We start from the raw sequence: 72,089 nt of genomic DNA, 5'->3' as shown, positions 1-72,089 counted from the left end.
CCTCAGTTTGGTTAATGGTTCCAGCTCCTGCTTGGCTCACGGTAGGGCAGGTAAGTCTATTGATTAACATGGTAGACCTACAGTGAGGGAAAAAGTATTTGATCCCTTGCTGATTTTGAACGTTTGCCCACTTACAAAGAAATGATCAGTCTATAATTTTAATAGTAGGTTTATTTGAACAGTGAGAGACAGAATAACAACAAAAAAATCCAGAAAAACACATGTCAAAAATTTTATAAAATGATTTGCATTTTAATGAGGGAAATAAGTATTTGACCCCTCTGCAAAACATGACTTAGTACTTGGTGGCAAAACCCTTGTTGGAAATCACAGAGGTCAGATGTTTCTTGTAGTTGGCCACCAGGTTTGCACACATCTCAGGAGGGATTTTGTCCCACTCCTCTTTGCAGATCTTCTCCAAGTCATTAAGGTTTCGAGGCTGACGTTTGGCAACTCGAACCTTCAGCTTCCTCCACATATTTTCTATGGGATTAAGGTCTGGAGACTGGCTAGGCCACTCCAGGACCTTAATGTGCTTCTTCTTGAGCCACTCCTTTGTTGCCTTGGCCGTGTGTTTTGGGACATTGTCATGCTGGAATACCCATCCACGACCCATTTTCAATGCCCTGGCTGAGGGAAGGAGGTTCTCACCCAAGATTTGACGGTACATGGCCCCGTCTATCATCCCTTTGATGCGGTGAAGTTGTCCTGTCCCCTTTGCAGAAAAACACCCCCAAAGCATAATGTTTCCACCTCCATGTTTGACGGTGGAGATGGTGTACTTGGGGTCATAGGCAGCATTCCTCCTCCTCCAAACACGGCGAGTTGAGTTGATGTCAAAGAGCTCCATTTTGGTCTCATCTGACCACAACACTTTCACCAGTTGTCCTCTGAGTCATTCAGATGTTCATTGGCAAACTTCAGACGGGCATGTATATGTATTCTTGAGCAGGGGGACCTTGCGGGCGCTGCAGGATTTCAGTCCTTCACAGCGTAGTGTGTTACCAATTGTTTTCTTGGTGACTATGGTCCCAGCTGCCTTGAGATCATTGACAAGATCCTCCCGTGTAGTTCTGGGCTGATTCCTCACCGTTCTCATGATCATTGCAACTCCACGAGGTGAGATCTTGCATGGAGCCCCAGGCCGAGGGATATTGACAGTTCTTTTGTGTTTCTTCCATTTGCGAATAATCGCACCAAATGTTGTCACCTTCTCACCAAGCTGCTTGGCGATGGTCTTGTAGCCCATTCCAGCCTTGTGTAGGTCTCCAATCTTGTCCCTGACATCCTTGGAGAGCTCTTTGGTCTTGGCCATGGTGGAGAGCTTGGAATCTGATTGATTGATTGCTTCTGTGGACAGATGTATTTTTTACAGGTAACAAGCTGTGGTTAGGAGCACTCCCTTTAAGAGTGTGCTCCTAATCTCAGCTCGTTACCTGTATAACGAGCTGAGAGCCAGAAATCTTTCTGATTGAGAGGGGGTCAAATACTTATTTCCCTCATTAAAATGCAAATCAATTTATAACATTTCTGACATGCGTTTTTCTGGATATTTTTGTTGTTATTCTGTCTCTCACTGTTCAAATAAACCTACCATTAAAATTTTAGACTGATCCTTTCTTTGTCAGTGGGCAAACGTACAAAATCAGCAGGGGATCAAATACTTTTTCCCCCACTGTATGTGTATATCTGAGGATGACATTTCAAGTGGAGTCATGTAAATTTCAATCTTATCAAAGATATCCCGCAATCTCAGATTACGGAAAAACTTAAATAGATCTATCTGGACATAAGTCATTAATGTAAGTAGTAGGTACAAATGATAACCCCTTATTGAGTAAACTAAGGTGGGCTGGTGTCAGGGTCTTACTTGATATGTTGAAGACATTTAGCTCCTGTTGGACACCGGGCCCATCCTGGATCTTAATTGGTAGGTATCACGGTAGTGGATTTCTTCTTCCCCCGACGTGTGCGTCAAACCCTCTTACGTACTGGTCAGAGTTCCTCTGTCCAGTGTCTATGTTCTTTTGCCCATCTTAATCTTTTCTTTTTATTGGCCAGTCTGAGATAAGGCTTTTTCTTTGCAACTCTGCCAAGAAGGCCAGCATCCTGGAGTCGCCTCTTCACTGTTGACATTGAGATTGGTGTTTTGCGGGTACTATGTAATGAAGCTGCCAGTTGAGGACTTGTGAGGTGTCTGTTTCTCAAACTAGACACTCTAATGTACCTGTCCTCTTGCTCGGTTGTGCACCAGGGCCTCCCACTCCTCTTTCTATTCTGGTTAGAGCCAGTTTGCACTGTTCTGTGAAGGGAGTAGTACATAGCGTTGTACGAGATCTTCAGTTTCTTGGCAATTTCTTGCATGGAATAGCCTTCATTTCTCAGAACAAGAATAGACTGACGAGTTTCAGAAGAAAGGTCTTTGTTTCTGTCCATTTTGAGCCTGTTATCGAACCCACAAATGCTGATGCTCCAGATACTCAACTAGTCTAAAGAACGCCAGTTTTATTGCTTCTTTAAACAGTTTTCACCTGTGCTAACATAATTGCCAAAGGGTTTTCTAATGATCTATTAGCGTTTTAAAATGGTAAACTTGGATTAGAACACAGAAGTGATGGTTGCTGATAATTGGCCTCTGTACGCCTATGTAGATATTCCTTTAAAAATCTGCCGTTTCCAGCTACAATACTCATTTACAACATTAACAATGTCTACACTGTATTTATGATCAATTTGATGTTATTCTAATGGGCAAAAAAATTTGCTTTCTGTCAAAAACAAGGACGTTTCTAAGTGACCCCAAACGTTTGAACGGTACTGTAAGTATATATATTATATAGACCTGAGGCATACAATATATTAGTATGGTCTATGCGTCTTATTGCCTATTGATCCACATATTTCATTATAGTGATTGTGTTCCCCATACTCTATATAATATATATATGTTTATAGATATGTGTTGTGTATTTTATGTATTGATGCAGTGCTCACCCCCTGCTAAAATAAAGGTTCAATAAAATAAGTAATAGTAAACTTGAGTTCTAACTGATTTAAAAAAAAAAAATCAATAGTGGTAGAGTGTAAATTGACCTGTGGGAATCAACATCAAAGACACCACATTCAAGTCCTCCATCCCCCACTCATTCAAATGTAGGAATTGGTTCCTTGGGTCTGACCCCTCTGCTGTCTCTAGCTCCACACCCACCCCCACCCGGCCATCTAGAGGTGTGAAGGTTAGTACATACATGATGGATGGATGGACTAGTAACCGAAAGGTTGCAAGATTGAATCCCCGAGCTGACAAGGTAAAAATCTGTTATTCTGGCAGTTAACCCACTGTTCCTAGGCCGTCATTGAAAATAAGAATTTGTTGTTAACTGACTTGCTGTAACGCCCTGGCCATAGAGAGGGTTTTTTTGTTCTCTATTTTGGTTAGGCCAGGGTGTTACATGGGTGGGCGTTCTATGTTTATTTTTCTATGTTGGTTTGTTTCTTTGGTTTGGCCGCGTGTGGCTCTCAATCAGGAACAGCTGTAGATCGTTGTTGCTGATTGAGAGTCATACATAGGCAGCCTGTTTTTCCTTTGGGGTTTATGGGTGATTATTTTCTGTCTAAGTTTGTGTTAATCCTGACAGGACTGTTTGGCTGTCCTTTCTTTTCGTGTTTTGTTTGTAGTGTTCATTCACTTATTAAAATCCTTTATGATGAACACATCCTCCGCTGCACCTTGGTCTCATTGCGACGACGGTCGTTACACTTGCCTAGTTAAATTAAGGTAAAACATTTTTTTAAATAATAAAAATGACATTCCTGGGAGTGTATATACTTACATTTTTTATTACCATAGCATTTTTGTATGTTCTCTATAGTTTTGTACTTGGAAATGTATCAATTGACCAATTTGACCACTTGGGTACATTTGGGCAAACTCGTGAGGAACACCTGGGAGACTTGATACAAAATATTATGTAGATCTCTCATTTTTGAATTTATCAGTTTGAAATGTTGCACACACACTGCTGCCCTCTTGTGGACAAGATCTAAATTACATCCTGCTTCCTATGTCAATGTATGGCCTTTCTTTGCATTTCAAAGACAAAAATAGAAAATGTATGTTTTTATGTTTACTTTATATTTTACCGGATCTAATGTGTTGTATTCTCCAACATGAATTTTACATCTCCACAAACTTCAAGGTTTTTCCTTTCAAATAGCATCAAGAATATGCAAATCCTTGCTTTAGGTCCTTAACTACAGGCAGTTAGATTTGGGTATATCATTATAGGCGGCAATTGCGATGAAGGGTCCGATCCTTAAGAGGATTTAACAGCTTCTACCCCCAAGCCAGAAGACTTCTGAACAGTTACTCAAATGGCTACCTGGACAATTTGCCTTGATACCCTTATTTTATTCTTATTTATTATAATTTTTTTGCACAGGCTCAATGTACACTCACTGGACTCTAACTACACACTCACACATACTAAACTGACACTCCAACACACACACACACACACACACACACACACACACACACACACACACACACACACACACACACACACATGCATATTGACGTCACATACACACACACACATTCATTCACATTCCTTCACACTCTTCACACACACTGCTGCTACTACCTACAGTACCAGTCAAAAGTTTGGACACACTTACTCATTCAAGGGTTTTTCTTTATTTTTATTATTTTATACATTGTAGAATAATAGTGAAGACATCAAAACTATGAAATAACACATATTGAATCATGTAGTAACCAAAAAAGTGTTCAACAAATAAAAACATATTTTACATTTTAGATTCTTCAATGTAGCCACCCTTTTCCTCGATGACAGCTTTGCACATGCTTGGCATTCTCTCAACCAGCATCATCTGGAATGCTTTTCCAACAGTCTTGAAGGAGTTCCCACATATGCTTAGCACTTGTTGGCTGCTTTTCCTTCCCTCTGCAGTCCAACTCCCAAACCATCCCAATGGATTGAGGTCGGGTGATTGTGGATGCCAGGTCATGTGATGCAGCACTCCATCACTCATCACTCTCCTTCTTGGTCAAATAGCCCTTACACAGACTTGAGGTGTGTTTTGGGTCATTGTCTTGTATGAAAAACAAATGATAGTCCCACTAAGAGCAAACCAGATGGAATAGCAAATCGCTGCAGAATGCTGTGGTAGCCATGCTGGTTAAGTGTACCTTGAATTCTAAATAAATCCCTGACAGTGTCACCAGCTAAGCACCCCCACATCATCACACCTCCTCCTCCATGCTTCACGTTGGGAACCACACATGCGGAGGTCATCCATTCACCTACTCTGTGTCTCACAAATACACGGCAGTTGGAACCAAATATCTCAAATTTGGACTCATGAGACGAAAGGACATATTTCCACCGGTCTAATGTCCATTGCTCGTCTTTCTTGGCCCAAGCAAGTCTCTTCTTATTATTGATGTCCTTTAGTAGTGGTTTCTTTGCAGCAATTCTACCATGAAGGCTTGATTCACGCAGTCTCCTCTGAACAATTGATGTTCAGATGTGTCTTTTACTTGAACTCTGTGAAGCATTTATTTGGGCTGCAATCTGAGGTGCAGTTAACTCTAATGAACTTATCCTCTGCAGCAGAGGTAACTCTAGGTCTTCCTTTCCTGTGGCAGTCCTCATGAGTGCCAGTTTCATCATAGTGCTTGATGGTTTTTGCGACTGCACTTGAAGAAACTTTCAAAGTTGTTGACATTTTCCAGATTGACTGACCTTCATGTCTTAAAGTAATGATGGACTGTCATTTCTCTTTGCTTATTTGAGCTGTTCTTGCCATAATATGGACTTGGTCTTTTGCCAAATATGGCTATCTTCTGTATACCACCCCTACCTTGTCACAACACAACTGATTGGCTCAAACGTATTAAGAACGAACAAAATTCCACAAATTAACTTTTACCAACCTGTTAATTGAAATGTATTCCAGGTGACTACCTCATGAAGCTGGTTGAGAGAATGCCAAGAGTGTGCAAAGCTGTCATCAAGACAAAGGATGGCTACTTTGAAGAATCTCAAATATAAAATATATATTTGACTTGCTAAACACTTTTTTGGTTACTACAGGTGAAGATTGCGCCGGAGGGTAGGGCTGCCGTCTTATTGGCTCTTAACCAACCATGCTATTTTGTTTGTTTTTTCGCGTTGTTCGTAACTTGTTTTGTACATAATGTTTCTGCTACCGTCTCTTATGACCGTAAAGAGCTTCTGGACATCAGAACTGGAATTACTCACCTCAAATTGGACGAGGAGTTCTTCTTCAATGAGTCGGACTTGAGGGATATACTACGGACACCCGACCAGGCCCAGAACCCGTGATTCGCTGGAAAAGGAAACGTAGCTTTCGCGGAAAGAGATCAGGATGCCTTGTGAGGATCAGGCGACGAGTGGCTAATCTGCCCTTGCCTTGCGTTCTGCTAGCTAACGTTCAATCGCTGGAAAATAAATGGGACGAACTGAAAGCACGTATATCCTACCTTCGGGACATTAAAAACTGTAATATCTTATGTTTCACCAAGTCGTGGCTGAACAACTACATTAAGAACATACAGCTGGTGGGTTATACACTCTACCGCACTCTACCAGACGAACTAAATAACATCTATGCTCACTTCTAGACAAGTAACACTGAAACACAGATAAGAGCATCAACAGTTTCGGACGACTGTGTGATCACACTCTCCCCAGCCGATGTGAATAGGACCTTTAAACAGGTCAACATTCACAAGGCCGCTGGGCCAGATGGATTACCAGGACGTGTACTCCGAGCATGCGCTGACCAACTAGCAAGTGTCTTCGCTGACATTTTCAACCTCTCCCTATTTGAGTCTGTAATACTGACATGTTTCAAGCAGACCACCATAGTCCCTGTGCTCAAGTACACTAAGGTAACCTGCCTAAATGACTACCGACCGGTAGCACTCATATCTGTAGCCATGAAATGCTTTGAAAGGCTGGTCATGGCTCAAATCAACACCATTATCCCAGAAACCATAGACCCACTCCAATTTGCATACCGCACCAACCGATCCACAGTTAATGCAATATCTATTGCACTCCACACTGCCCTTTCCCACCTGGACAAACGGAACACCTATGTGAGAAGGCTATTCATTGACTACAGCTTAGCGTTCAAAAACATAGTGCCCTCAAAGCTCACCACTAAGCTGAGGACCCTGAGACTAAACACCTCCCTCTGCAACTGGATCCTGGACTTCCTGATGGGCCAACCCCAGGTGGTAAGGGTAGGTAACAACACATCTGCCACGCTGATCCTCAACACAGGGGCCCCTCAGGGGTGCGTGCTCAGTCCCCTCCTGTACCTGTTCACTCATGACTGCACGGCCAGGCACGACTCTAACACCATCATTAAGTTTGCTGATGACACAACAGTGGTAGGCCTGATCACCAACAACGACGAGACAGCATATAGGTAGGAAGTCAGAGACCTGGCCGGGAGGTGCCAAAATAACAACCTCTCCCTCAACGTAACCAAGACTAAGGAGATGATTGTGGACTACAGGAGATGATTGTGCCCCCATTCTCATCGACGGGGCTGTAGTGGAGCAGGTTGAGAGCTTCAAGTTCCTCGGTGTCCACATCAACAACAAACTAGAATGGTCCAAACACACCAAGACAGTCGTGAAGAGGGCATGACAAAGCCTATTCCCCCTCAGGATACTGAAAAGATTTGGCATGGGTCCTGAGATCCTCAAAAGGTTCTACAGCTGTAACATCGAGAGCATCCTGACTGGTTGCATCACTGCCTGGTACGGCAATTGCTCGGCCTCTGACCGCAAGGCACTACAGAGGGTAGTGCGTACAGCAGTACATCACTGGGGCTAAGCTGCCTGCCATCCAGGACCTCTACACCAGGCGGTGTCAGAGGAAGGCCCTAAAAATTGTCAAAGACCCCAGCCACCCCAGTCATAGACTGTTCTCTCTACTACCGCATGGCAAGCGGTACCGGAGTGCCAAGTCTAGGACAAAAAGGCTTCTCAACAGTTTTAACTCCCAAGCCATAAGACTCCTGAACAGGTAATCAAATGGCAATCCGGACTATTTGCATTGTGTGCCCCCCCCCCCCAACCCCTCTTTTTACGCTGCTGCTACTCTCTGTTAGTCATATATGCATAGTCACTTTAACTATACATTCATGTACATACTACCTCAATTGGGCCGACCAACCAGTGCTCCTGCACATTGGCTAACCGGGCTATCTGCATTGTGTCCCGCCACCCACGATCCGCCAACCCCTCTTTTACGCTACTGCTACTCTCTGTTCGTCATATATGCATAGTAACTTTAACCATATCTACATGTCCATACTACCTCAATCAGCCTGACGTATCAGTGTCTGTATGTAGCCTCGCTACTGTATATAGCCTGTCTTTTTTTACTGTTGTTTTATTTCTTTGCCTACCTATTGTTCACCTAATACCTTTTTTGCACTATTGATTAGAGCCTGTAAGTAAGCATTTCACTGTAAGGTCTACAACTGTTGTATTCGGCGCACGTGACAAATAAACTTTGATTTGATTTGACTTCCTGTTTCCATCGCTGCTGTCTTGATTTATTTATATACGGTATGACTTTACTCACATACAAATTGTGGATGGAAACGTGGTTTATAAATGTCCTTATCTTCATGTAAAAAAATGCGGAACAGAAGTGTATGTTGTGTAATGCACCTTTATTACCACCTTTATTACCAGACAAATTTAGAACCCTAAAATTACAGCCAAACATGCAAATGGTAATTTAGAAAAGTGTCAACAAGTATAACCCCTGTGCTGGAAAAACTACTAAATTGTCATACTTGAGTAAAAGTAAAGCTACCTTAATAGAAAATGACTCAAGTAAAAGTGAAAGTCACCCAGTAAAATACTACTTGAGTAAAAGTCTAAAAGAATTTGGTTTTAAATATACTTAAGTATCAAAAGTAAATGGAATTGCTAAAATATTCTTAAGTATCAAAATTTTAAGTAAAAGTATAAATCGTTTTTTTTTAATTTAGAGATTGCCAGGGGCACATTCCAGCAAGCAGACATGATTTACAAACAAAGCATTTGCGTTTAGTGAGTCTGCCAGATCAGAGGCAGTAGGGATGACCAGGGATCTTCTCTTGATAAGTGTGTGAATTGGATAATTTTCCTGTGAAAATTTAACGAGTACTTTGGGTGTCAGGAAAAAAACGTTATTTTCTTTAGGATGGTAGTGAAGTAAAAGTTGGCAAACATTTAAATAGGTAAGTAAAGTACAGATACCCTAAAAAGTATTTTTACTTAAGTACTTTACTTATACCACTGTATCGAACTTGATCTAATTTTTGGTTAGTTCAAAATGAAATACATGCAGTATACACATGGCGGTGGTCAGTGTGCCCTAAAAGAACTGGGTCTCAAAAGCGATGACAAGATAGAATGGAGGGGAGGGTGCATGCAGAGATCTGGGACAAGGCTCCAGACAGTGAGTTGAACATGGTTCCTTTAAGGGTGTTGAAACAGTTAAGTTGGTAACAAGTGCAGCGGTTGGAAAGGGTGGGCTCAGGATATGGGAGGGTAATGGCCCGAGTAAGGAAAGACTTGTTCTCAGCTAGCTTGAATAGAAAATGGGCACTGATTCCAAGGAAACTGTCTGTGTTTGTGACTAATCATTTGGGCAGGCACTCTGTGATCCAGCCTCTCCCTCCAGCAGTGCTGTTCGTCCGTCTGTCTATCTGTCTGTCTGGACAGTACTGTGGAGCAGGGGCAGGAACAGCACAGGTCACAGAGGAGAGGAGTCCACTACTGTGTTGAGGAATATCTTTGGCAAGACTGTTGGGACGTGACGTGAGTCATGAGGAAGAAGGGATCTATTGCTTCGAGTTTCATATTAGCCTATGGTTTCTATCACAACCTCATATCTTGGCTATCAACAATACTTTTTACAATTGAAATAATACAGGTAGCCTACTGGAACACCATTTGCTACACAAACTCTGCTGGATGTGACAGGCGCAGTATTAGTTAAGCAATAGGTGAATCTTTAAACCACAACATGGTTAGATGATGTGATATCATTATAATCACCCTGCCACCATAACATCTAGGGTCACTACATCAAATGCAGATGAAATGACAAACACACTCCATCAAGTGTCTCATCTAACAACCAGCGGCTGGATGTTCTTTTGGGTTGATTAATAAAAATGAGAGATTGAGGGGCTCAGTTAAAGATGCACTCTCAAACTTTTGTATAATTTCAGCTAGTTGTTTTGAAAGTGGTGCTCATGAGCCAAAAGTCTTCCCCGTTTTTTTGTGTACTATGTCATCCATTTCGTAGGGTTACATCATGCAATTCGTATTTATTTTTTTATTTTTTTATTTCACCTTTATTTAACCAGGTAGGCAAGTTGAGAACAAGTTCTCATTTACAACTGCAACCTGGCCAAGATTAAGCAAAGCCGTTCGACACATACAGCAACACAGAGTTACACATGGAGTAAAACAAACATACAGACAATAATACAGTAGAAAAATAAGTGTTTATACAATGTGAGCAAATGAAGTGAGATAAGGGAGGTAAAGGCAAAAAGGCCATGGTGGCAAAGTAAATACAATATAGCAAGTAAAACACTGGAATGGTAGATTTGCAGTGGAAGCAAGTGCAAAGTAGAAGATAAGGGGGGACTTTACCTAGCAGCGTCTTGTAGATGACCTGGAGCCAGTGGGTTTGGCGACGAGTATGAAGCGAGGGCCAGCCAACGAGAGCGTACAGGTCGCAGTGGTGGGTAGTATATGGGGCTTTGGTGACAAAACGGATGGCACTGTGATAGACTGCATCCAGTTTATTGAGTAGGGTATTGGAGGCTATTTTGTAAATGACATCGCCGAAGTCGAGGATTGGTAGGACGGTCAGTTTTACGAGGGTACGTTTGGCAGCATGAGTGAAGGATGCTTTGTTGCGAAATAGGAAGCCAATTCTAGATTTAACTTTGGATTGGAGATGTTTGATGTGAGTCTGGAAGGAGAGCTTACAGTCTAACCAGACACCTAGGTATTTGTAGTTGTCCACATATTCTAAGTCAGAACCGTCCAGAGTAGTGATGCTGGACGGGCGGGCAGGTGCAGGCAGCGATCGGTTGAAGAGCATGCATTTAGTTTTACTTGTATTTAAGAGCAGTTGGAGGCCACGGAAGGAGAGTTGTATGGCATTAAAGCTCGTCTGGAGGGTTGTTAACACAGTGTCCAAAGAAGGGCCAGAAGTATACAGAATGGTGTCGTCTGCGTAGAGGTGGATCAGAGACTCACTAGCAGCAAGAGCGACATCATTGATGTATACAGAGAAAATAGTTGGCCCAAGAATTGAACCCTGTGGCACCACCATAGAGACTACCAGAGGCCCGGACAACAGGCCATCCGATTTGACACATTGAACTCTATCAGAGAAGTAGTTGGTGAACCAGGCGAGGCAGTCATTTGAGAAACCAAGGCTATTGAGTCTGCCGATGAGGATGTAGTGATTGACAGAGTCGAAAGCCTTGGCCAGGTCAATGAATACGGGAGCACAGTATTGTTTCTTATTGATGGCGGTTACGATATCGTTTAGGACCTTGAGCGTGGCTGAGGTGCACCCATGACCAGCTCTGAAACCAGATTGCATAGCGGAGAAGGTGCGGTGGGATTCGAAATGGTCGGTAATCTGTTTGTTAATTTGGCTTTCGAAGACCTTAGAAAGGCAGGGTATGATAGATATAGGTCTGTAGCAGTATGATATGTAACGAATCCAATTTGTACTATATGTTGAGAATTTGTTGTGCTTAGGATCCTGGATTGCATCTTTAACTCTATAGGGTAAGGCACAAACTCACTATTTGTTCATGTTTCCCTGGACGGGCATTTATGCGGTCTCTTTCTGTCCCTGATGAGGGTGGCAGAGTGGAAGGGCCCTGTAGCCTACCTCACAGCCAAGGCACACGCTCACCAGCCCCCCTGGTCCCCACTGTATTGGATAATGACATTTACATTTTACATAATTTAGCAGACGCTCTTGTCCAGAGCAACTTACAGTAGTGAGAGCATATACATTTTATATACAAAAGTATGTGGACACCCCTTCAAATGTATGGATTTGGCTATTTCAGCCGCACCCATTGATGACAGGTGTATAAAATCGAGCACACAGCCATGCAGTCTCCATATACAAACATTGGCAGTAGAATGGCCTTACTGAAGAGTTCAGTGACTTTCAACTTGGCACCGTCATAGGATGCCACCTTTCCAACAAGTCAGTTTGTCAAATTTCTGCCCTGCTAGAGCTGCCCCATGTCAACTGTAAGTGTTATTGTGAAGTGGAAATGTCTAGGAGCAACAACGGTTCAGCCACGTAGTGGTAGGCCACATAAGCTCACAGAACAGGACCGCCAAGTGCTGAAATGCATAGCGCGTAAAAATCGTCTGTCCTCGGTTGCAACACTCACTAACGAGTTCCAAACTGCCTCTGGAAGCAATGTCAGCACAATAACTGTTCGTCGGGAGCTTCATGAAATGCGTTTTCATGGCCAAGCAGCCTCACACAAGCTTAAGATCAACATGTGCAATGCCAAGCATCGGCTGGAGTGGTGTAAGCTCGCCTCCATTCGACTCTGGAGCAGTGGAAGCGCGTTCTTTGGAGTGATGAATCACACTTCACCATCTGGCAGTCCGACTAATGAATCTAGGTTTGATGGATGCCAGGAAAACGCTACCTGCCCCAATGCATAGTGGCAACTGTAAAGTTTGGTGGAGGAGGAATAATAGTCTGGGGCTGTTTTTCATGGTTCGGCCTTGGGCCCTTAGTTCCAGTGAATGCTACAGCATACAATGACATTCAAGACGATTCTGTGCTTCCAACTTTGTGGCAACAGTTTGGGGAAGGCCCTTTCCTGTTTCAGCATGACAATACCCCCGTGTCAAAGCGAGGTCCATAAGGAAATGGTTTGTAGAAATCAGTGTGAAAGAACTTGACTGGCCTGCACAGAGCCCTGACCTTAACCCCCATCGAACACCTTTGGGATGAATTGGAACACAGACTGCGAGTCAGGCCTAATTGCCCAACATCAGTGCCCGACCTCACTAATTCCCTTGTGGCTGAATGGAAGTAAGTCCTCACAGCAATGTTCCAACATCTAATGGAAAGCCTTCCTAGAAGAGTGGAGGCTGTTATAGCAGCAAAGGGGGGACCAACTCCATGTTAATGCCCATGATCTTCAAATGAGATGTTCGAAGAGCAGGTGGCCACATACTTTTGGTCATGTAGTGTATTTTCATACTTTTTTGTGCTGGCCCCCCGTGGGAAAGGAGTCCGCAACCCTGGTGTTGCAAGCTCCCCGCTCTACCAACTGAGCCACGCAGGACCGTAGTCATACATGAATTCAGTTAGTATTTATAATGGTGATTACATTAATTCAGTTAGTGTTTATAACGCTGATTACATGAATTCAGTTAGTGTTTATAACGGTGATTACATTCAGTTAGTGTTTATATTGGTGATAAACAAAGGCAAATCCTTTCAGAACTTGTTTGCAGGTTTTTTTAAATTATGATCATGTGTATAAACTTCATGAACTCTTTCATACTTATTATGTGCTTTATGAGATTAAGAGAGAAAAATGTAACTTTCCAGTTTATTTACCCCTGCTGTATATCACTGTGACATGCGTGAGTATGATAAATGGATTCAGATTAGAGTCCATTTTCACACTGCTCTGAACTGCTCTGCATTAGTGTCTCTCACTGTATTGTTGTCAGGCGAATTGTTCGACAGATTAATGATAATGACTTTGTACAGGACTTCCTGACTGAGTCAGTAAATATTGGCAAGAGTGCCTTATCCTCATACTCACAACTCAGCTCCAGCAGAAAGGGAAACTGGGGCAACATAACACTTTCACTGGTCTCTTTTTTAATTATGAACGTTTTACTTTTGGAAATGGTGTTTTGTCTCTGATATATTTAGAGTAGTATTCTATTTGTTTGACAAAATGTTTTTTATTCCGGTCAAATGTTTTTTGCCATGAAATGCACTCTCTCTGTTGCTACTGTATCCTGAGTCAGCAAAGAGGTGAAAGTAAGAGCCATTTGTCTGTCTCAGAGGACGTTTTCTCAGTGTCACTCCTTCATCCCAGGTCACCTAAGGGCTCCAACGGTAGCCTAGGTCAGAGCTCCTTGGAAATTCACATACCATCACAGAAAAGGAAGTTTCTCTTCAATGTGTCAAAATCCAACTAGGACATACCGTTAGCTGAGAACTATGAAATGTCATTGGTATATTCATATCAGCACTGTTGTCTAGGTTGTCTGTTGATAAAAGTCACACATTTACATATACTTGCAGAGCTGCAGATAATTTTATGATACTACATGATTTGTAGATAGACCCATAATGACATTTCACCATAAAAACAATTTTTATGATCTACTTTAACAATATCAATAGATCTAAATTGTGGGAAAGCAAACAAGAAAGGATCAATGCAGAATTCATTGCTGACAAAATACTTCTTTACACCGTGACCAAACTCAGGGACATGGCTACATATGACCTCCGTCCTGACTCCTATGGGTCGGCAAGCCCAAGCCAATTATTGTTTGTTGTTCAAAAGGATGACCAATATACATATTTACAAAAATAAACTCCAAAAGACTGGTCCAAAACTAAAGAAGTTAACTAAAACAAAACAAAGACTGGCAGGCCTAGAGGCTCTATGGCTACCTCTCTCTCAAGGATTGACGAATCTGAAATAATGGCGACGGCGGAGATGGCTGTCGTTTTAAGGCCTATTTTGTGCTATTTTGTTCGTTTTTTCACGTTGTTTGTAACTTATTTTGTACTTAATATTTCTGCCACCGTCTCTTATGACCTAAAGAGCTTCTGGATATCAGAACAGTGATTGCTCACCTCGAACTGGACAAAGATTTTTTCTTTAATGAGTCAGACGCGAAGGATTTACTCCAGACACCCGACCAGGCCCAAATCCTTCTCATTTGCATGAAGAGAAGACGCTGATACAGGGGACGCAGGTCCGGGTGCCCTGTGAGAATTCGTCAGCGAGTGGGTAACCCGTCTCTACCATCCGTCCAATTGGCCAACGCGCAATCATTGAAGAATAAACTAGACGACCGCCGTTCCAGACTATCCTACCAACGGGACATTAAAAACTGTAATATCTTGTTTCAACAAGTCCTGGCTGAACGACGACATGGATAATATACAGTTGGCTGGTTTTTCCATGCATCGGCAAGACAGAACAGCTGCCTCCGGTAAGACAAGGGGTGGCGGTCTGTGTCTATTTGTCAATAACAGCTGGTGCGCGGAATCAAATATTAAGGAACATTTACATTACATTTACGTCATTTAGCAGACGCTCTTATCCAGAGCGACTTACAAATTGGTGCATTCACCTTATGATATCCAGTGGAACAACCACTTTACAATAGTACATCTATATCTTTTGGGGGGGGGGGGGGGGGGTTAGAAGGATACTTTATCCTATCCCAGGTATTCCTTAAAGAGGTGGGGTTTCAGGTGTCTCCGGAAGGTGGTGATTGACTCCGCTCTCCTGGCGTCGTGAGGGAGCTTGTTCCACCATTGGGGTGCCAGAGCAGCGAACAGTTTTGACTGGGCTGAGCGGGAACTGTGCTTCCGCAGAGGTAGGGAGGTGAGCAGGCCAGAGGTGGATGAACGCAGTGCCCTTCTTTGGGTGTAGGGACTGATCAGAGCCTGAAGGTACGGAGGTGCCGTTCCCCTCACAGCTCCGTAGGCAAGCACCATGGTCTTGTAGCAAATGCGAGCTTCAACTGGAAGCCAGTGGAGTGTGCGGAGGAGCGGGGTGACGTGAGAGAACTTGGGAAGGTTGAACACCAGACGGGTGGCGGCATTCTGGATGAGTTGTAGGGGTTTAATGGCACAGGCAGGGAGCCCCGCCAACAGCGAGTTGCAGTAATCCAGATGGGAGATGACAAGTGCCTGGATTAGGACCTGCACCGCTTCCGGTGTAAGGCAGGGTCATACTCTGCGAATGTTGTAGAGCATGAACCTACAGGATCGGGTCACCGCCTTGATGTTAGCGGAGAATGACAGGGTGTTGTCCAGGGTCACGCCAAGGCTCTTAGCACTCTGGGAGGAGGACACAATGGAGTTGTCAACCGTGATGGCGAGATCATGGAACGGGCAGTCCTTCCCCGGGAGGAAGAGCAGCTCCGTCTTGCCGAGGTTCAGCTTGAGGTGGTGATCCGTCATCCACACTGATATGTCTGCCAGACATGCAGAGATGTGATTCGCCACCTGGTTATCAGAAGGGGGAAAGGAGAAGATTAATTGTGTGTCGTCAGCGTAGCAATGATAGGAGAGACCATGTGAGGATATGACAGAGCCAAGTGACTTGGTGTATAGTGAGAATAGGAGAAGGCCTAGAACTGAGCCCTGGGGTACACCAGGGGTGAGAGCACGTGGTGCGGAGACGGATTATCGCCACGCCACCTGATAGGAGCGACCTGTCAGGTAGGACGCAATCCAAGAGTGAGCCGCGCCGGAGATGCCCAACTCGGAGAGGGTGGAGAGGAGGATCTGATGGTTCACAGTATCAAAGGCAGCAGATAGGTCTAGAAGGATGAGAGCAGAGGAGAGAGAGTCAGCTTTAGCAGTGCGGAGAGCCTCCGTGACACAGAGAAGAGCAGTCTCAGTTGAATGACCAGTCTTGAAACCTGACTGATTTGGATCACAAGGACGGCACGCTCAAGAGTTTTGGAGAGAAAAGAAAGAAGGGATACTGGTCTGTAGTTGTTGACATCGGAGGGATCGAGTGTAGGTTTTTTGAGAAGGGGTGCAACTCTCCCTCTCTTGAAGACGGAAGGGACATAGCCAGCGTCCCTTCCATCTTCAAAGTCTCGAGGTCTCGAGGTTTTGCTCCCCTGAGGTAGAGTACAACGTGATAAGCTGTAGACCACAATATTTACCAAGAGTTTTCATCTATATTTTCCGTAGCTGTCTATTTGGGCTCCCGAGTGACGCAGCCGTCTAAGGCACTGCATCTCAGTGCTAGAGGTGTCACTACAGACCCTGGCTCGATTCCAGGCTGTATCACAACCGGCCGTGATTGGGAGTCCATGTGAGAAATCAAATTTGATTTGAATTGCTCACATTTGCTGAATTGCCCACATCCGGAAAGTATTCAGACCCATTGACTTTTTCCACATTTTGTTACGTTACAGACTTATTTTAAAATGTATTCAATATATTTTTTTCTTATCAACCTACCCCATAATGACGAAGGGAAAAGCAGGGTTCTAGAAAGTTTTGCTAATTTATTAAAAATAAAAAACAGAAATACCTTATTTACAAAGGTATTCAGACCCTTTGTGCTAGGAGACTCAAAATTGAGCTCAGGTGCATCCTGTTGAAATGTATCATCCTTGAGATGTTTCTACAACTGGATTGGAGTCCACCTGTGGTAAATTCAATTGATTGGACATGATTTGGAAAGGTACACATATAAGGTCCCACAGTTGACAGTGCACTTCAGCGCAAAAACCAAGCCATGAGGTTGAAGGAATTGTCCGTAGAGCTCCGAGACAGGATTGTGTCGAGGCACAGATCTGGGGAAGGGTACCAAAAAATTCTGCAGCGGTGAAGGTCCCCACAGTGACATCTATAAATCTTAAATAGAAGAAGTTTGGAACCACCAAGACTGTCACGAGAGCTGGCCACCTAGCCAAACTGAGCAATCAGGGGAGAAGGGTATTGGTCAGGGATGTGACTAAGAACCCGATGGTCACTCTGAGAGAGCTCCAGAGTTCCTCTGTGGAGATGGGAGAAACTTCCAGAAGAACAACCATCTATGCAGCACTCCACCAATCAGGCCTTTATGGTAGAGTAGCCAGACGGAAGTCACTCCTCAGTAAAAGGCACACAGCCCGCTTGGAGTTTGCCAAAAGGCACCTAAAGTACTATCCGACCATGAGAAACAAGAATCTCTGGTCTGATGAAACCAAGATTGAACTCTTTGGCCTGAATGCCAAGCGTCACGTCTGGAGGTAAACTGGCGCCATCACTATGGTGAGGCATGGTTGTGGCAGCATCATGCTGTGGGGATGTTTTTCATCGGTAGGGACTGGGAGGCTAGTCAGGATCGAGGGAAAGATGAATGGAGCAAAGTACAGAGAGATTCCTGATGAAAACCTGCTCCAGAGCGCTCAGGACGTCAGACTGGGGGCGAAGGTTCACCTTCCAACAGGACAACAACCCTAAGCACACAACCAAGACAACGCAGGAGTGGCTTCGGGACAAGTTTCTGAATGTCCTTGAGTGGCCCAGCCAGAGCCTGAACTTGAACCCGGTCGAACATCTCTGGAGAGACCTGAAAATTGCTGTGCAGCAACGCTCCCCATCCAACCTGACAGAGCTTGAGAGGATCTGCAGAGAAGAATGGAAGAAACTCCCCAAATACAGGTGTGCCAAGCTTGTAGCATTATACCCAAGAAATCCTTGAGGCTGTAATCGCAGCTGAAGGTGATTTTTTGTTTTATTTTAATTAACCTTTATTTAACTAGGCAAGTCAGTTAAGATTTTTTTTGTATTTATAATGACAACCTACCAAAAGGCAAAAGGCCTCCTGTGGGGATGTGGGCTGGGATTAAACATTTAAAAAATATATATATATAGGACATAACACACATCACACCAAGAGAGACACCACAACACTACATGAAGAAAGACCTAGGACAACAACATAGCATGGCAGCAACACATGACAACACAGCATGGTAGCAACACAACTTGACAACAACATAATAGCAACACAACATGGCAGCAGCACAACATGGTAGCAGCACAAAATATGGTACAAACATTATTGGGCACATACAACAGCACAAAGGGCAAGAAGGTAGAGACAACAATAAATCACACCAAGCAGCCACAATTGTCAGTAAGAGTGTCCATGATTGAGTCTTTGAATGAAGAGATGTCCAGTTTGAGTGTGTTTTGTAGCTTGTTCCTTTCGCTAGCTGCGGCGAACTGAAAAGAGTAGCGACCCAGGGATGTGTGTGCTTTGGGGACCCGTTTACAGAGGAGTATAAAAGTGAAGTGATGTGTCCTATAAGGAGCATTGGTGGAAAATCTGATGGCCGAATGGTAAAGAACATTTAGCTGCTCGAGAGCACCCTTACCTGCCGATCTATAAATTACATCTCCGTAATCTAGCATGGGTAGGATGGTCATCTGAATCAGGGTTAGTTTGGCAGCTGGGTTGAAAGAGGAGTGATTACGATAGAGGAAACCAAGTCTAGATTTAACTTTAGCCTGCAGCTTTGAGATGTGCTGAGAAAAGGATAGTGTACCGTCTACCCATACTTCCAAGTACTTGTATGAGGTAACTACATCAATACTCAGACATTCGCCTCCGGATGTTTCGCACACTAACTGAAAACAGCCGGGCTATTTCGGGAAGCTTCAACAAAGTACTAAGTAAAGGGTCTGAATACGTATGTAAATGTGATATTTCAGTTTTGTATTTTTTATACATTTGCAAAAATTTGAATGGCTTCCGTTGTTTCATAGCCCCACATTGTCTTCAGTTAATCAGTACCGTTAGCATTCGGCATCGCAGATGCTCGTTGATGCACGCAAGCAGTGTGGATGAAATGATTGAATCACATGAACGTGCAACGTGGCCGGTCTAGTCAGGGTGTTAGGAAATACACTTGCACATCTGAGTAAGCTTGTTGCAGCTGCATTGGAATAATTTCTTTAAAGAATAGAAAAACTTGCACTTTTCAGTAACACTTACGTATCGTCAGGACAGAATACTGACTGTTTTGGAAACAGTCCTGTCCCTAGTGGGATTTCAGATTAAACCACCCAACTGATAATCTACTGCTCCATATGTGGACAGCCAATTTATCTGCTTTTCTCACCTGTTTTTGGAAAGACCAAATGAAACCAATGGGCACAAACATGATGTAATTTCAACCAACAGCAATCAATCAATGTTGGAGTTAAAAAGTAAATACTCTCTACTTTGTTCCAGGTATAATCAGATGGTTTACTGCTGTAGCACTGTTTACACTAGCATCTCTATTTCCCTTTCCTTGTTCAGCAGATAGAGGGCGGATACTAGCAAGGGCTTCCTCTTGGTCCCTATGCACTTCCTCAGTAAATCTCTTGCCCAGACCTCATCTGTGTGAAAAATATCTCAAGCATTCCTCTGGAACACACATGCACACACACAAAGACACACACACACACACATACACACAAACTGTTCTTGCCCAATTAGCTTTAACCAGAGCAAATAATGTTTCTAAGTTTGTCAAAGTGATCATTTTGTATTTAGCTCTGTTTACCCCTCCTCTGCTCCCCACCAAAGGGATGATGACAATGCTGCAAGCCAAGTGGAATGAGACACAAAATCGATGTCGCCCGCTGCTACGCGAGCCGGCGTGCGCATGGGGCGAGAGGACGACATGTGACGCTTTCTGAATGGGCGCCTTTGCCAGGCCAGTGGCAACCGTAGGATGAAAATGTGAGTCCAAGTGACTAGTGTTATTGATTCCAGTCAACAAATGAGTTCATGTAATCCGTCTGCCTTTGTTCCGTTTACTTGGCGGAGCGCTCTCATTAGTCCCCAGTGCACGGTGAACTTGTCAGCAGGTCTGCTCTCCTGCCCACTGACCTCTGACTCGGGCTCATTCTTGGACAAATGAAATCTCACAAATGACAAATCCGGGCATGCGGTAAACCCTGTGCAGCAGCACATTTGCTTTTAACACTGGCGCCCCATTAGGCAGGCCAGGCAGAAAGCCCCATTCAGTGGCTAACTGGGCCGGCCCGAAACGGTTTTAACGTTCATCCCACTTGACAGCTAGCAGCGGGCTTCTCTGAAAGAAATGCCAACATTTGGGGAACGTGGCTGCTTTATCTGCTCTGACACGATAACTTGGGAAGGGAAAGTGTGTTCTGTGTTTGTTTTAGGGTCTCGTGTTTACTGTCATTGCAGAGAGTTTGATTTAGTTTGATTATACTGGAGTAGATGACAGGCAGAGAGGTTGTCCCCCTCCATGTGGACAAGGGAGAAGCTATTGAAGAGATTTGTACCCTAACCAAATGGTTCTCTGTCCAGTCAGAATGCACAAGTTGCTCCCAAATTTCACTCGTACTCAGGGGCAATGAGTTTCTTTGTGGTTAAGGTTCAAATACAGAATACGGAAAGGACATGGAAAAGAAACAACTCTATGACAATGCTGTTATTGTGCTACTTTCCGGTCAAATTGTTATCATATCAGTTATTACAACGACATAACTACAGTTGCATTCCTCATTACCTATGTCTATGACAGGTTCATAACTGTCTGCAAAACTTTGGCGCTCAATTGATGGACAATCAAAGGGAACAAAATAACAATTTTTAATGCTGTTTTTTTTACAGTAATTAGACCAATTAACATATACAACGTGTTAATCTCCTAATCCAAGTCTGAATCTATCACTTGTTTTTGCTCTATTCAGGGGACTCCTGGGAGGAAGCAGGCACAGTTTCCTGCTGCAATAACTCTGGTAGCCTGCGATCCCCCCTCGGCCAACACATTCTTAATCAGCAACTCTCTGTTATCCTACCAGCAGAGGAAGCATCGTTGTTTGCCTTGAAGGCTTACTCTACCTCCCTGGTCTGGGAGGAACACTCTAGTTTGAACCATATTGTAGTTTCCAATAGGGGTTGCATAGATACAAATGAATTTTCCAAAACTGATACCCAGTCTCTTTAGTACTTCAATGTGAAAAGGAGCACAAATATTTTCTTTCAATTCAAAAGATGAATTAACTTTGGACCTTGACAGGAAAACATCTCATCTATGTAAATGTTATTTCTAAAAGTGTAATTATCCTTTGCCAAAAGTGTATTTAGGCTTGTTCAGTACACATCAAGCTGATCATCATGCTCAACCACACACTTTACGGTACTGTGTCAATGGAGAAAGGCAGGGATGAAACCTAGGTCAATCACACTTATTACCGTGTGACTAATACTTCAAGTTTTACTGGTCAGATATACAGGATACACATGGTATATACTGTCCAATGAAATGCTTGCGTGAAGGTTCCTTCTGGACAATGCAACAACAATAAGAAATAATAAAAGATAAGAATACAAACAAAAAGTAAATGACTCAGTAGATTAGAATAAACATTTTAGTGTGTGTGGAATATTCATTTTTACATATACATAACAACATAGCTAATTCACACACATTTTCTCAGTGATCTGTCTCATTTTGATTAGTGTGGTTCAGAGTGTGTTTTGCCATTTGTCCATGCCTTTAGGACTTGCTTTGCTCTCTGATTAGACTTTCTGATGTGCGTGTTCATTCATAGAGACTGGGGTCAATTCAGCTCACTCATTAGATCCCTTCAGAAGTTACTCCTTTCAAAGAATGAGACTAATCACAAACCAAATTCAATTCTGTGTTCAAGAAAACTGTTTGCTGTAAATGACCAAAATAACAATTATTATTGTTATGGTTATGCTAAGCACGATGAAGAAGAAAAAATGCTGGGACACAATGGGGCATATCTCATTGTTTTAATCAGTTTGATTGTGTCCTGTCTGAGTTTTGTTTTTATAATGAAGTCTATAAGGGGCGATGGTGGGGGGCTATGGTTTCCCCCCCTTTTCTCTCTCTCTCTTGCTCTCTCTCCCTCAGCCTCCTCTTTTCCTCTATTCATATTCAGATGAAAGCAGGCCTTTTCTGTCTGGTTATTTACATACTCTGGAGAGAAGTGTGGGACAAGCCAGCCAGGGCCTGGCAAGTCTGCTGGAGAAGAGGGATGAGAAAATGCCAGCACATGCCGGCAGTTACCAGGGCAGGGACGAAGCAATGCTGCTCAGCCCATTAATGGGTGTTGCTCACCATCTGTCTGTCGGAGTGGCGAGGCGAGGCGTACGTGTCAACTCCCAGCCGCATGGCATCACAGGCAGACTGGAGCCAGAGTGAGGTCCCCAGAATTCCACTGACTAGAGCAGTCCGACACAGACACAAGAGGAGAGGGACAATGCACTCGGGGGATGGGTGGATGAGATAGGGGCTGTTCAGCACTGATGTATATGGATTCATCCATCCCCCGCCATGACTTTGCATACTCACACTGAGTCTTGTGTCATCTCCACCATGATAGCTGATGTGTGGTGAGCGTTCTGGCACAAAATGGTTGCCTTGCATCACCCAAGTGGGTGCTACACATTGTTACTGGAAAAGGTGAGTTTCCCCCCTAACTATGTAAAGCGCTTTGAGCGCCTACTGTAGGTGGAAAGAAACTATAATATAATAATCATTATTATTATTATTGTCATTAGTCTGAATGTGAGACTGACGTTCTCTAGGTTTTGTGTCAGCAGTGGAGGCTCACAGATACAGTTTCAGTGTTAGGGATGACAGAAATGCATTACAGCTATAGAGGCCCAGTGATGAATGTGCTTTAGAGGCGTACGAGAAGTCAGAGGGGTGTGTGAGGTGGCATCAAGTCAAAGCACCTGTTACATCTCTCTGCCCACTGCTACCCTACTAATTCTGGAGCAGAAAATTGAAGAACAACATTGGATAACGCTCCTCTGGAAATGGATGAGTTATTTACCTTAACACATATTTGATTTATTTCCATTACTTCAGTACTATTTCAAATTACATCATTTACTCCTCTCCCGCAATTGATTTCTTTCACGATTGTAACTATCCATACTTATTAATAAAAATAAACAACAGAAACGATGAGTCACATCTAACATGTCTAGTCACAATAATCCCAGTGAGATGCCTCCTCATTGTTAATCTAGTGAACAGCACACATCGGTCCCATCCCTTGTTTCCCCCAAGTAATTGGCCTTAAGCTAAAGGCCAACGAAAAACATGGGATACTTTCCCCTTTGTTCTCAACCGAAGGGATTTTCATTCATTGCGAGTTGATTGTGGCCTAACCTCAACTTTCCTACCCATCTGCCATTTGAAATGATTATCATCTCAAGAGAGCAGAGCATTCAGTGTTTGTGGTCATTAATCAGGCGTCAGTCCACAGGTCCATTCCCACACACCCCACACTGAACACTGTCTCCAAGGGGCACGCCCCACTCTCGCTTCAATGGAGAAGACCTGGCAACCCGGCGCTTTCCGAGCACGACAGTCGAGGTGCTGTGCATTTATATACACATTATATATTTGCTCACATGTGACAGGGGCACACTATTTATTGAAGTGTTGTGGCTTTTTTTTGGAACTGTGTCGATTATGGTGCCTGGGATCAAGGTCCTGTGTCCTGTGACCTCCATAGGTCAGGGAGGGGCCCTCAGAAAAGACTCATATTCAGAGGATCCACACAAACAAGCACAGCCAGCTGCTCTGTGTGATTTTCTGTGGCCTGACATAGCCATGTTGACCAGAACCCACATGGGCCGCAAGGACAGGCAATACAACACAGAGGAAAGAAGAAGAAAACACCATTGATTATTGATTGGGAACAACAACAGCAACTTATTTGTAATCAACTCCCAGCAATATAATTGCTACTCATATACGCCACTGAGTTCCTTGTGGCTTCTCCGTGAAACAGGGTTGATCCTTCTGATTCTGATTACACATAGACATTTTCGGCAAGTCTATGAGTTAGCAAAGCAAAGACACCAAGCAGGGACTGGATCACCAGTGATTTCAAAGCCTGGGTTTAGGTTTTATAAACAAAATAAATACATATGCCTTTTAGAGGAGGCTTTATTCAAAATGGGTCTGTTAGATAAAACCCATTATGATCCATTTATTTTACTCACAGCTTATAAAACACAATCATTGTTAATTTACTTTTTTAATCTATTTCATTATAATGTTATATGGATATGAGAACCATTTCACTGAACATTTGATAAATATAAATGACTGACTGAAAGATGCATGTTGGTCTGAAAGATGCATGTTGTTGATTTTACCCAGAATTTTTTGGACATCTTTATTATTTTGGCATGATTTAAAAAATAAAAAGAAGAAGAAGTAACCAATGTTGAATAAAATTAAAATAATCACAAATCAATCGTATCTTGATCTCATCACATTCTCCTACTCTCCACCAAAACAGAGACATCCACTATTATTTGTGTGCACTCCCATTCTTGAGCTCTTCGGCTTGGCTTGTGCGCAGGGCTGAATACTTGCAAGGAGGCATCTGTTGCTTATAGTTCTGACAACATCTGCTGCCATTGCTCCCCTTTCCCAGCATGCTGTTGGATATGGTTTCTCCCAAAGGTGGCCTTTGTATGCACCATTGTGAATTCAATCATTGTCTGCCGCAGGCGGTTCCCACGAATCGTGCAAAGGAAGTTATTGCCATGATTAAAAACCTGTTGTCATTGCCTCTGCGCTGTGATCGTCACTTTTACTATGAGGGCATGAAAAAAAATACACTTTTGAACAGATGAGCTCAATGACATCGGTAATCAAGGAGGAACTGCTGAAATTTCTACTGAACTGGAAAATTAATGAGCACAGAAAAATGTTAAAGAAAATAAAGTGAACCTATACAAATGTGTATTTTTCACCCACGCTTGCTTTGATGACTTCGAACTAACTATCTGTCCAATATGGTCAGTTAAAAGATTGGTAAAAGCTGGGTTTGGGGTTTGAGTTTGTAGATTCCCTGTCTCCTGGGGTGTATCTGTCAGCTGGTACGATTTCCAAGAGCCCCTTCTGGGAGCACAAGGGATTCAAAGAAGCTTGGTCCCTAGGGACCGACTTTTAACTCCTGACAATGTCCACAGTGTCACAACATAATAGCCCACCATGGGGTTGGTGGGGAAGACACAGCAGATGTTAATGATAAACTTTGCTCACTGTCCTCCTCCTCAGGACGACTGCCATTGGTCTGTTTCACTCGCAGCCTGCTAAGCTGCAGACAACATAAAAGACTTGCATGATATTTCTGCCACACCACAAAATAGGCTTGCCTTTGCCACACTTAAGAATAACATTCGGCACCTAAGCGAGTGTTTGCTCTTCAGACAAGCTGTGCGTTATAAAACAAATGTGTTTGTGCCCACAGAAAATATTCATAATTATACTGTCTTACCGTTTCTGACATACACTACCGTTCAAAAGTTTGGGGTCATTGAGAAATGTCCTTGTTTTTTAAATAAAATCACATTTATTGTCCATTAAAATAACATCAAATTTATCAGAAATACAGTGTAGACATTGTTAACATTGTAAATGATTATTGTAGGTGGAAATGGCAGATTTTTTATGGAATATCTACATAGGAGTACAGAGGCCAATTATCAGCAACCATCCCTCCTGTGTTCCAATGGCACGTTGTGTTAGCTAATCCAAGTTTGTCATTTTAAAATGCTAATTGATTGTTAGAAAACCCTTTCGCAATTATGTTAGCACAGCTGAAAACTGTTGTGCTGATTAAAGAAGCAATAAAACTGGCCTTCTTAGTTGAGTATCTGGAGCATCAGCATTTGTGGGTTTGATTACAGGCTCAAAATGGCCAGAAACAAAGACCTTTCTTCTGAAACTCGTCAGTCTATTCTTGAGAAGTTAAGACTATTCCATGCGAGAAATTGCCAAGAAACTGAAGATCTCGTACAAAGCTGTGTACTACTCCCTTCACAGAAAATCGCAAACTGGCTCTAACCAGAATAGAAAGAGGAGTGGGAGGCCGTGGTGCACAACTGAGCAAGAGAACAAGTACATTAGAGTGTCTAGTTTGAGAAACAGATGCCTCACAAGTCCTCAACTGGCAGCTTCATTAAATAGTACCCGCAAAACACCAGTCTCAACGGCAACAGTGAAGAGGCAACTCCGGGATGCTGGCCTGCAAAGAAAAAACCTTATCTCAGACTGGCCAATAAAAAGAAACGATTAAGAACACAGACACAGAACACAGACACACAGACACACAGACACAGACAAAGAACACAGACAAAGAACAAAGAACACAGACAAAGAACACAGACAAAGAACACAGACACTGGACAGAGGAACTCTCATCCACATGTACACCTCAAATTGACTCAAATGATGTCAATTAGCCTATCAGAAGCTTCTAAAGCCATGACATCATTTTCTAGAATTTCCCTAGCTGTTTAAAGGCACAGTCAACTTAGTGTATGTAAACTTCTGACCCACTGGAATTGTGATACAGTGAATTACAAGTTAAATAATCTGTCTGTAAACAATTGTTGAAAAAATTACTTGTGTCATACACAACTGACTTGCCAAAGTCCTAACTGACTTGCCAAAACTATAGTTTGTTAACAAGAAATTTGTGGAGTGGTTGAAAAACGAGTTTTAATGGCTCCAACCTATGTGTATGCAAACTTCCGACTTCAACTGTACATGTAAATAATGTCAACTGCTGGTCTGTTGATTATCAATAAAGTAATTGATGTAAGTCGCTTGTTTGCATTTTTTGTGCATGCATCCATCTTGCACTCAGAAAATATAAACTCAGTTTACTCAGTGCATTCAGGACAATTGTATGTATTGATGTTGGCTGGATTTTCAGGCATACCAAGATGCTGGCATTTCACAGTTCATCCAAAGTTCACGTTGATTCTCAAACATGTTCAATCAAATTAAATGATTTTAATAAGCTCTTCTCAATACATTTCTACCTCCACTCTCAAGCTTGTTTACTTCCTTTGCCCGAATTACTCGGCCATATTTGCCTGACATGTTGACACAATCTCTGTTTGGACAGATGAGGAGCTAGGCCTGACTTCTTGTCTGTTTTCCATGACTAAGGGGATGTGGAACCCTTGGATTCCTGCAGAGGCTTTTAGGAGGACCAACGCTCTCCGAAAGGGTGCTGGCCATCCCCGGACAGTAAAAGTGTCAGCTACAACATGCGTAGAGAAAACAAAGAGAGATTGTTATGCTCTCTGGATCACTGAGTTTTGTATCAGAGGGTGGAAAGCTCTGTACCTTAATGATCATTGGAAAGCTCTGTCCCATAATGATCATACCCACTCTGGCACCAAAGGGCCAGAGTGGGGATGGGCATTATGCTACATGTGGAATTTTACTTTACTCCACCTATGTGGCACTAATGGAATGGAGGCATGCCTCTCCTGTCTTGAATGGTCATCAATGTTGGTTCATGCCAATGGAAAGATGATCAGACCAGGTTGTAAATATTTTGAGTTTACCACATTTGTTACGCTGAGGCAAGAATTCCTTCTCTATTTGTACCTTTATTTATTTGATCTAATTCACTAGCTTTGGGTTTATTTTGTCAAATTGATCCATTTAGCTACGTTTACATTAAACATTTGTATTGCTGTGATTAGGAGGTCATATCAGCCGGTCCATTATCAACTACGTCCTCACTTCAAGTAGTGGTTCCTCTTCATTCCTTTGCATAATATCTTCTTCATTTTGCATAGTAACTTTATCTACAAATGTCTTCAGTTTAGTCCCCGGTCCATAGTGAGTGGAGAGGGCTGTTTAAAGTGTGTGGTGTGGGGACTGGTCGAGAGTGTTGTGTAAACAGTATTCCCCTTTGTGGGGATTTGTGTGATGACAAACTAGCTTTTACACCCACCGCTTTCCTTTGTGTCCTTTCCATTGTCCTGCATGAAACAGTTTTGTTTCCCAAGACTTCCCTGGCACAACCCTAAATCCTATCCTTAGCTCGTCGAATGAGATCTGAGGCTCCAGGTTGCAGTGGTTCTAAAGGGGGGTGGCTCCACATTGTGGGGAGTGACAGGTGACCACTATACAGGAACAAAGGATGGCTCATTGTCGGACCAGGATCCCCTTTCTTCTACCCATGTTCCCCTCTCTCCACAATCTGTCAAAATTGTACTTGCCATTGAGGGGCTTGGCAGCAGAAAACAGCTTTATATTGACTAATCCATGCAGAAGTAAGAGTGCGCATAGAGACTCGTCCAAAGGGGGTCCACAACACCAGCATCTCTCCTTTTTACTTGAAAAAGAATAAAAAGAAATACGGATGAAGAAAAAGGGGGATATCTGTGACCAGATTAATAAGATCATGGGAAAGTAACACTTAAACAAGTCATTGACTGTACTAACCAGAGCACTAACTGCTCTCTTGTCATGGTAATATAGATTAGGCCCAAACTAATTCTGCCTTCACAGAGGTCCCAGTGTGGATTTAAGAAATAACCTACAGATAACAAAGCCAGTTTGTTAGCCGTAGCCTGAAACAATTGGGTACATTTAAGTAAAAGTTTAAAGGTTGCAACACCACCATTGGGCATCTCTTGGATGTACAGTACATTACACAGTGACAGAAAGTTCTGAAAAAGATCCTGCGGCTATTTTGTGTGAGTTGATTACTCGATAGTGTCACATCCAATCAACACCATTGACAAAAGACATCTACATCAAATACCATTCATGTAAATCTGAAGAATGTATCTGAAGAATGGCGCCAAAACTTTCAGGAACCGTTGAAACTTCAGTGTTCTCAGGGGGATCTCAGTCCTGTTGGGCGGTGGGAAGATGTTTAGGAGCTAGAGCTTATGTGCATCTTTTCAAAAGAAAAGAATGCCCACACAAACATTTGGCATCCCACCAGATTCCAAACATATAGTTGGATCAACCCGCTCCCCCCCACCCCCAGTGGATGAATAGAAGCCGCAAATCCTAAGGATGAATCCAGCACTAATAGCTGAAAAGCAGACAGTTGCCCTGCGTGATTCCATCAAAACCAATGCTCTGATCATTGCTATGGAATGGGAAGAGGATTGAGCTTTGTGTGTGAATGAATTGTGTTCAAGGTAGAATCCTGCCTAAACATGAACAAGTACGCAAGAAGTACACACTCGTACACACCCATTATATTGTGTGTATTGCATTACAAATACATTTATAAGCATGTATAGGTATAGATTTGTTAAAAGACACATTATGATTCTGATTATAATGTAATAGATTTTATGTGTGTAATGCATTCCACACGGATTTATAGCGTTTATATGTTTTTACAGGCTGTTAGAATAAGCCAGATGTAGGGTACACAGTTTAAAATGTCGGAAACAAAAGTAAACATTTAGTAAGAGAATGAATCTTTCGTAAAAAACACTTAGTTTAGTGTAAGTCCAAACATTAAAGTAAATCATACTTTCAAAAACCTTCTTTCCTTTTTAACAATCCTTTATTTCATGCTGATCAAAGACCTTCAAAGTTCTGCATTCAAAACACTCTGGCATATTGGCATTAATCGGTGACCTTTGTTTGATTATAGACACAAAACTGAAAAGAAAAAAAAGATTAAAAAGAAGATATTCCCCATTGGACGCAGAGCCGTGGACCAGGACTACACTGAATGAAGAAACAAAGGGGCTGCTTTAGGCCTGTCTCCTGATATTTTCCAACTCAGCGAAAAGCCTTTGTGCGACTGAAAAAAGTTAAGTTAAAAGCTTAGCATGGTATGTGGAAACAACTGTCCGATAGTTGTGTAATACTAGCAAATACTTTTCACTGGTCCCTATCGGAGCCACTATATTCTCCCTGCATTCACAGGGCAAACTCTCTCACCACTCCTCTCTGACTGGCTTTAAAACAAAGTTGAAATCATTTCATTGGCAAACAAAATGCGCACATGGAAATGGTCTGTAACGTTTTAACCAAGGCTAAGAAGACTTTCTATTACATTTATAAAGCACAAAATAGATATGTATTTAGAGACACACTCTGCTTTCTATTTGAATGCATACTCCAGGGAAGAGAATAATATTTACACTTTCATTATTGTTAGAATTGTAATGCCAAACAGGGTCAATGTTGCTATTGACCTTCCCTCGTTTTAACCCTATTCAAGACAGCAACATCCCTTTCGCAATAAAGAAAGAATCAAAATGAACTACAAAGTGAGTTCTCAGAAAGATTGCTTGTCATACATTACCAATAACCCGGGGAAATACTGTGATTAAAATAGCAGGTTAATAAAGCAGGTCTGGTTGATAAACATGTGACGTACCACATCATTAAAATGGTCAGAACATGAGGTTGACTTTCCTCGTCCCTGATTGAAGTTGCTCGTAAAAAAACGCCAACACTCTCACAGCTGTTTGATTCAAGAGCTTGTTTATCATTTCAGTGAGTAACCTGACAGTACACATTCAACTACCCATTCTGGTCAGAATATAAAATCTATATGCCACTGCTGCAGTCAGATCCTTGTTCAGATGGCGAACTAGAACAGCTCATTTTTCCCTTTAGAGTGTCAGTTAACTCATGCATTTCTTAGGTATCTTACTGCAGCATGTTTACAGATGGATGCTGTTTATCAAATAGAAAACGGATTGAACAGAAACATAATTCTGGATCAGCATTCTATAATGAATATTATTGTTTGGCTCTCTTGTGCTTATACACTGGTACAGTATACTGTATCTGCATCATGCTCCCCAATTCTGGAATGGGGTGTCTCTCTAGTCACCATCTGGACAGCTGCAAGTCAATGTGTTATTCAGTCTAGTTTTCAGCTGTCCACTGCTCACTCAGTGCTTCAAAGACTGATTATGAATGACTAAAGAAAGACTTACATACTGTGCATATAGTAATGATGTATTTTCTTCCTGCTTTCATATCTGAGAGGGCTGTTCGACTGTCCCCATAGGATAACCCTTTTTGGTTCCAGGTAGAACCCTTTTTGGTTCCGGTAGAACCCTTTTGAGTTCCATGTAAAACCCTCTGTGGAAAGGGTTCTACATGGAAGCCAAAAGTGTTCTACCTGGAACCAAAATGGGTTCTTCCAAGGGTTCTCCTTTGGATACAGCCGAAGAACCCTTTTAGGTTCTAGATGGCACCTTTTTTCCAAAAGTGTATATTTGTAACCATTTGTCATGCTAGTTTGGTTTCTCCTTAAGTATGGACCAAATAAGTATTTGACGAGTACAAAGTGCAAGTTACTTGTACACTACCACTAACAGCCTTACTAAATGACATTGACTAAGGTTTAAACAAAGTTGGAAAACTCAAACCAGCACATTTTCCAGGGGTGGTTTCTTTTTTTGACAGAGGGTTCTTTCTTCCTAAAAATAAATTGCCATCAAGATGAGGGTAGTAATTTGTGATTACCGGGTGTGTCTTTGTCTCACTTAGTGAGGTACCACAGGGAGACAGTTGCCCGTTGCATCAGGCCAAGAATACTCACAAAGTTTGCAGAGACTACTTAGAGAACTTGAGGTCAAACATTGTATGCATGTACTGTATGTCAAAGAGAAAGCGCAAGAGAAGTAACTCTAGTATTCAGTGTTGGATGTTTTGGGTGACATGTTATGGTGTATGTGGATATCACAAAGACACTTCTACGTTATGTTAATTATTTCATACATTATTTATTTTGGAAAAATATTTAGTTGATTTCCTTCATGGGCAACAGTGATAAAACAATTCCGATAGCTTCTGTACAATGCTTCTTAAATACATTTATGTTGGAAAACAAAGTCACATTGACCTGAAGTGCCTTATATACATTATACATATTTGCAAAACAAACAAAATGAACTTAAATTATATCAAAATGTACTCTACAAAAATCACAAACAAATGGAACACATAATGTAATTAAATTAAAAGAATACATCTTTGAAAAAAAAGCAACATTATTTTAACAAATTTGAAGGTAGTGTTTTCCCCTCTCTAAACCAATTCAGAAGACTGGCTCAAAGGATTTACAAATATACACTGCAGTCAGTGCATACTCATTATACACAGTAATTAACTCAAATGTGTATGTTTAAATACATATTAAAAAGCAACCCTCCATAGTGCAATGAGGTAAAAAACTGTCCTCACAGGCAGTGCAACAAGTCCATATTACGCACGTTCCTGGGAAACATAACTTGTGAGAGCGCGGGCCAGTGTGGTCCAACATCCTTTTTATCTGCAGTCACTGTGCTTACTTCAGTTGAGAACCAGCTCATTCTGAATATCACTTTCAATGTCTTAGTCTCACAGCAGCAGTCACACGAAGGGAAACCTTCCCCCTGGGTTTGAGCAGCATTCACCGGAGTAAAACCTCCTGTAGAGAAGACGAGCTACAGCTCAGCTTGGTGTTAAACCTGGGGAAGACAAGAGGGAAAGATGCTTTAGTTTCAGAGTGTTGAGCTATTCGCGGACCAGTGAAAACGAAATATGCAAACTGAAAAGAGATATTAGCAGTGGTGAAAAAGAGCCAGCTCAACTCACCTCAGTCGCAATGATACATTCATCTTTCTCGTCTGATATGACGTAGACTGACTGGTACTTTGTGTCATTGCACATCGATGCTTCGTTGCACGTCGACTCCTCTGGACGTTTATCTTCTGAGGCGTCACTGAGAACACAAGAAAAAGAAATACATTAATATCAACATTCACCAAGACTCTTCAGACACAAGCATGACTACTCCCATATGTGGCACATAATTTATATCCAAATGTGTAGATATTCACCTCTTTAAACTTTTCCTGTGTTTATCTTCGAAATCACTGTCCGAACACAGAGATTCGGAACAATTTGATTCGGAACACTTTGCCTCGCTTTTTTCTTGGTCCTCTTTCGACACATCTTCTGGCTTCAGCTCATGCACCAGATTATAATCCGATGACGAGTATCGGGACTTGTAGCCATTCTGCTCTCCTCCAGCACTGTCCGAGTGAAAGTCCACTTTCTTATTGGTGTTCTTGACCCCCGTCGTGCCGATCACGCTGACAGATAGGTCCTTGTCAGGTCGTTGACAGTTGTTGGCCAGGTTGTTCATGGTCTCACTCTCACTGTGGTTGTCTCCCTGCTGACTCCTCTGCTGCACCTTGACCCGGATGTAAACCACCAGCACGGCACAGGCCACCAGCAGCAGCAGCGCCAGGATAATCCCAGCACACACCGCGGTCCAGGGGAATGTGCCTTGGTCCTGGTCGTCAGAGTATCTCTTATCAGCTCCCCCTAACCCGGGCTGTCCCTGGGGGTGCGGTGGCAGGAGGAACTGGCAGTTATGGCCGCCGTAGCCTGGCACACAGGCGCACACGTAGCGGTTCTTCCTCTCGTGGCAGGTGGCTCCGTTGTGGCAGGGATTGTGCTCGCATTTGCTGATGGGCGAGCTGCAGTTCTTGCCGGTGTATCCAGGTGGGCAGGTGCATTTGTAATCGTTCATGCCATCCGAGCATGTGCCACCATTCTGGCAGGGGTAGTTGGCGCACTCGTCAATGTTGTCCTCACAGTTGGCTCCGGAGAAGCCCTCAGGGCACTGGCACATGTAGGAGTTCACAAGGTCCATACACTGAGCACCTGGAGACATTAGAAAGACATGTTAACCGTCTGTTCCAGTATTCATTCATGTCCTCATACCTTCAGTAGAAAGATTCAACTGGTAAACACAGAACTAGAGAACTTTGTTTCAGCTTACCGTTGGAGCATGGGTTGGAGGTGCAGTGGTCGATCTTCTTCTCACAGTTGAATCCGGCATAGCCGAGAGGACACTGGCAGTAGTATCCTCCCTCTGGGTTGTCAGCACAGCGTCCGCCGTTAAAGCAAGGCCCATCGGCACAGGTCATGGCACTGAGCTCACAGTTATTGCCATAGAAGCCAGGGGGGCAGGTACATTTGTATGTGTTTTCTTGATCCTGTCAGAGGAAAGACAAAGCACTTGCTTAGCAAAAGTTACAACTCCCTAACGACTTGTTATTAACTTGTTATCAACATGCTACATTCACCAGAAGGAATGCTTGCCAGCTTTAGCATGGAAGCACCACACACTATGTGACATTACATCACTGAGAAATGCTTTCTAATGTAACTAATGAGGGGCAGCTCAGCCAAACGACTTACAGTGCAGCTTCCCCCATTCCGGCAGGGGTTGTCGGAACATTTGTTGACCTCAATCCCACAGCTGGCCCCAGAGAAGCCGGGTTTACAGGAGCAGGTGTAGCTACCCTGGCCAGTATTGGTACAAGTGGCTCCATTCATGCAGGGCTTGTGGTGTGTGCAGTAGTTGAGATCTGAAACAGACAATGGCACATGTGGCTTAGTCTTCTGAGAGTTAATGTACAGTGATATCCAGGATGTTTTACGACTTATTTTGAGGCGAAGAAAGCACCCCCCACTAATGTTGTCACCAAGTTCAGATTGCAGTGTCCTATTCTCTGAACCTGATTGGTATAGTGCCTTAAAGAACAGATACTGTATGCTGTCTCAAGACCAGTAGAGTCTGGATATGGTGGATAATGACAGAAGAGCACTAGTCAGTTGCATATGGGAGATAAACAGAACTCACCTTGGTTGCAGAAGAGGCCACCCCATCCCTCCAGGCAGTTACACTGCCACGGCTGCTGGCAGGTGCCGTGAAGACATCCTGGGTAGCGGATGCAGTCATCACAGTAACGCCCACTGAAGCCAACTCTACACCTGTAACCACACACAATGGAAATGGTTAGATACTGGCATATATGAAACTATACCAAACTGTGATCCTGTTGACTGGTGTTTAACACAGAGATGGACAGGTCATTGGGACTTACTTGCATTCACCAGGCTTGTCACAGAACCCGTGCTCCTCACCACAACCAGGAAGACAGATCGCTGTAATGAAAGAAACCATCACACGTGAATCATGGGAATCTAACTCATTGGAACATGTGTTTATACCAGCATAGCTTCTTTTCAGATGGGCCCTTTTCAGTAAACACTGGCTAATTCATTTCAGTGGGCTGGTGGCCCCATTAGCCATTACCTAGAAAATACGCTCCCCTTGTCACCAGGGGGACCAACATTCTGCTTAACACAGTTGGTCCCACACAAAAGATTCACACACAAAGGCTTCTTTTTCTCCTAACTATGGGTCAGAAGTCCCTTTTTTTCCTTTCTGCTCATACAGCCCCTCCCCTTAATGTCCCCGAGTCTGTGCAGATAAGAGTGGACAGCTGGTGTACATGGTGCCAGTGCAGGACAGCTGCTCCATTGTCTACTCTCACTCAGCAGCTGCCCGCTTCCAACAATGCCTCACCGCACTAAGCCAATCAACGCCAAGCGCACTGCCAAGTAGCCAATCAGGCATTACATTTAATCTATGGCACGCGTGTGATTATTCGGCAAACTTCTCTCATTTAAATTCGCCTAAACAGTAGCATAGACACCTGTTGCAACCCAAATGTTTGATAAGTGAAACTATTTGGTAATAACACATCATTTATTCTGACTAAAGACTGCAAATTAACCACATTAAGAATACTTTTTGTCAAAGAAAAAGAAAAACGGAAAAACAACAAATGTTAAAGAAGGCTAAGTATGGGAAAGGAAAAGTAAGGTGGATGCAGTCTACTTACGTTCTGTGCAGTAGGTTCCCTTCCATCCTGAGTTGCAGATGATCTCACCACGTTCCCCACAGGTGAAGTGACCAAAGGCATCATCTCGTGGACGGCAGAAAACAGAACAGCCCTCCCCATAGTAATGCTCATCACAAACAAATCGGTAGGAGTACTTCAGCTCTGTTCTTCCACCAGTCTGTAAATCAGAGGACCACTCATCTCCCACTGTCAGATGCCTCTGAGTGGTGAAGCGACTGATCAGACGTTCAGGGTTATCTGAAAATGGTGAATACAGGAATTAGTACATATATCCCTATACATATTTACAATGAATGATGATGTACATTTGTTTGGTGACCTGTTGCACTCTATGGAATTTACCTGTTGAAAGATCATCATCGGAATCTGTGTGTAGGGCCTCAATGATCAGAGAGAATGTCCCCTGTTGAGAAAAAAAAGAAGGAAAAAAAACGAATCATGAACAACTGTGCCAAAGGGTTATAAGATGCTGAGGCACCACTGTCCATAAACATCAGGCTATTTCACATGTGAAGGATGGCGTCTGTTAGGCCTAATAATAGAGGTGTGCCACCTTCAGGCTTCACACTTAATTCAACCACTTTCACACTTACTCATAGCTGTAAAATGAAACGTTTCGGAATTTCACGCAGAGCTGCCAATTATATGCCATCTATGAGGATGTGAAGTTTCCCACCCTGATAGCATTTGTTAAACGTTCCCAAGTCCCCCTCCTGTCCTAATATAGGCTACATTTCACGACCGTTACTGACATTATCAATGCCCCATAAGTAGTGATCCCTGAGCATGCTGACAAAGCCGACATTGTATAATTTTACAAAAATGCGCTGAAACACTCACCGGCCACGTGAATCCAAAAGAAAATGGAATAGGATTGGCGAATGCTTCTGCAGTTGTTTCAGGCACTTGGAAGGAGTTTGATCCGAGGACAGGAGTCACCGCACCGCCATAGGTACAAGGGGGTTCCGGTGTTACGTTAACTTGATAATGCTTCAAGCAGATTCTAAAAAACGTTTTGCATTCACACTGCTGAATCCCAGAGGCTCCTTTGCAGCAGTTTGTATTGCCTGTCACTCCTTTCTTGTTGAGAAACTCTTGTAACTTCAACTCGAAAACGCCTGAACCAAGACCCTGTAAAAACACAATAAAAACATTAAGGTTGTAATATGTTTTCGATATGTACACATGACTAATGAATATGCCTACACTTAAATTACAAATCAATACAAGGGAGAGTCAAATTCGCAATACCTGGCATATCAAGACACAAAGGATGACGGCTATCGCGAGCGACTGGCGTCCCATTGTGGTGAGAATATTCAATAAATAGTTAAATGTCCACGAGCCAGGGCAATTTATGTATGACCCAGCTCAGAAAATCATCGAGAAAGTTATTTTCCGTTATCAAAAGTCCCAACTAAAAAATTCGTACGGTCTTCAGACGTCTTGAATGGAACTGGAGTTTATCTCGATGCTTCTCAGTGTATCTTCATGAACAAAGTTTACAGTACAATGTAATCCTCAACAGTGGTGCTGGTGACGAAAAAAATACCGACGAAAAATGTGGGAATGAACTCGAAATTCCGTGACAAGGCGTTAATTCCAATCCAGTTATGAGATAATGCAGTTCAACACAACTTCTGATTTGAGGGTGCAAAGGAGACAACCCAGTGTCAGGGTTGCTTGTGTTTTATTTATTTCCCCTTGATTGATAATGAGAAAAAGTTGTACTGATCCAAGGCTTTCTCAGTTATTCTCCCTATGTAGCTATGCGTGTGTCTGATATCCCAGTCAGCCTGCGGCTGGTTATATACAGACTGCGCTGCTAGAGTAATGAGATGCAAATGAGCTACTCCCCAATCTGGCTCGAGCTGTCACAAAGGGACACTTTTCAAAACCTCCCTCTCAAAAGATCGCCAAATGGTCACTGAGCTGTAAAATGTGCAACCCTCCTTCCCCATGGCACAAAACAAAACATTCTCATTTACATTCCAACAAATTTTTAACCTTCAAGAATCCTTTACATCCCTCTCTGACATAAACCTCAAATGACATCACAGAACATCTCCACATCGTAAGACCCATGTAGGCTCCATGTACCCGCTCCAAATAGCTCAGGCCTCCAATGTAAGATTATTTCAAACTTCTTTTTCAGCTTTTCATCCCCATTTTCTCTGAAACTGCTTTTTATTTTGTTTTTTTATTTTGTTGTTGTTTGCCAACATAAAGTGTTTGTTCACACCATTACAATTAGTTTATTTAACCACAATGTAAAACTAATGGTCAACATTAATTTACATGTAATCAAAAGGATGAATCGATCAACTATAGCCTAAACAGGTTTCCCCATAGCTCTTGAAAAATCTTCCCCAAAACGAATTATATTATCTCGATATAATTCAATATAACCAAACTACACAAATGTAGATGCTTGCACTTTACGCATGTACCATGGGTTTCCTCAATACTTTTATGACTTTTGAAAACTTTTAGCATCAACAGGTGGATGCTTTCATTTGTATGTATTTTTACAACTGTAAATATTGTGTTGACTTTAGGCATATATGTATAGATTTTCCATTTTCCATTCTTATTCACTGGGCAGTAAAAACTGAGCTGGTGTGTGTCATTCGCGTGGCTGTCATTAAGGCACTTTGTTATTGTGCGGGGGTAAGAATAAGTTTCTTCTTTGTTTCTCTCAGCTGTATGTTAATTCAGGCAGCAGCACCTGCTCTCTCCACAATGTACTAGGGAGAAAGAGCTCCCCTCGGCGCACGCTGCCGTCCCTACAACAATGTCCAGTTAAAAAAACAAGTAGTTTGCTATTCCAGAAAAATAGTTATCCCTTTTTTGATTATTTCGATATTATTCAACAACAGAGATTTTTCAACTAGGCCTAGTCTATAAAATCTGGAAACTGGACATTCTTTTTCATTGCTGAAACTTTTAGAAACACATTTGTGTCATGTGAAAGAGGACATAATTTGTATTGGTGGCTCTAAGCTGATTACTCTGCCTCTCTCTGGTGACATTGAGAGGCACTAGCGGTTCTGGGGGGGGGGGCAGTGCCCCTGTGACAACAATTTTGGACCCCCTTGTGGCCCCCCTAAATGTGGAGTATGAAATAATTTTTACATAACTAATTTTTGCTATCATTCTTTTTTTTTTTACATCCGTTATTAGACAGTGGCAACGATGATGATTATGAACGTGGTCTTTTGCCTGCTAATGCCTGCAATGCAGGGAAGGAAACGATATGACAACAATAACGTCTAATGTAACTGGCCCCTCTAACAGTACAACTGGCCCCAGCTTGGCCCCCCCCAGTTGAAATGGTCTAGAACCGCCACTGCTGAGAGGGTGTGTGTGTGTGTCGGGGTGGTCTTAATTAGGACGCTAATTGAAACGGCATTTCAATTTCTGGCGGGTGGCAACAACGACATTTACATTTTTGAGCGGCGTTTAAATACAAGGAAATCGTTGATCCCATGCGCAATTATGCAAAGTTTTTGTTTCGTGTGTTTTAATCTACTCTTGAGTTTACTAAGACATTGTGTGTATAATGTCTGACTGATGTTTTTTTTGTTTACAATCCTTATAATGTTCAAGATATGACACATCCAAATAAAGATTTGGAATAGGTGCCTACCTTTGTACCCAAAGGAAAAGTAGGAAAGAAAACATTTAAACACTATGACTAATACCATTATTCATGTGTCTACATGGCCATATGTGTTCTAAGATCTGAATTGTATTTAACCAGTTGATTCAATGCAGTAATCCGAAGGATGTGGCTCCACGTTTTTACAGGTCTTTGCTGTGTGCGCAATTCCGCGTGCTTGAGGTTTACGCATTCACCACTTCCCGCAACCCTTCTATCATCATATCGGCCTTCTATCAGGGATTTATTATATTGACGTGGCACACATTTTTCGATTACTGCAGCAAAGCGTAACTGAAAGGCATGGTGAAATCCTTCAGAATCATGCTCACTACACTTATTCTTTTCAAACTTAATTTATGCCACGCGATTCTGTCTTGGTTAAATCAAGCAGAAAGCTCCTTATTCGAACTCCCCCTTCTTTCTGAAGGTGGACTATGGGGAGACTGTTTAACTTAAGTGTTTCTATAGGGGGCTGTTGTACTTTAACTCCTGCCCACCAGTAGCTCCAATGAACAAAGGAGGGACTCGAGGTCTGACTATTCATCTTTTCTTTGCGCTTTAATTTTCATTGATTTTGAATACAAGGGGGAGCCCTTGGGGATTCTATCTGAAGGGCACGACACGCCTTTAGACGCGGACAGCCCCCCAAGCCAACCATCTGCTCCTCACCAAATGGCGTTTCCCCCCCAACTTCAACTGCATGTCTCTACTGTTTCTCTACATATTGCAGTCTTCATCCAAATTGGACTGGAAGCATGTTAAAGAGACCTCAACGGTATGATTCTGACCATATGGTTAGGGAAGCCAGAACTTTTCCCGGATAGATTGCTCGTGGGAACATAATCACTGTGAACATCACACCATAACGACCAGATAGGCCAACGCCTGAGTTGCTATGTTAACAGTACACTTCTACAACCCAATCATCAATTTAGTACCTTATTTGAAGTACCGCGGTATGGCAATTGCTCCTTTGGATCAAAATGATGACCTGCTGTTATAACTGTGTTGCATAAATATGTTATTAGTTGTAAATAATACATGAATGTATATTGTTTTGAACAACATCAACAGGTTGACAAACGTTTTGCTTTGTCAAATAGGCATGCAGGCAACAGGTGAGATGTGCTGAGGCATCTCTTTTCTCCATCGTTTCCCTCAGTGATATAACTGGAGTACAGACATAAGACGTAGCTTGTTCAGTGCGCTGAACCTCCAGGCCTAGATTTATTTTAGGACAATGGATCTCTCGTCGGCATCCTGTGTGATGCTGCAAAGGCTTGTGTTGATTACAATGATAAAGAATCTGTCGCGTGGCTCGATTGCTTCCAGATGAAGGATAGGCAACAGCGGAGCATCATCCCATGACGACAGAAACTCAATAGCAAATCATCTGCTCGCTTTGGCCCTACCCCTATTTTAATGACAATAGCCTACCCGTGTTCTTACCTGTGATTCTATGAAGGAGTTTGGATTCATTTGTCTTCAAGAAGTCCGATTACTCTGGCCAGCTGCTCTGTGAGTGGACAAAAACACATTTCAAAGAGGTCGTTTTTTGTGCCCTGTATGTTGTTGGGGTCATGGGGGGAGATTGGGGTAACTTTGTTTGTGTGGGTCTGTGTGTGAGAGTGTGCGTGTGCCTGTATTTGTGTGCATTCTTTAGGACGGATTTGCACTGCTGAGCCACTCTTGAATTCTTTAGCAGAGTGGTGGGCAGTCGCGTGCTTTACCGTGAACATCTGCCTCTCTTCTGAGTATTTTTTTTACTTGTGTGTCAAGGGTGGGTCCTTGGGGGGGGGGGTGAAGAAAGTCAATAAAAGGTTAGAGGTGATCCACACTGCAATATCAAGACGTAGGCCTAAGTCTATAACCTAGTCATTTAAGAATATGAACATAAGAAAAGCCCATATTCAATGGATTAGACGTATAGCATACATTAAGGCCTCTGGGCCTACAAATTAAAGTATGCACTGCAAAATAGTTTGCATTGTTGTATTATGAAATAAAATAAATACATAGACTAAGGTAGGCTAAAATAGGCCTAATAAGTTAGCAGGAAATATTGTTGTGACTTTGTATGCTGCAGTCTTTTTTTGTTTTTAGCCAATTGCATCCCTACCCCCATAAAACCAACCACCCTCGCTATTTCACCCTCAGGATGAGCTCCAGTGATAAAATACCATCAGACCGTTGTTATGAGCCCCTCACCCCAATTCTGTAGCAAGGCAATCTGAATTACGACACAACGCCATCCCACTGAATGGTGGATTTAACGGGGCGGTGCCCCTTTAGAATGGCTCCCCATGTCCCTGGGAGCATCTGCCCAGAGATGAACAGATGTAAGCACCTGTGGTGACAGCCCGCATATGCTCTTACCCATTCACACTTTTCAAGACACTGACACAATAGAAGATAGAGCTTTGTGTGCGCAGTAATATAACTCCTGGATGATCTATTTCTCCTCAACAGCAGTAGGCCTAACATCAATTCAATATTATGCCTAGTTAACCAACTTCACTATTGATTAAACGCTTTCCTCAGCTATATTTCAAAAGGTTCAACAATTATTAGGGTATGAAGAGGGACAACATTTAAGCTAGGCCTGAATCATAACCTAGGCCTACTTCTTATTAAACAGGTTAAAGCTTTATGTTGCAATAGCTAAAATACATCTCCCTAAGGGGCTACTGTGGCGATGTTTCAAAAACCGAAACAAATGTTGCAGACTCGAGTTACCTTGTTGCAGAACGTTACATTCTACATCCAGGCTGTATCATGACAGGCGGTGATTGGGAGTCCCATAGGGCGGCGCTCAATTGGCCCAGCGTTGTCCGGGTTTGGCAGGTGTAGGCCGTCATTGTAAATAAGAATTTGTTCTTAAGTGACTAGCCTAGTTAAATAAAGGTAAAATAAATAAAAATATAAATAAATAAAACAGTGTAAAAGTTAAACAAAAAGTATCCCTGCGCGCACGTGTGTTTTTGTCTCTAACGTGCTGACGCAACTCCGCGTCCAGTTCAAAACAGGAAGTGATCCTATCTGCTGAAGACTAGCTAGCACACATGCTGCCACGTTATCTTAACGCCGAAGTAAGTAAGTAAGATCACATTAAGGAAGGCTATTTGGTGCATCACGTACACACAGTTATGCAGACTGCAATGCATTGAATGCAGATACAGTGCATACCCATAGTTGCTTGCCAGGTCTAGGGGTTGTTTAGCTAGCTAGGTAGCTACTGTTTCATGCAAGTCCTGCAGACTGAAATGCATGGACAGGGAGGCACAACTAAGCGAGCGCAAAGTGAGCGTGCACCTTTGAAACGGTTTAAATTGTTGTGAAAATTATTTCCCTGAATATTCTGTGAGCATTACCCATTTAGTCAGTCATTAATTCACTTGAATGATATACATTGACTGGTATGAACTTGTGTAAAATATTGCTCCTTTCGCAATAGCTCAGCACACTATTTAAAACGTATTTATCTCATTTGTTTGTCTTTGTAGCAGGAATGGGTGTAAAAGGCTTGCAGTATTTTATGGAGAAATGTTGTCCAGAAACCTGTGTGATGGTGGACTTCAGGGAGATGGCAAGGCAGCATGTCAACAGCCACCAACAGGGCAGTAGCACCACTCTTCCTACACTGGTGGTGGATGGCATGGCCTGTCTGAGGCACTGGTATAGCTGTCAAGCCTGGGTGTATGGTGGTCAGTGGAAAGAGTATATGCATTGCCTGAAGGAGTTTGTTGGTGCATTCACGACTGCAGGTATCCGACTTGTGTTTTTCTTCGACGGGGTAGTGGAAGAAGAGAAACGGGCGGAGTGGGTGAATCGGCGACTGAAGGTGAACGAGGAGGTTGCCAAGGTGTTCCGCTATTTAAAGTTTCATGGTCAACAGCCTGGCCAGGAGCTGTTCTGCCTCCCCTCAGGGCTGGCCACCTTCTCTCGCTTTGCCCTCAAGTCTCTGGGCCAGGAGACCTGGTGCTCTGTTCGCGAGGCCGACTATGAGATCGCCAGCTTTGCACTCCGTCACAACTGTATGGGCATCCTGGGGCAGGACACAGACTTCATCATCTATGGCTCAGTCCCCTATCTGTCTGTGGCTCAGCTAAGGCTAGACACCATGACCACTGTGCTGTTTTCCACAGACAAACTGTGCCACGCCCTCCAGCTGCAGAAGAGTGAGCTCCCTCTGCTCGCGTGTCTCCTTGGTAATGACGTGGTGCCAGAGCAGCGGATGCAGCGGCTGCGTAGCGATGCCTTGGCAGCTTACAGGAGGAAACATCCACAGTCTCCACCTCAAGGGGAGAAGATTTATGCTGTAGCAGATTTCATCAGTAGCAACAAGCTGTCCAGAGAGGGAGCCCATGGTGTTAGCTGTCTGCCTCTAACAGATAGAGAGGTTCTGGAGAAAGGAGTACTGTACTATCTACTTCCTGGTCAACAGCCGCTATGGGACATTAGTGATACCTCTCCTCGTAGCCCCGTGTGTCTGATGAAGAGCTACTTGAGTCCTGACATCCTCCAGGTAATTCAACAGAAGAAGCAGACATGCATTGTTGCAGTTTTAAAGAGATAATAACATAAAAAGCCCAAACAATATTATGGTGATGTTAGTTTTGAATCCTGTTTTACAGGCAGCCAAAGAAAAGCACATGCGAGCAGAGTGTTTTATGGTATACAATGTACTGTATGATGGTGTGGTGGAATGCAGTAATACACTTGAAGACGGGGATGATGCTGAGCTCATTCCACAGGCAATTGTGTATCAACCTTGCAGAGAACGCATCTACGGCATTCTGTTACCCACAAATCCAGGTATTTTATATTACATGGTTATTACAATATTACATGGTTATTACAACATTGCATTCTTGTTTGTTGTCAGTTTTACTACCAGGCACCAACTCAATGAAGCAGGTTGCTATTTATCGTGCATCTTTTCTCAGACAGTGGTGGACGGGCCCCAACCGTGAGGGAATGGTTTGTTTTTCCTGGAAACCCACTAAAGGACCCCAAAGTAGTCTCTCCCTTGCCCCTGAACCACTCTGGTATGTTGTGAATTCTTAACATTAATTTAACAACTCTTGTGGAATAAGAAGTTGATTGCATATTGATGCAAAGTGCTGTAGATAGATTTATCTCACTTTGAAATAATATTTTCCTTGCCATGTTGGAAACCAGATTTGAAGCGTTTATGGTTTGGGAAGGACTCCGAAACAAAAGGCCTCCGCATCTCCACCTTCTTGGCTGTATTTGAGTTGGATGAATTCTCAGTGGAGCATGATCGTCTGGATGGCTCTTTGATGGCTGTGCTGTGCCTTGTGACTTACATTGCCATGCAGGTGGGGAAAATACTATGTTTTAGTGTGAAGTGTTTTTTTTCCGTCTGTCTTTACAAACGCCTGTACTTCAGCCTCTTGTCTCAGTAGAATGTTAGTCTACATGAACCAGTCTCCCCTCTGGGGTTGTACAATGTTGCCGTTGGTCTAGCCATATTATTCACCTTTGTTATGAAAAGAGGACTGCCATTATCACATAGATAATTTACCCCCCCCCGATGCTCTGATTTAAACTTTTTCTCTGTGGTTCTCTCTGGACAATGAAGCTATCAGCGTCTGATAAGGAACAATAGTTATGTCTACTGCTGCGCTTAGGGTGCTCTATGCATAATGCCTTTTTCATGTTTTCTCAGTGATTTCTCATTCTTGTATGTTTGTTTTGTATACAACACTGTGTTTCCATTACCCTCAGGCTAGAACACTCCTCATGCTTCTTTTTAGGTGGGCCACCTCTCCTTGGAAGACATAGATGCATATCTCAGCCAAGCTATCTGTGTCAGGTACAAATCCTACACAGAACTGCTTCACACAAGGGTGAGTGAGATACGCTAGTGTCCTCTGGCTGTTTCAGACAAACCATTTAAGATCTTTATAGATGCTTTATAGAAGGGTTATATCACATTTCTGAAAGTGTCAGATATAAAGACCTGTTACTTATATAGTTATACATTTGCTTATAAATTATTTGTGTAGCATCTATGTAGGCCTTATTAAGAGTTTGTGAAGACTTCATTTAGCTTTTAAAGTTGTTTTGTTTTAAAGTGGGATCCTTCTATTTTCTAAAAACTAAAGATAGTTGGAAAGCTTTTCGGAAGGCATAGAAGTCTTTCCAGTATGTGTTCTGCATCTTTATACTACTCATCCAAGTCTTCTAATTTTGCATGTGAGGACAAGCTGCTAATTAGGTTGGAGAGTGTATAGTGTATAGCCCATGATCATATGGCTCCAACCCAGTCATTGAGGTGTTTGCAAATAAACAACCACTTAAGATAATGGCCTGACAAAGGCCTCAGAGTGTGATGAACGTCAGATGGAGGATGATTGGCTTATAGCAAATTAGTGACAACAGACTGAGAGACAATAGCAGGTAGGGTGCACTGATTTTATTTGACCCACCCTAGGTCTTGTGAATGTCTGTCTCCACACCGGCAGGCATTATTCACTCACTTAAATGACAACTGTGTAGACACATTCAAACAAATTCATCCCTAACCGCACCAAGGACAACAACAAGAGAATGGGGCTGGGAGAATTGCATAGCCAAGAAGCCGTTTTTCCACGATACAGCTCGTCCCACAGAAGAAACTCGGTTGACTCTCTCAATATGCAAGAAGATGCAGCAGGAGAAACTGCTGGGGGTGGGGGTGTAATTTTGGGTCGCATTGCGACATTCCTGCCCAAACTGCTCTAATTGTGGCCTGAACCTGAGAGCGATGCTTTAGCGACGGACTCCAAGCTGTCCCTGACACTGACCACAGCGGCTATTTGCAGCTCCCCACCCTAATTTAAACCTTACTATGTCTGCTATTTCTGCCCCGGCTGCCCAGAGCGGGCGGCGGTTTTCCTGGGCCCGGGTTGATAGTGGCTCCTTACAGTAGAGATAATGGATGATAGCAATGACAAATTAAAGCCTAGTGGGAGACATTCAGGAAGCCACCTCCTGATTTACAGTGCCTCCATAGCGTCCTCCCTAAAGCTAGCATCAGTCAGTTTCTCTGGTCTTGTCAAATCAGGATTGTTACTGTTAGTCTGATATTAATAGAAATCGACTCACTGTGGACACTATCATCTGTAACTCTCCATTCTTTCTCTTGTGATCATTGAACATTGTAAGGATTTTGTGTGTGTTGGTTTATATAACAGCCTCAGTCAACTCCAGCTTGTGTAACACTAGATCCCAGACTATATGGGGTGATTTGTTTGTGTTGGGGAGATTTCTATTTAGTTAGTGCACATTAGCAGGTGTTGAATGGGTGGACTGGAGGAGGGAGCGAGAGAGGCACACGCGCCGGGCGGGGTGGGGACAGCCTGCTGCTGGACAGATCAGAGTGTGTAAGCTTGTCTGCCTTTCCTATTCCAGGGCTCCACACGCACCTGTTGCCCCACACCATTGTTGCATCCCATAGGGAAGTATGTCACATCTGCCTGAATTCTCAGAAGGCCAGGGGTGGGGAGGGTCAGTGAGAGGAGGAGGGGGAGACAGATGGCAGGAGACTTTCCAGGAGCAGCCTGATGCCCCCGGAGAGTCTCTATCTCTCTCCTCTCTCTCTAATCTCTCTCCCCCTGCAGTGCTTTCTCATACTGGGGGAATGTCCATTCAGCCTTGGGCTGGGGATCAGGGGATGCCACTGCATTAGGGAGGTTGGAGGATTCCAGATTTCCTGCTTTATCCCTCGGTATTCCGGGATTCCTCCAACCGGGATTTCGGGAAAACCAGGGAACTTATTGAAAGTTCCCGGAATTTTTCACCCCTGGTCATGAGACACTTCATCTAAGCTTGTTCAGCAGAATGGGATGTGCGGTGCTGTTTCAAATATACACTGGTAAGATCCTCTCTTGTGTAATGGACAGATGATTGTCCTAAACACAGAGGGGTGCCCCCAGGAGTGTCGGCTGTCTCAGGCGTCTGGTTGGAGTAGATTTGAATGCTTATGCTTTGGGGAAGTTGCTGTGAGGACAGCTGCACCCATCTACTTAAAGACATGGTTCTCCCCAACTTTTACCCTCTTCACTGAGGGTGGTTCCATGGCTGGAGATAAGTATTCTTACTTCAGCATTTAGAGTAAAATACACCTAATTTTGGAAAGGAGGTTTGACTAAGTTTAGAAATGTTCAAGGAAAATTGTAACTGGTTTTCTAATTGGCCAGGGATCCCACACACAAGTATGTGTTTCCTACTTAACTGCCACTTTCAACCAATGAACAGGACAAGTGTAACCACACATTGTCAAATTACTACGTGTCAAATTGGCCAGTTTAGGCCTATACTCTGTTTTTAAACAAGCCCCAAAGTAGTAGCTTCCCTTGCTTGCCTGTATGTGTGTTTAGATATGGGATGAGTGCTTTGTTTAGGGGCAGTGTGCCTGCTGACTGTAGCCTTTTTAGCTTTCTTCGTTTGCTTTAGCTGAAGCTGTGTTTGAATGGGGAGCAGGTGGCAGGCAGGTCTCTGGGCTGATGTGTTTGAATGGGGAGCAGGTGGCAGGCAGGTCTCTGGGCTGATGTGTTTGAATGGGGAGCAGGCAGCAGGCAGGTCTCTGGGCTGATGTGTTTGAATGAGGAGCAGGTGGCAGGCAGGTCTCTGGGCTGATGTGTTTGAATGAGGAGCAGGCGGCAGGCAGGTCTCTGGGCTGATGTGTTTGAATGAGGAGCAGGCGGCAGGCAGGTCTCTGGGCTGATGTGTTTGAATGGGGAGCAGGTGGCAGGCAGGTCTCTGGGCTGATGTGTTTGAATGGGGAGCAGGCGGCAGGCAGGTCTCTGGGCTGATGTGTTTGAATGAGGAGCAGGCGGCAGGCAGGTCTCTGGGCTGATGTGTTTGAATGGGGAGCAGGTGGCAGGCAGGTCTCTGGGCTGATGTGTTTGAATGAGGAGCAGGCGGCAGGCAGGTCTCTGGGCTGATGTGTTTGAATGAGGAGCAGGCGGCAGGCAGGTCTCTGGGCTTATGTGTTTGAATGGGGAGCAGGTGGCAGGCAGGTCTCTGGGCTGATGTGTTTGAATGGGGAGCAGGCGGCAGGCAGGTCTCTGGGCTGATGTGTTTGAATGAGGAGCAGGCGGCAGGCAGGTCTCTGGGCTTATGTGTTTGAATGGGGAGCAGGCGGCAGGCAGGTCTCTGGGCTGATGTGTTTGAATGGGGAGCAGGTGGCAGGCAGGTCTCTGGGCTGATGTGTTTGAATGGGGAGCAGGGGGCAGGCAGGTCTCTGGGCTTATGTGTTTGAATGGGGAGCAGGCGGCAGGCATGTCTCTGGGCTGATGTGTTTGAATGGGGAGCAGGGGGCAGGCAGGTCTCTGGGCTTATGTGTTTGAATGGGGAGCAGGGGGCAGGCAGGTCTCTGGGCTGATGTGTTTGAATGGGGAGCAGGGGGCAGGCATGTCTCTGGGCTGATGTGTTTGAATGGGGAGCAGGCGGCAGGCAGGTCTCTGGGCTGATGTGTTTGAATGGGGAGCAGGTGGCAGGCAGGTCTCTGGGCTGATGTGTTTGAATGGGGAGCAGGTGGCAGGCAGGTCTCTGGGCTGATGTGTTTGAATGGGGAGCAGGTGGCAGGCAGGTCTCTGGGCTGATGTGTTTGAATGGGGAGCAGGTGGCAGGCAGGTCTCTGGGCTGATGTGTTTGAATGGGGAGCAGGTGGCAGGCAGGTCTCTGGGCTGATTGGCAGGGCCTAATCAGACCTCTTATCTCCTATGGGAGGGACCAGGTGAGACCTGAGGGTAAAGACACTCCCCTACGTATTTATTTGGACAGTGAAGCTGAAACTTAATTTGTCTCTATACTCCAGCATTTAGGATTTGAGATCAAATGTTTCATATGAGGTGACAATACAGAATGTCAGTTTTTATTTGAGGGTATTTTAATATCTGTTTTACCATTTAGAAATTAAAGCACTTTATGTAAAATTACAGATGCACAAAGATCATGCCCCCAAAACATGCTAACCTCTCAGCATTACCAAAACATGCTAACCTCTCAGCATTACCAAAACATGCTAACCTCTCAGCATTACCAAAACATGCTAACCTCTCAGCATTACCAAAACATGCTAACCTCTCAGCATTACCAAAACATGCTAACCTCTCAGCATTACCAAAACAGGGGTTGTTAGCATTTTCTGGGGGTATGATATTTAGGCCTCTGTCACAATTCATTATTCAATATTCATTCATAATTATCTGTAATCATGGTAGTATCCACATCAATGTAGAAGTGTTTAGAAACATATTCTATTATTATTTACAATAAAAGTGACTCCAAAATGACACCATACATTATTTACTATTAATTTCTACTGGGCACAACATAATCTGAAACAGAACCAAAACAAACTGCATATACATCCAACAACTTTGTGGAGTCACAAGCTTGATGAAAGTCATTGTGTGCTAGGAATATGGGACCAAATACTACATTTTTGACTAAATTTAATACACTGTAAGTGCATTTGTCCAAATACTTATGATACCTTCAAATGGGGGGACTAGACACATAAAGTGCTTTCATGTCTAAACAGATATGTATGAAAATACCCTCAAATAAAAGGTGACATTATGTACTGTCCCATCATATAAAACATTTCAGCACATATCCAAAATGCTGGAGTACAGAGCCAAATGAAACCTTTTAGTGTTCCTGTCCTAGTGAATATGTAGGGAATTGTACAGGGAACATCTGCCTGTTGGCTAGCTAGCTACTGCTCTTGTCCTGCTGCTACCCCTGCCTCTCCTCTCTATGTGCAGATCAACTCTCTGGGGCAGAGTTTATTTACTGTAACTGGCCTGGCTCCATAATGTATGTGCTATAGCATACTCTTCTATTGTCGTCATGCCATACAGTTAGGACGATACATTACAGAACACTCCCAAAGAAACATTTGGTGTAGAACAGATATGATTGTCTGTCATGTAGAATAGAGAATCATGTGAGCTCTATTGACTATATTTCTATCTGCTCTGCAGGTCTCTCATGTGGAGCCCCGGGCGGTTCAGCTGGGCTCTCTGTTTGTCCGAGGGCTGACCCACCTGGTGGCCGCCAACAGTGCTTGCGGATGCCCCTTCCCCATGGAGCAGCTGATGCCCTGGAACACCTTTGACGGCCTGCTCTTCCACTCAAAGTATCTGCTGGCTCACTCAGGGAGGCCTCAGGAGGAGCTGCTGGAGGGCAATGTGAGTCAGTGTACACAGTGGTAGTAGGATTGATTATAGAGATTAGCTAATGTAACGGTGGTGGTAGGGTTGATTGTAGATATTAGCTGCTGAAACAGTGGTGGTAGGATTGATTGTGGATATTAGCTAATGTAACAGTGATGGTAGGAATGATTTGTAGATATTAGCTAATGTAACAGTGGTGGTAGGATTGATTGTAGATATTAGCTAATGTAACAGTGGTGGTAGGATTGATTGTAGATATTAGCTACTGTAACAGTGGTGGGTAGGCTTGATTGTAGATATTAGCTACTGTAACAGTGGTGGTAGGGTTGATTGTAGATATTAGCTACTGAAACTGGTGGTAGGATTGATTGTAGATATTAGCTACTGTAACAGTGGTGGTAGGCTTGATTGTAGATATTAGCTACTGAAACAGTGGTGGTAGGATTGTAGATATTAGCTAATGTAACGGTGGTAGGAATGATTGTAGATATTAGCTACTGTAACAGTGGTGGTAGGATTGATTGTAAATATTAGCTACTGAAACAGTGGTGGTAGGGTTGATTGAAGATATTAGCTAATGTAACAGTGGTGGTAGGATAGATTATACACTGAACTAAAATATAAATGTAACATGCAACAATTTCAAAGATTTTAATGAGTTACAGTTCATATAAGGAAATCAGTCTATTTAAATAAAATCATTAGGCCCTAATCTATGGATTTCACATGACTGGGAATACAGATAGGCATCTGTTGGTCAAAGATACCTTAAAAAAAAGGTAGGAGTGTGAATCAGAAAACCAGTCAGTATCTGGTGTGACCACACATCTCCTTAGCATAGAGTTGATTGTGGCCTGTGGAATGTTGTCCCACTCCTCTTCAATGGCTGTGCGAAGTTGCTGGATATTGGCAGGAACTGGAACATGCTGTCGTACACGTCGATCCAGAGCGTCCCAAACATGCTCAATGGGTGACATGTGAGTATGCATGCCATGGAAGAACTGGGACATTTTCAGCTTCTAGGAATTGTGTACAGATCCTTGTGACATGGGACCGTGCATTATAATGCTGAAACATGAGGTGATGGCTGCGGATGAATGGCACGACAATGGACCTCAGGAGCTTGTCACGGTATCTCTGTGCATTCAAATTGACATAGATAAAATGGAATTGTGTTTGTGGTCTGTAGCTTATACTTGCCCATACCATAACCCCACCGCCACCATGGGACACTCTCTTCACAATGTTGACATAAGCAAACCGCTCACCCAAATGACACCATACACGCTATCGGCCTGGTACAGTTGAAACCAGGATTCTTCCGTGAGCACACTTCTCCAACGTGCCAGTGGCCATCGATGGTGAGCATTTGCCCACTGAAGTCGGTTACGACTCCAAACTGCGCTCAGGTCAATACCCTGGTGAGGACCACGAGCACGCAGATGAGCTTCCCTGAGACGGTTTCTGACAGTTTGTGCAGAAATTCTTTGTTTGTGCAAACCCACAGTTTCATTAGCTGTCCGGGTGGCTGGTCTCAGACAATCCCACAGATGAAGAAGTCAGATGTAGAGGTCCTGGCTGGCGTGGTTACACGTGGTCTGCGGTTGTGAGGCCGGTTGGACATGCTGACAAATTCTCTAAAACAACGTTGGAGGCGGATTATGGTAGAGAAATTAATGTTAAATTCTCTGGCAACAGCTCTGGTGGACATTCCTGCAGTCAGCATGCCAATTGCATGCTCCCTCAAAACTTGAGACATCTGTGGCATTGTTGTGCACATTTTAGAGTGACCTTTTATTGTCCCCAGCACAAGGTGCACCTGTGTAATGATCATGCTGTTTGATCAGCTTCTTGATATGCCACACCTCTCAGGTGGATGGATTATCTTGGCAAAGGAGAAATGCTCACTAACGGATATAAACAAATTTGTGCACAAAATTTGAGAAATAAGCTTTATGGAACATTTCTGGGATATTTTCTTTCAGCTCATGAAACATGGGACCAACACTTTACATGTTGCATTTTATATTTTTGTTTAGTGTAGATATGAGCTACTATAACTGGTGGCAGGTTTGATTTATAGCTATTAGCTACTATGTCTGTGGTGACTATCCTCAGATGAGGCCCCAAAAGCAAATTCCAGACATTGTGGCTCCAAAGTTGTCTTTGAAACCAATAGAAGTCAAAATCATGTAGGGGAAACCCTACCTTGTGTGTACACTCAACTGGGAAGTGTTTTTCTTACTGAACTTGGCTCATCCTCTTGTTTAGGCATCCTGGGTGTCCCTGTTCCGTTTTCTGAGAGAGCTGGTCCTGGGAATCTGCAGCAGCCGTGGCCAGACCATCCAGTCCAGACCACGGATAACACATCCCGGTGAGAGACCCATTCATTTTACCAATGAAACATGTTGAGGTTCGAGTGTCGGTGAACAAAGCACACACATTTACATAAACACAGTCCATTCGTGCTAATGTCATATTAATAGGTCATTCTGCCCAGTTAGTGGGTAATCACTGTTCAATATACTTTATCTACAAAACATTTTTATATGCTTATACTCTTTGTTTAGGCTAATGTTTAAAAAAATTCATGACAACATGGATCCTCCTCAAAGTTATGCTGCAATGTTGGTTGATTACTGAGGCAAAGACATTGCTACTCTTTGCCACGCTCGGAGAGTCAGCCTATCATTATTATCCATATGTTCTGAATAAAAGGAAAGAATTATAGTTGAGAGAATGTGTACTCTACCATGTAGGACTGTGGGTGCCCCTTGTGGGGGAACAATACCCAGTAGTCTCTACAGTCTATAATAAGATCCATCTGGGCCTCAGTCCATTGGCAACGTTCCAGTAGAAGATTATTTTGGCTCCTCAAGATGCTTTGTCATAACAAGAATAATTCTGGGTTTCTTTTTATAGGATGTGATCTATATTAGGTAACATAACAAGACAACCAAATTATAACATCCCAGGACCAGCCTGTTACAAAGTCCTCAACCCCCACTGCTCATCTGGCATCCAGCGTACTGTGGTTCTCTTTGGAGATTAAAAGAACCCGGACGGAAAAATCTGTTTGTTCTCTTGACATTGAACAACACGTGAAATATGAACTACATTTTCTTTAGCTTTGGTTGGTTTTGCTTGGGCTGCAATGATTTGATTTGTGATGTCTGCTCTTTGTCCAAACACAGTATTTGAATGAATGTATGATACCCTATTTCTGTGGGCCACAAATACTATGAGATATTGAGCGTGGAAAGGAGGCTTAAGTTTGGAATAAGCGACTAGTTCTGTAAACAAAATCTAACAAACTCAAAATAAGTGTTGAAGTATAGATGGGAATGGGAACTTGTCCCAAACAGTCATGCTTAGTAGGGCCAAGACAATACCAGTATCTCCATACTCCTTAGTATCGTAGCAAGGAAACAAAACATGAAGCGGATTTAAATTATTTAGGAAAACAGGGTCTAATGTTGGAAACAGACATCGTTATGTTGTCATCCAGTCACATGTATTTATTTTCCAAGCTATAGGGCACAATATTTGACATACAGCAGGTTTTTAAACGGAACAAAAGAGTTTCGTCTGCTTTGTGTTTTCATTTTTGCCATGGAAAATATATTGAGATATTGGTATCGTCACAGCCCTACAATAAGCCCTACAATGCTTTTCAGTAAAAAATTGTTATGCTCCCAGAATATTGAGTTCCTCTGAGGTGAAACAAACATTCTGACCTTAATAACATAATGAGGCCCCTCTAATCATTAGAGTGGCTAAGTAAAAACAAGACAAAAACAGAGCCACCACGACCATGCGTGTGTGTCTGCCTGCATGCGTGTGTCTGCCTGCATGCTTGTGTGTCTGCCTGCATGCGCGTGTGAGGCCGATGTTTTAAGAACTGCCTTTTTTTCCCCTTTCGTTTTTGTTTGTCTCCTTGCCAATGTTCACTTTAAGTCTCTTGTCTTTCATACAAGTATTGTCCTGAGTTTATAGATCCCATACGCTGAAAAAAACCAGTTTTTTACTCCTTTTATTCAGTGTACACAAAGGTATGTCTTCAATATATGTCTTAGACTCAACCAGTAATCATTACCCAAGGGTTGTGGGGAGATGGTGGTGGCGCTTTGCGAGCACAGAATTGTATGGTTTGTGTTTGGAGTGATTCTTAATGTTTCGTCTCCACAGCGAAATATTTATACCGAGACTCTGAAACTCATAATTAACAGAGCATTTAAATATTTTGTGTGGTGTTTTCCTCAGGGAAGCATGTGGATCACAGCGAGCAGTGGAGGGAAAGAGGAGCCCCATCGGGACAGCATGGTCCCTCTCCTCAACGCTACAGACCCCAGACCAGATCCCCATCAGGACAGCATGGTCCCTCTCCTCAACGCTACAGACCCCAGACCAGATCCCCGTCAGGACAGCATGGTCCCTCTCCTCAACGCTACAGACCCCAGACCAGATCCCCTTCAGGACAGCATGGTCCCTCTCCTCAACTCTACAGACCCCAGACCAGATCCCCATCAGGACAGCATTTTCCTTCTCCTCAACACTACAGACCCCAGACCAGATCCCCATCAGGACAGCATTGTCCCCCTCCTCAACACTACAGACCCCAGAGCAGAGGTCCTAGAGCACAGGCACATGGTAGGCTACAGACAGACCACTAGCTGCAGGTTGCTGCCTGGGCCAGGGCGTAGTGCCATTGAGGTTTATTCCAACCAGCCAACAACAAAGCAGTAGCAACCTAATTTGATTCTGTTGTTGGTTGAATGACTTTCAACCAGCTGACTAAAACATGATGTTTTTTTTTTTACTTGATTTTATTAATAATCGTATGATATCATTCATAATTAATCATATTTTATAGTTTTCACAGAACATAACAGACCAAGATCAACACGTCCAAACAGAAGGAGATACCACCTGGCACCTAGGTGAGTGTCTGTTATGAGCAAGCTGCATCCATTCATCTGCATTGCCTTGAAAAAAAAATGTATTCTGATTTGTCTTGCCCCTCTGTTTTTAATGTAGGTGGCAGAACCCCCATCCTGATTTCCCCTGACTGTCAGTGTTGAGTGGACATGCCTTGCTGGGACCATGTTACAGAATTGCCCTGTTAAGAGCAGCACAGCCCAACACACTCAGGGGATATGTCTGATATTAGACTGACTTGTGTTGAACTTTGAACACAGTTTGTGTTACCATAACCTCACAATTGGATTGGCTTGGAGAAATGTAGTTCATGTAACTGAGATATTGGTTGCAATAGGAGAGGATATGCGTCACAAGGAGAGGATTTTGTTTCTTACTAACTGTTTGAGGTACTGGAATGTAACAAGTGAAAGAGGACCTGAGGGAGCAGTTACATTTCACTTGGTTTAGCATCTGAAATCCCAAAGTAAGTATTGACATACCAAAATAAGACGGGATAGGTGAGAGTGGGGAAAGTTGAGCCAAAGAGGTAAGTTGAGCCGCCCTTGTTTCTAGGAAACCAGACACATGTCATTTGACCAAATGTTTAGGAAGAGGTCATCATTTAATAGAGTCTGTGAGGGAAGAAACCACATGGAAAAAGTGGTAAGCAAGTTGGGTCCTCCAAAAATATTTTCACCAAGTCAAATGTATTTAATGTGTTAGGTTAAGATACAAGCATCATGAAACTTCTAACTAGACACTTTTAAGATGGTTCCATACGTCAGTAGAGGTCTGTATAAGCTTCAATATGAGGTCCTAAACCTAGCATAAAAGTGCATCCTTGTAGCTGTGTGGGCTAATATAGTCAAAATGTTTGCCTTGTGGTAAATTAAGCCAATGGTTGAGGCAATGGCAAGTTGAGCAAATTGAAGTGTTTTCTTCCCAGGCATAATAAAAGGCATTATCGCTGGGATATGAGGTACCAACAAGACCTGGCCTGTGTTACGTGTTTTAACAAGTACAAAGTGTTTTTTAGGTGTTAAACCTGTGTTTTAAAATATGCTTTAAATTATTTTTAAGTGATTGGGTTGAATTGTGTTTGGGAAATAAAAATAGACGTTTTATAAGGGTAGTGGTAATATTTCATTCGGTACAGAAATGTGTAGGCGGCTTAACTTTACCCTGTCCCGTGGCTCAACTTACCCCATAAGTTGAGCCAAGAGAGCACTTTTTTGGGGGGACAAATTATGTAATTTTTACATGAATTCTGATAATTTCCATGGATACACAACATCCTGAAATATACGTAGATCATTGTTTGAAAGAACACTGTATTTCCCTTGATAGAGATGCTGAATACATTTTAAAAAATGTCTCAATTGACCCCACTTTCTTACCCCTACATTTTCTCCCAATGCTAGGATGTTAGTCTGGGGCCAGTGGAATCTGAGGTAGTTACTCTGAATCTGTCAAGTTACTCTGCATCTGAGCAAACTCCAAAGCATCACTTCAGAGATGTGGTGAGAGATGACTTGACTTTGTTGATGTTTTTATATCAACTATCACTTAGGGTATTTTATCATTTCACTGTAATTTACTGTGTGATTATTCACGCAGATGTGATTTGTCATCATTTTCAAAATGACACATTTCAAATGAAGTCTCAGACCCTGAACAAGAGCAACATCCAATGCTATCAAAACCAACTGCCATGCTCCACTGCCATTATCAGTGTTTAGAATGCTGCTACATTCCCTCAGAGAAGGCAGCGAGCAGCGCTAGGCTTACACTCAGAGAATCTCTGAGCTGGGTGATGACATGCATGGTGTACCAAGCAGGGCCTCCCTATTCCTGACAAGGAGAACACCTTCTACAAGTGGTAATTCACCACATTACCTGGCCAAAGTGGTCAAAGCACAGCTCTTTCCTCTTATCTGCAGAAAATGAAGCACATGCTGAAATGAAAAACAAAGCAATATAAACAGATGTCTTGACCTTGGCGGCAGAGCAACATATAGACTGAGCAGGAAAGAGATCCGATCGATTTCTACAGAAGAAAGAAAGGAGAAAAGGACCAGGTTGTTGATACGGTGATGATGATGTCACAGGGTTCAGTATGATACTGAGATAGATGGGCTTTTAGACAAAATACAATGAAAGTCCTGTGAAGTCACCATGAAGGGAAACTATGCTGGTTAGAGCACTACTGCACAAGCCTTTTTCATATAATCTGATTATGTAAAACAGTGGACTGAATGCATGAGTAACCCACAGGGGTTTGTCTTAGCTGTGACTAGTATGATGTCAAAGGTGTCGCAGCAGGTAGCCTAGAGGAGGACCATTAGCCTGAAGATTGCTGGTTTGGATGTGGAGTTATGGAAGGAAACAGAGTCCAAACTAAGATTAATTTTGGTACCAAGGTCTTTAAATCTGGCCCCCATACACAATGCTAAATGAAGCGTATATGTGCATGTAAGTTAAAAAGCAGCCCAGAAAGAGGCAAAGTAGCTGCAACAGCAACACATCTTCCCTTTTGAGTTTCACAGTCCCCAATTACCCATTTAATTATGGCATGGCTTCATGTGCCCTAATGGTAAATATAGTCTCTTTGCCCCAGAGGCTCTGTGGTTGTGGTCAAGGCCAAGTGGGCCAGAACTGAAGGTGCCGCGTGGGGGCTGTGGTGGCTGAATGCGTGACGGGCGGGGCGCACCCATCCTCATGGCCATAACAGGGAGCAAGTCGCCTGTTGTGCGCCAGGCCGGGGGAGAGACAGGAGAGCAAGAGCGGCGGGTCTCTGCCACAGGAACCAGAGGACTTGGCACACTGTCATCTCTGTTTCCTCTATGGAACAGAGGGAATGGGTGGGGCCTGCAGGCGCGCCGGCACAGCCATCCGTTCCAGAGCCCCGAGACTGTGCTGTACCCAAAGAAATGAAAGCCTGCACACTGCTGTTTTCAGTTTGACTTTGTGTTTTGGTGGTTGGGTGTGGGAAGAGAGGGGAGGGGGGATAGTGAAGATGGTAGCATGTGCCAAAAACTGTGAAAGGGCCTTTACTGCAGTTGGTTGGCTACTCTAGATTGTCATTATCAAGGTGTTGAATACAAGTACCCGTTAGTTGTGGCTTGAATTTAACATTTTGTGTGTATGTTTAGAAAATATAAACAATCAAAATGTCAAATGTTTACTTATAGTGTTGGTGATAATTATAGAATGTCCAATCTGTTGTCTATAATAAGCCCTTTTAGGACTGCCTATAACTTGAGTTGAAACACAGTAGTTTACCAATAAAAACGACGCGCTGCTGGGACAGGACAAATATGCAATACTACAATAGTCAAAAAATAGTTTAAAATGCCAAGAGCCAAAGTGAGCAAATATAGCCAGGGATATTTACAGCCTGAACAATAAATAGACACCTTTCTTTACAAAGTCTGGAACCGGTCCCAGATTTGTTGATGCTGCGTTTGTGGATGGACTTCCGCAAAGTCAAAAACCAATGGAGAAGAAGAAAACACAATCAAAAGAGCGGGCACGTAGTGTGCTGGCTGGATGTTGGCATATATTTAGTGGGTTGAGGTGAGTGTGAGTGCTAGTCTGCCTTTGTGCATGTCAACTGAACAGTATCATGCCCTCGCCAACACTAGCCCATAGCTTTCACTATTCTCTTTGTTGTATTTGGAATCTAAGCCCATTTAGAGCCATTATTTAAAACAAAACGGGATTGCCACTGGCTCCAATTGTTCATATGATGACAGTTAAGTGTGAACTGTAATACGAAATAGCTTGAGTAATAGTATTGAGGACTTTGAAACCAGCTCTTTTAATAGCTCTGTATTGTCTGCCTGACAGCACTAAGCATGGTTTAGTTGGTGTTAATGTGACAACTCACTTTAGAAGGATGCCCTACTACCATTGAATTCAATCTATTTCGGTTAAATCGTGTCCTAGGAAAGAACTAAAAGAGAGAGGACATTCTTAACCAGACATGGAAATGGGTTAAGTCACCTGTTACTTTGACCAAAGTCAACCTACGGATGTAGGATCTTAATTTGAGCCAGTTTGCTACAGCAGGAAAATAATCCTGCAGTAACAGTAAATGTGTATTAGAATGAATGGACATTTTTGTAGGGATTGATACATTTTTCCTAAGGGATAATGAAGTCTGAAATTCCAAAGTGGAAATTACAAACTTCAGAAGCCTTTTTAAACCTCAGATCGACAAGTTTTAAATTTCCTGCAACAGGTTGATCAAATTAAGATCATACATGTTTACCATGAAACCCTCCCTTGTTACAGAGCTATAAAACCCAGCAAGGGGAAGTAAATATATACACATACAGTATGTCAGCATGAGCAAACCATTCCTCCTATTTCTCATCCTGCCTAGTAATATACAGTCAGTTGTCAAACCCAGTTTGGTTAACGTTCAGTCTAAAAATGCAATGGACTGTCAGTAATTTGCCTTCAGATTCTCCAGTGCTATTCACCTCGTAGGGCTAATCTCGCTTTGTGGTATGTAACAATGCAGCACCAAATGAGGAGGAAATGTCAGGTTATGTTTCAGTGCCAGCCTCCTTCCCACCCTCCATCTGTAGTAATAGCCGGTGCTTATTGGAACATATGCTGCTTGTTGCACACCCACCATCTGTTGGCTGAACTGATGGAGTGATCCTGTTGCCAGGGTGATGGGGCCATTCAGTGAAATAGCCCTGCCTACAAACATTTATTCTCAAGTTTTGGTGTTTCTAGTACATAGGAATGTCTTTGGTACTGCATGTTACCTAGAGCAACTTTTGTCAGTGGAAAGGGTTTTGAAGACAATAAGCGTCTTTGTAAAGTAACAACCTAACAATTTTGTGCATAATACAATTAGTCTGAATACCAAACTGCTATTAGGAGCTTTCAATATCTACATTTAGATCATCAAAATAATGCTGCTTTCAATATGATTTAATATCTTGTAATATTTAGACATGTTAAGTTTCTCCCAAATGGAAGGTCACATTCAAAGCACTTATACTGTTGTTTTCCGTTATATTCATGTAGGTATGGCCCTCGGGTATGGCCCTCGGGTATATATCCTAAAGAAAAGCCATTCCCAGAGAGTCGAGAGCGAGAGATGTTCAGTGCACACTCTAGTTTGGTGTGCCGTTGAGCCTAGCCGTGTCTGATTTCTGTTCTTTCAACTGCCACCACTCCAGTGAACCTGAGACACAAAGAGGAAAGGAGCGCCCCAACACAAAGGACCAGGGAGAAAGTCAAAGCACTTGAAACCCAATCCTCAAGACTTATGCCACCGTTTGGCCATCTACTTTGCTCTCAACTGTATCTAACTGATGCTGTATTGACTTCAGTCAAAAGATTTAAGGAACCCCTGTACCCCCTACTCCACCTTCCATTCCACATGCCTGCTGGCCATATGTCAGCCCCATGCGTGACTTACTACTGTATCACTCACAAAGCAGGGAAAGTTCTCAAAAGTGCACCAAACTCTTTGGGTAACCTTGTCTGAATGAATACAAGGACATGGCTATGAGTTGCAGCTGTGACTTGCTGAAATTCTGTGGACTAATTGAATGAAACAGTGACAGATAAAATGACATACTGGTCGAGATTAAATTCAACGTACAAAGGAGAAAGAAAGTTGCCTTCAGCTGTGGTCTGTAGTGTGATGAGTGTAAGGAAGGACAGAACTTGCATTGTTGCTGCATGAGCTCTATTCTCACACAACTGCCTACAGTAGCTCAGCACCACAGGGTTCTGTGAAATACCTGGAACAACAGGCCAGACAAACAAGAGGCTACAACGTCTTCAGTTTTTAAACCCTACTTTTACATTCTTCTAAATTGGAGGATGTTATTATAGGCTCATGAGAGCCTGAACAAATATACACCTGAAATAATTGTTTATTTTTGAGGGCCTCAAAAGGGCCTCTCTGTACCCCCACACTAACATAATGGTACCCATACCAACCAACACACATACACAAAAAAAGTTTCCATGTAGTTGAGTTGTGAGTGGATGTGGGCCAATTATGTCGGAATGTGAAGTGGTAGGGGGCTTCACGTGTCAAAACCTTTTTAATGACAAGGATGAGGAAGGCAATAAAAACAGTAGCTGCCAAAGGAGGTTCGTTCAGAGTTTGTTAAAACAATGTACGAACTAATCACGGCAGAGGGCCCTGCACCACATGAGAGCCGCCCCCCAGAGGGCAGAGCAGGGGAGATGGAAGTACCACATGGAGCGAGCTGCTGCCATGGAGGTCAGAGATGTGAGAGACCGAGCACAGAGGGGAAGGCGTGGGCTTCCTCTAGCCTGCACGGTCCTGACTGACTTTCACAGTCTCACGTGGTGCGTTCTGGCTGTTGACCCTGTACTGCTGAAGATCTCTATCGGGTCTTCAAGGGACCGGCAAACCATCCCTGCTGCTTGTAGGATGGTTTTAGGATACAGCACTTTCCCAAAAACAAAAACTGATATTTTTACTTTGACTTCCTGCTGTATCTTTGTCTTATGTAGAGTCAGCTGTTAGTGATGCTTTATTTGAATGTTGTATCATAATTCCTGCCATAGGTTATCATTCATATGACTTTGAGTTTGGTATTATCTACTGCATTATGACAGTTTGACATAAATGTAGGTCACATCATGGCTGGCATGGCTGTCAAAGTCATCATGTTTATGACAACATTATCACATTCCCACATTTGTCGGTTATGCAGTATGTAATATCAGTGTAACTTGGGAGTGTTATTTATTGAGGAGAAAAACATTAAAAGTTTCTGTTCAATTTTAATTGACCCACTGACCTAGGGAAAAATAATAATGGCTATATGCAGTGTATCAAAAAAAAAATATATATTTTTTGCTTAGGTCACTGATTCAGACTCATATAGAGCAGGAATAGATGAATGCACCATCTCGAATGTTATCATCTAATTAACTATGCAGATTTTATTAACAGCCAGTCACCAAGGGCAAGTGCTGAGGCACATTCTATTAGAAATGCTAATAGGCCAATTAATGTGGCCGGTGTGAAGGCCTTTCTTCTCTCCGGAGAATAAACCCTGCCCTCGACTGTGTTAAACATATGGCTGTTATTTATTATGGCAGTGCTATTGCAAGTAGCTACAATTCCCATGATGTGCTCTCATACAGTATATTAACAGCTCATTCCCACAGCATTGTGTTGGATCTGGGTTTATGTGCCACTGACTGTCACCAACCATTGCCCTTGCTGGCAGGCTTTTGTCTAGATCTATATTGAGGGTTAACAGAGGGAGGTGCCTAGGTTGCATATTAATGAGGAGTAAGGGTGTTGGGGCCTATAGAAGGCCCAGTTATATACTGTAAACACTCATCTCCATGCCAATCCACCCATCCCACTAACATTTGATTTAGCCATCAACTCCTGGTTTGGAGTCCAGGTTCACAGTATTTTACTGAATGTGAAGTCAAGTAAAACCTCAACATGTCTCTCTGGATCTGTTTATTTTGAACCAGCATCGTCAAATGGTGACAACAATGGCTTGATTCGCTCTCCGCTAACGTCATCCCCAGATCCCACCGTTGGATTGGATCAACAACCGTGCTAACTGAAGCACACATAATCTTAGCAAACAGAAGTAATGGCCATATCTTAAACAATATTTAGTTCTGATAAATGCACAAATGTATTGGGGTTGACATTAGCAATGAGTAACGTTTTGATTGTAATCAACCAGATCACTAGTCACTCAGAAAAAAATGGTGTTGATGCAACAGGCACAAGGACACATAATGTACAGTATAGTATCTGTAAGCGCGTGTGTATCGTTTTGCTTGTTGGGGGAATCATTTTGTTGCATAAAAAAAAACAGCTCTGTCTTTCATATTCTGCCAAAATTGCCTGCACATGTCCTCAGACAAGCTAAGCATTAAGTATAGCAGAGTTGTGATTTACTGGAGACTGTGAGTCCAGTCACAGCCATAGAGCCTCCCCTAGGAAAACAAAAGAAAGAAACCTCACAGATTCTATGCTGTGGTTTACCCCCCAAATCCTCAGGGTTCTGGTGGCAAACTGATCCAAACCAGTCTTATTTTCCCCCCACATTCGAGGGACTTCTGTAAATTATACTTGAGTGTATTTTGATGCAAGACACTGAGTCAACCAAAAGGACAAGAAAAGACAATAAAAAGTAACAAAGAGGGCAAAATGGTGCTTAGCCCAGTACCAACCCTCTCATTATGAAGTCCCCTCTTCTCCCTCTGGCTTTTTCAGCTGAAACGCTCTGCTTCGCTCCCAGTCCCAACACAGCAACATTTAAATCACTTTACTCCTAACAGGAAGGCTTGGGCAAAGTCTCGTTCCTCTCCACTATATTTAGACGTCAGTGTTTATAAATTGCATCCCTTCACAAATGTGTTGACTCAAGCTCGGCCTTACTGGAGGCAGGCAGGCAGGCTGCCCAGCCGCCCTTTCTCTCTGTGCTCAGGCACTAATCAGGGGTCGCTGTGGATCAGGGGTCACTGTGGATCAGGGGTCACTGTGGCAGCAGTCTGCCAGCCGGGGGAGGACGGCAGGCTTGCAGCCGGCTGCATTCTCCCGGTCACAGAAGGCCAGTGTGGCTTAGATTCTTACACTTAAATGTCCATTCTCTTTCTCTTTACAGCTACTGTATTCTGTTGAATTTTGCCACCAGAAAGATGGTGCAGTGTGGATGATAGTAGGCTATGTAGTCAATAGAACACTGGAGCCATTCTCTTCCCTTTAGGAAGATTTCACCAAGGATTTGGACTGTTGCCTCTTTCCCACCGTGATCCCCTAATTATCATTAATGACACAGGCAGAATGATACAAATCAAGGTACTTTCATCTATCAAAGATTTATGCTATTGGAAATGGGAATTAGTGGCCCTTTCCTTTGGCAATCATTATCTCTGATTATGTTTTCTGGATAATGTGAGAGAAACTGACAAACTGCTGTTGGCTCGAAGATGACATCTGGAACATTCTAAGCAGCGTTGCGGGTCCAATGAGCCCTATGATCATTTAGCAAGTCTTTAGCAGGGCCGGTGACAGAGGAGCTGCGAGACTGACTCCCAGTAGCATATGGCTTTGTAGTTAGGCAAGGAGTCACCCTCTCCTGGGCCTAACAGCAGTCATGCCACAAAGAGCCAATTACATGTACATTTAAAAGCCATTGAACTGAACAGGTCCAACAAGCACGGCTAGGTTTCCCAGTCTCAACCTCAGATGCCCTTGCATCTTCCTTCTCCGGGGTTTTTTCCATGGAAACTTCTGCCCCTGCCAGCCGGCCACACACTCAGTAACACCGGGTTATAAATGGACTAGCTATTTCCACCCAAATGGCACCTGGAGAGGAGATGCCATGCACTTCCTCTGACCTGATGTCAATCACATGCTTGAAGCCCTGGGTTAAGAGGGAGGCGCAGGGGTCACCACGGGCCATGGTCCTCTCTTCCATGACCTGAGCTGTGGAGGATCAGCATGAGGAGAGTCACTCAGGTGTTTTCTCCCTCCCATGGGTTCCTTATGATAAATAATGGGGAAGTGACGGCCGCTCTTCGACAGAGCAGACCCTTTGATCCTGCCTCTGTGGCAATAAAAGGCTTTGATGCTGCTTTAGCACTGTCCATGTTTCACATTGTCAGAATCCAAGCTAAGCTTTTCTGAATAGAGGTGTTGCCTTGATCCTACGTCTTAAAGGGACGTGGCCTCCTTGGCTACTGTTAGGTGAGAGTCAGTGGAAGTGCTTGGAGTCGGCCATGGTGCCATCCTGTCCTCCTATAGTTGTGCTAATGAGAACCTCCAATTTTGATCCAGTTGTATCTTTCCACAGGAAACCAAGCGACATAGGCCTACTAATATATTACACTATACAGTAACCATGGTATGCTGCTAATACTTACCACTTCAAAAGCGGGCTTACTCATTTAGTTTGTTTCTCATCTAGACAGTTAGACACAAAGGAATCAATGTCACCTCGTGATATTTGTCTCTAAAGAGATTAAACTGTTTTGTACTAGTAGACAAATGCAGAACAAGGAGGAATTCCACACAAACTTTATGGTGTGAGTATTCTGTAATGGAAGGACCACTATTTAAATAGTGGGGTCTGAGTTGAGTTATCTAAATCACCACTGCTACTGTAGCAGTAAAGGGCACTTACTCATCCCATCCTAAACCACCACAGCATCCTGAGGACAGATGCCGTCCTTCAGATGAGCTGGGTAATTGAGCAGTAAACAGGAATCCCTCCTAATAGGCAGATACATGCCATCAGCCTGTTTCTTTGATAAGAAGACGTGCTTCCCGTTGACAGGGTCTTGTCAAACAGCATCCTACCAGGAACTCCCTAATATACCTTTTAGAGGGAGGAGGTGATTGTAATACATGTTCTAATGAAGCAGACTGACCATAATAGACTCAAAGGGAAGTGTGTGTGTGTGTGCGTGCGTGCGTGCGTAAATTGGGGGGTCAATGAGGAGGAACTCAGGAGCTGGCTGCCACATCGTTAATCACTGTGGAGGAGAAACCCCTGCTGCCAGGGAGGTGTGAATAACCCCCATTCTCACCTTGGACCATCCCCAAGTGCCAAAGGCCTGCTGGGCAGCCACTTCACAGAGGCCTGGGAAAGATCCAGGCAGAAACAACACAGACAGAGGGACACCTGGAAGTAGGGAGGGACACAAGGTTACGCATACAGTGACTTCGACATCCATTGTTTTGGATTCCTTAGTTGTGGAACTGCCACGTCCGTTTGGGACATTACAACAACAGAGAAGTTACTGCAAACAACAAACACAGTTTGTTTCCCCTCGGACACCATTTAAATTTTCTTTACCACGCTGCTCACTTCCGTTTGGACTCTCCTCAACACCATTTCGTCAACAAAATAATAACAGAGGGACTGGGTAGAACAGTGGTGCTGGTTCCCTTAATGCAGATTCCATCTTTAAGGCCTTGGTGTTTATATTTTAACTTGTGCTTTACCAAGTAGGGAACAACATGATTCAGGTTTCTGACCCAGATTACAGATGAAGTGGTTTAGTAGAGGGTTCTCCAAGAAGAGGGCTGTCGGAAGAGCACACCTGTCGGTTTAGAAGCAATCCTTTCTTTCTTTAGATTACTATTGCATAGTGTATATGAGAACCATATAGAATACCAGTCAAAAGTTTGGACAAACCTACTCATTCAAGGGTTTTTCTTTATTTTTAATATTTTCTACATTGTAGAATAATAGTGAAGACATCAACACTATGAAATAACACATATGGAATCATGAAGTAACCAAAAGTGTTAAACAAATCAAAATATATTTTATATTTGAGATTCTTCAAAGTAGCCACCCTTTGCCTTGATGACAGCTTTGCACTTTCTTGGCATTATCTCAACCTGCCTCATAAGGAAGTCACCTGGAATGCATTTCAATTAACCTTGTAAAAAGTTAAAAGTGGCATTTGTGGTTTACAGAAGATAGCCCTACTTGGTAAAAGACCATGTCCATATTATGGCAAGAACAGCTCAAATAAGCAAAAAGGAACAACAGTCCATCATTACTTTAAGACATGAAGGTCATTCAATCTGGAACATTTCAAGAAATTTGAAAGTTTCTTCAAGTGCAGTCGCAAAAACCATCAAGCGCTTTGATAAAACTGGCTCTCACGAGGACAGCCACAGGAAAGGAAGACCAAGAGTTGCCTCTGCTGCAGAGGATAAGTTCATTAGAGATTTTTTTTACCCTCTATTTAACTAGGGAAGTCAGTTAAGAACAAATTCTTACAATGACAGCCTAGGAACAGTGGGTTACCTGCATTGTTCAGAAGCAGAATGACAGATTTTTACCTTGTCAGCTCGGGGATTCGATCTAGCAACCTTTTAGTTACTGGCCCAACACTCTAACCACTAAGCTACCGGCCTCCAAGTTACCAGTCTCAGAAATTGCAGCCCTAATAAATGCTTCACAGAGTTCAAGTAACAGACACATCTCAACATCAACTGTTCAGGGGAGACTGCGTGAATCAGGCCTTTATGGTCGAATTGCTGCAAAGAAACCTCTACTAAAGGACACCAATAATAAGAAGAGACTTGCTGGGGCCAAGAAACACAAGCAATGGACATCATCTGATGAGTCCAAATTTGACATTTTTGGTTCCAACCGCTGTCTTTGTGAGACGCAGAGTAGGTGAACGGATGATCTCTGCATATGTGGTTCCCACCATGAAGCATGGAGGAGGAGGTGTAATGGTGTGGGGATGCTTTGCTGGTGATTTATTTAGAATTCAAGGCACACTTAACCAGTATGGCTACCACAGCATTCTGCAGCGATACGCCATCCCTTCTGGTTTGCGGTTAGGGAATATAATTTATTTTCCAACAGGACAATGACCCAACAAACCTTCAGGCTGTGTAAGGGCTATTTGACCAAGATGGAGAGTGATGGAGTGCTGCATCAGATGACCTGGCCTCCACAATCACCTGACCTCAAACCAATTGAGATTGTTTGGGATGAGTTGGACCACAGATAGAAGAAAAAGCAGCCAACAAGTACTCAGCATATGTGGGAACTCCTTAATGACTGTTGGAAAAACATTCCAGGTGAAGCTGGTTGAGAGAATGCCAAGAGTGTGCAAAGCTGTTATCATGGCAAAGGGTGGCTACTTTGAAGAATCTCGAAAATAAAATATATTTGGATTTGTTTAACTCTTTTTTGGTTACTACATGATTCAATATGTGTTATTTCATAGTGTTGATGTCTTCATTATTATTCTACAATGTAGAAAATAGTACAAATAAAGAAAAACCCTTGAATGAGTAGTTGTGCCCTAACTTTTGACTGGTACTGTACATAGATCTTTATAAATGGTTCTAGTTGCTACAGGATTGCAAGTTGAAGAGAGACAAAGACCAAGAGATTCAAACAAATTCATTACATCATTCCAGTACACACAATGTTCTATTTCCAAACGTGTGACAGTGTCATACACCAGTTTCCTTTACTAGATAAAATGTCAATGATAGGGTATCTCATCCTGTCAAAGTGAAAGGGAGTGTCTGTGTGTCTCAGTAGCCACCCTGAGGTTTGTCAAGGGAAGCTGGAGCCACGCACCTATCTCTGATCACTTGATTGAGTGCTGTTTTTAGAAACTCTGCATCCTGCTCCATGTCCCCCCACCTTTTCCTATTACTGATACCTTTGTCATTCATTCTGTTCCAGGGAGGTTAAGTGCGGGGGATGTTAGGCTTATGATGAGCTACGTATGATAACACAGTTGCAACTGATTCTGAGGAGAGAATCAACACTCTCACTCCTAATGAAGCCCTGTGTGTTTCGCAGGGTTCTGGTTCACTGTGTTGGGGCTCATTACACTCATAATGGCAAGGATGTAAAGTGGAAATCTTTCCAACAGGGAGGGATGGCTATGCTGTTTAAATACAGGGTCTTGGTGTATGGCATTTCTCAAAATACAGAAAATGAATTGTGTCATCTGAAATATGTGATGACAATTCTCATTTGTCAAGTTTTATACATGCTGGAACATTAATGTGCTATCCTTTTTTCTGGTAAATCAATTAAAACGTATCTGTCATTATCCACTAAACATATCATTCCATTAAGTCATTACATTTTTGCGTATGCAAGCAGCAGATTTTCCCAGTTCTCTCTGAGCTTTGGTTTAATTTCTTGAGTCCCTACTTTGGTTGTTAGTGACCCAGCATTCTGCAACAAAATACAGCATTCTAACTTAATAAAGTGTACATCTGTTTCTTTAGTTTTTCTGTAATTCATGAACTATTTAGAATTCTCTTGATTTGTTTCATGAAAAGAGAAGCTGCATTTGGGATCTGATTTAATTATATCTCTTTCCCACAAGCTGTTGTCTCCCTGTACATTTTGCCCCCCTCTCCTTCCCTTTGGAGCTGTCTGTGGGAAAAGCCATCCAGCTAGCAGGGTAGAGAAAGCATTGAAATTGGTAATTCAATTCCACTGTATTGCAATGAGCAGAGAGAGAGGGAGACACGGAGGAAGAGGAAGACAGAGAGAGGCGGGAGAGAGAGGGAGTGGCGAAGGGGGGAGAGAGAGAGGCGGGGGAGAGAGAGAAGAGAGAGAGAGAGATGCAATATTGGTATATTATATGACACCTTGTTGACTGCAGTAGTCTGAAGAATGATGATGATCTTATGTCCAAACAATCAATACATTACATTACACTTCACTATAAAACTCGCAAAGATCTTAATTTTACCGAACAGGAATGAGTAAGTCAGCAGCACAAGAGAATGGCGATGGGCCATGTTGCAGCATGGCTCTACTTGTGCAGTTGCTGAGACGAGGTAACTGGGCCCTGTCAACAGTAACGCTCCCCTGTCCCTAAGTGTAGAAGAGCCCTGATAACAGCCAGCATGTGGGTGAGAGGTGCTGTTAGAGCAGACAGGGCTGAGCTCCAGCCTCACGCCACCGGGGTGTTACCTCTCCCCCCTAACCTTCCCCTCCCTCTGCCCCCACTGCTATCTCCTGTGCCTCTTTAATGAACCCAAGTGTCAAAACAGGGATGATGAATAGAAAGTGCCCATGTACAGATGCAGTGTGATAAGTAGGGAGGAGCAATGGTGTGTGTGTGTTTGTGTGTGTGTGTTTGTGTGTGTGTGTTTGTATGTGTGGAGGACAGAGACTTGAGAGGAGGTGTGCAGATCAAAGGTGGTTCTGTTATGGAGTTTGATTAAACTGTGGACCTGTAATACGGACCCACTAAGTCCTTTACCATCCCACAACAACAATGGGCTTCCTGAAGCTTTGGAGGAATGCCACAAATAACTGTCTCCAATCAGTCAGTCTGCCACAGCATGGCATGTATGGGAGCCTACAGGTCTACCTGAACCATTGTAACCAGAGTCTATACTTTGAAACAATCATGGTGAGGGAGTGGGATTACTAGAATGGTGCCTGTGAGGTACTGTAGTAAATATGTGGTTTGTTGCAAAGCTGAGTAAAATCTCCTAATAAACTAAGAACAGAAATATACTGTAGTATACTATGACCCCAGCCTCACGCTATTCCATAGGCTGGGGTCATAGTAACTAAAGGCTGCTTGTCCATGCCTCTTGGTCCTAGGCTTCGGGATAGTTAAAAGGCCAGTGCCAGAGTACCTGAGGACCTACTGGGTACATAATTAAAAAGCATGTCTGACATGTATTGGGGAGCACAATTGTGGATTGATTTCAAAACCAATAGAAGAATCTTACAATTTATTCTAAAACTCACAGGCAGCCAGTGCAGAGACTTTAAAACCAATGTAATGTGCTCTCCGTCTGGTCTTGGTCAGTACCCGTGCTGCAGCATTCTGTATGTTTTGCAGTTGACCAGTGGTTTTCTTGGGTAGACCAAACAGGGGAGCATTACAGTAGTCAAGCCTGCTTATAATAAAAGCATGTATGAGTCTCTCTGTATCAGCCTTAGAGAGAAACGGCTGCACCTTAGCAAGGTTCCTCAGGTGGTAAAAAGCTATTTTGGTCAAATTCCTAATGTGTGTTTTGAAACTGAGTTAAGAATCTAAAATGACAGCTAGGTTTTTTACCTTGTGTTTTATCTTTATAGCCCGTGAATTAAAATGTGCGGTTCTCTCTCTGTGCTTTGGCTCCAGCAATAAGTACCTCAGTCTTATCTTGATTTAGCTGGAAGAAGTTGTGAGCCATCCAAGTATTTAAATCATCAATACAGTCTAACCATTTATCCGTGGAGCTAAAATCCTCTTGTGACACAGAAATGTAAAGTTGTGTGTCATCTGTGTAGCAGGGAAAATCAATCCTGTGCTTTCTGATAATGCTGCCAAGGGGTAACATATATAAACTGAACGGTAATGGACCCAAAATCAAACCTTGTGGAAAGCCACGTCATATC

The 72,089-nt window shown here is 43.1% G+C and overlaps 2 protein-coding genes across 7 annotated transcripts; one reads left to right on the top strand and one right to left on the bottom strand.

Moving 5' to 3' along the window:
* Nucleotides 1–32,399: 32,399 nt before the first annotated feature.
* Nucleotides 32,400–41,847, bottom strand: dldh (dihydrolipoamide dehydrogenase). Of its 3 annotated transcripts, none has more exons than XM_045710102.1 (11): nucleotides 41,522–41,847; nucleotides 37,249–37,539; nucleotides 36,751–36,811; nucleotides 36,388–36,645; nucleotides 35,584–35,644; nucleotides 35,340–35,470; nucleotides 34,895–35,064; nucleotides 34,473–34,689; nucleotides 33,523–34,354; nucleotides 33,278–33,404; nucleotides 32,400–33,150 (listed from the first exon to the last, which is right to left on the bottom strand). In XM_045710102.1, exons 1-11 carry the CDS (start codon nucleotides 41,549–41,551, stop codon nucleotides 33,145–33,147), a joined length of 2,184 nt encoding a protein of 727 aa, XP_045566058.1. In that variant the 5' UTR covers nucleotides 41,552–41,847; the 3' UTR covers nucleotides 32,400–33,144. The 3 variants fall into 3 exon arrangements, with proteins under 3 accessions (XP_045566058.1, XP_014035363.2, XP_014035362.2); XM_014179888.2 differs by lacking the exon at nucleotides 41,522–41,847 and adding an exon at nucleotides 37,660–38,216; XM_014179887.2 differs by lacking the exons at nucleotides 32,400–33,150; nucleotides 41,522–41,847 and adding an exon at nucleotides 37,660–38,217 and having other exon boundaries at nucleotides 33,269–33,404.
* Nucleotides 41,848–43,052: 1,205 nt separating this feature from the next.
* Nucleotides 43,053–57,316, top strand: fam120b (family with sequence similarity 120 member B). 4 transcript variants are annotated; one of them, XM_014179881.2, is made up of 11 exons: nucleotides 43,053–43,165; nucleotides 43,576–44,597; nucleotides 44,707–44,887; nucleotides 45,019–45,120; nucleotides 45,254–45,414; nucleotides 45,853–45,945; nucleotides 51,076–51,282; nucleotides 53,539–53,641; nucleotides 55,531–55,917; nucleotides 56,150–56,207; nucleotides 56,305–57,316. In XM_014179881.2, exons 1-11 carry the CDS (start codon nucleotides 43,135–43,137, stop codon nucleotides 56,333–56,335), a joined length of 2,376 nt encoding a protein of 791 aa, XP_014035356.1. In that variant the 5' UTR covers nucleotides 43,053–43,134; the 3' UTR covers nucleotides 56,336–57,316. The 4 variants fall into 4 exon arrangements, with proteins under 4 accessions (XP_014035356.1, XP_014035354.1, XP_014035361.1 ...); XM_014179879.2 differs by having other exon boundaries at nucleotides 56,141–56,207; XM_014179883.2 differs by having other exon boundaries at nucleotides 43,079–43,161; nucleotides 56,141–56,207.
* Nucleotides 57,317–72,089: the final 14,773 nt, after the last annotated feature.

The sequence above is a fragment of the Salmo salar genome, chromosome ssa28, assembly GCF_905237065.1.
Source record: "Salmo salar chromosome ssa28, Ssal_v3.1, whole genome shotgun sequence".
NCBI lineage: Eukaryota > Metazoa > Chordata > Actinopteri > Salmoniformes > Salmonidae > Salmo > Salmo salar.
This window is presented reverse-complemented; position numbering and strand designations above follow the sequence as displayed.

Bases quoted from the DNA above. Each gene is read 5' to 3' on its own strand.
- dldh (XM_014179887.2), bottom strand. From the start codon at position 37,713: ATGGGACGCCAGTCGCTCGCGATAGCCGTCATCCTTTGTGTCTTGATA. The intron at 35,645-36,387 runs GTAAGTAGACTG...CTTTCATTACAG, and splicing joins GGGAACCTACTGCACAGAAC to CGATCTGTCTTCCTGGTTGT. The intron at 33,405-33,522 runs GTGAATATCTAC...TTGTGTTCTCAG, and splicing joins CACAGGAAAAGTTTAAAGAG to TGACGCCTCAGAAGATAAAC.
- fam120b (XM_014179879.2), top strand. From the start codon at position 43,135: ATGCTGCCACGTTATCTTAACGCCGAAGTAA. The intron at 45,415-45,852 runs GTGGGGAAAATA...GCTTCTTTTTAG, and splicing joins TGACTTACATTGCCATGCAG to GTGGGCCACCTCTCCTTGGA. The intron at 56,208-56,304 runs GTGAGTGTCTGT...TTTTTAATGTAG, and splicing joins AGATACCACCTGGCACCTAG to GTGGCAGAACCCCCATCCTG.